We start from the raw sequence: 72089 nt of genomic DNA on the forward strand, positions 1-72089 counted from the left end.
AAAAGAACGGAGAGCAAAAACATGGATCTTGGAAAACAGTGTGTGTTTGTGTGTATGGGTGTATGCATGTGTGTGTGTAAGAGAAGAACAGTTCTCTGTGTGGCTCAGTATCTCTTCCTAATGAGGCCTGATAACGAGAGAAAGCGACTCACACAGACAGACAATAGTCTAGGCATGCGTGCGTGCGTGCGTGTGTGTGTATGTCACTCAGACAAAAGTCTAGGGAACATTTAGTGTCTTCTCTCCATTCCTCACCCATACGTACAACAATAATTATACTTAGTCATCCTCGCCTTGTTTATTCCTCCTTCTACCTCTCTTTCTTGCAGGATTGTGCCTACCATTTAATGGTTTTGCCACAGAAGTCTTACCAACAGGTAACAACAGGTGGGTTAAGGACATGTGATGTAGTTGTAGAGAAGCATTAACAAGCAGGCAAATTATAGGTATTTATTTTGTGTCCTATTTGAAAAGAAAAATGGTTAAAAACTATGGAAGCCCATCTCTGCCACCATTTTTTTTTATGTCGATACTATCTCAACATTTCAAGATAGTTAGTAAAAATGTTGAGTAACGTAAGTACAAATTTAACTTAATTTGTAACATTTTGTGGTGATTTCAGAGGCGGTACCACAGGAGGGTTTTCCCGGGGCCCAGAGTTTTCCCTAATCTGGTAGGTTAACATAACCAGGTAAAACTCAGAACCCTAGCTGTAGGGTGTGACATGGTAATAAAGCAGCTGTAAAACGGTTTTATATGGGCTATGATGGGACCAGATTTTTCTAATCAGGTCATATTGTAAAAAAAAAAAAATAGACAACAACTGTGAATGGATAAAAGAACTAACAGAGTTGAGCTTGATTTATGCAGGGTTAGTTCTATTGTCCATCGCAGTTGTTTTCTAGTTTTTTTTTAACGTAGTGTCCACTGTTGGAACATTGCAGCGGGGACTTGCTTCCATTCAGCCACAAGAGCATTGAGGTCAGACACTGATGTTGGGCGATTAGGCCTGGCTCGCAGTCGGCGTTCTAATTCATCCCAAAGGTGTTTGATGAGGTTGAGGTCAGGGGTCTATGCAGGCCAGTCAAGTTCTACCACATTGATCTCGACAAACCATTTCTGTATGGACCTCAATTTGTGCACAGGGTTATTGTCATGCTGACACAGGAAAGGGCCTTCCCCAAACTGTTGCCACAAAGATGGAAGCACAGAATCGTCTAGAATGTCATTGTATATTGTAGCATTAAGATTTCCCTTCACTGGAACTAAGGGGCCTAGACTGAACCATGAAAAACAGCCCCAGACCATTATTCCCCCTCCACCAAACTTTACAGTTGGCATTATGCATTCGGGCAGGTAGCGTTCTCCTGGCATCCGCCAAACCCAGATTCAGCATTGGACTGCCAGGTGGTGAAGCGTGATTCATCACTCCAGAGCGGTGAGCTTTACACCACTCCAGCCGACGCTTGGCATTTGCGCATGATAATCTTAGGGTTGTGTGTGGCTGCTCGGCCATGGAACCCATTTCATGAAGCTCCCGACGAACAGTTATTGTGCTGACTTTGCTTCCAGAGTCAGTTTGGAACTCGGTAGTGAGTGTTGCAAACAAGAACAGACGATTTTTACGAGCTACGCGCTTCAGTACTCGCTGGTCCCGTTCTGTGAGCTTGTGTGGCCTACCACTTCACGGCTGAGCCGTTGTTGCTCCTAGACATTTCCACTTCACAATAACAGCACTTACAGTTGACCGGGGCAGCTCTAGCAGGACAAAAATTTGACGAACTGATTTGGAAAGGTGGCATCCTATAGCGGTGCCATGTTGAAAGTCACTGAGCTCTTCAGTACGGGCCATTCTACTACCACGGTTTATCTATGGAGATTGCATGGCTGTGTGCTCGATTTTATACACCTATCAGCAAGGGAGTGTGGCTGAAATAGCCAAATCCACTAATTTGAAGGGGTATCCACATACACTATATATACAAAAGTATCTCAAACTTTGAACTTAGTATCTTGACATTTTTAGATAGTATCTCGACATTTTTATATAGTATCGACATAAAAAATTATAATTGGAGGTGGGAATGGGCTTCCATATAAAAGGCATTTCATTATTTTCCCCTATAATAGCCCAAGGGCTATATTTTGTAATAAAATGCTTGCAATCAAAAACATAAGGATAGAGAGAGAGCGAGAGTGGGAGAGAGAAAGAGAGAGAGAAAGAGAGAACGAGAGAGAGAGAGATCTTACAGGTGTTGCCTACACAGGGAGGGAGTGGGAGCTTTTTTAACCCGGTTTGTTGGAGATAGAACAAAATCAGTTCCTCAAAGTAACTCGGTTTTTATAAACAAAAGGATGCTCAGTGTTCAACACTCAACAGCAACTTGGACAAGCTAACGAGGGCGACAAAAAAACATTTCTAGCAACTTCGGGTTGGTTATTTCCCTAATTAATTGAGCTCTATGTTGGACTTCATAAGTAACCGCACTGTACTGATCTCAGTCGAAACGGGAAATTACCGTAGAAGTGGTGGTGAGGAGTGATTTTTTATTCCTTCTCTTCACTTCCCGGGCTTCTCCTGCTTAAAAGTGCGCGCGCCCTCGGCTATTTATTTGACACGCGAAGTTGTTCGCGGAGTCTCATCGCAGGATTCGTACCTGGATACACTCGATTCAAAAACGCCTGGTGGAGAAATCTTCTTGACTCCAGTTTCATTACAGTAGGAAGACAGAGAGTGAGTAACAATACGGTGCAGTGCATGCTTTTTGATTTTATGTGTCCGTTCCCCAGATTTATCATGGAGAGAGTGAGACATATTTTGAACAGTGATAAAAACGAATACAAATACTGTAGGCTACCTATAAGCTACTAATAATTCGATAAGTATATAACAAATATCATTACTTGATAATTGGAAGTGAATTAAATTCCTTTAAAAAATGCTGTTAATTAAGTATTTAGGGATTGCTTGGGATAAACATAAAACTACATTTAGTCAGATTTTGTAAGATTTTGACCTAGTAAGACCTCATAAACGATTTCAATAATTGCCTTATTTGTGCATTTATCTTATCAAATCTGAAAAGAAGACCGAAAATTAATCAGTGTCCTCCATGTAGAAAATACCAGTTGTTTTAAATGAGAGTGGTCAGTGTCAAACCTCGAGGAGGTTTGATTTGTAGCTTGCATAATTATATTAATTGGATGGTATAATATAAAAGAATAGAAATATAAACACTATATGAATGTCTTTTTTTCCCTTCATCTTTCCACAGACTTTGTGCGTCCCAGAATAGAGGAATATACCTTGGATCACAAAATAAAGATTTTGTTGGTTTCTCTCCCCGGCACCCTCCAATTAGACCAGGACACCCTATAATACCACTACCATCCTTTAAACACAGAGGACTAAAATTATTCTGACAGGAAGGGAACACATCGACTTTATTTTTTCCTTCTCTTCCCATCTTTTCCCTCTCAGCCATGACACATTTAGTGGAGACACCTCTATTAGGTGAGATGCAGTCCTTCTTAGGGGGACATTAAGTAAAGCAGAAGCGTTCTATTTAAGAAGAGACTGTGAATGACTCTTTATTAAACAAAAAACTATTGCCAACATAATTAGCACATAATTAGCTGAATTTGGCACCTGATGTCGAATCAGTGAGCTCTGGATAAGTTCTGATGTCATAAGTTTAACTATTGTACCCTCTCTTGGGCTGGGTTTAGTTGATGTTTGATGCACAGAAAAGAGAAGGAATTTGATCAAAGCAGAGACTAGAAGAACTCTGGAAGACAAGAACTGGGGGGAAAACGGGTGAAAGAGGCTTAATGAAATGATGTTTTCTATAACCTATCCAACACAATCCAAGCCAGATCTTTGTCCAGATGAACTACAACACAGTGTTGTCTGAACACTGATTTTAAAAGAGTTAAATCCTGCTCCTTCACCGCCCCTTTCCCTTCGTCATCCCCCTGTCCCTTGTTGTTCCTCTCTTCCCTTCGTCACTGATCTCTCCGTCCGCCATCTTCCTTTTCTCGCCCACATTCTACTCATGGTGTCTCAACGGACCCTCTCTATTGGCTGCCTGTGGTCCTAGTCTGAGCGCACCACATTCATACAGCAGCCAAACCTCTCTATACACTCCTTCTAGTCTTTCATTCACCCATCCCTCCTTCCACTCTTTCATATTCTGTCTCTCTGTAGTCCAACCTGGCACCCGGCACCATTCCGTCTAAAGGGGAGGAGGATTTTCTGACCCTGGCCGCCTCTCGGCTCAGCCGCTGGAAGTGTGTCATCGGAGCCGCCGTGGGCGTGGCCATGGTCCTACTCCTCCTGATCGCCATCCCTCTATTGGTCCACACCGCCAAAGGTGGAGGAGCTAACCCAGGAAGTGGCGGAGGGGGGACCCATTATGAGATGCTGGGGAGCTGCAGAATGGTCTGTGATCCATATAGTACTGCCCAACCAGGCCAGGAGCTGACAGCCGTGTCTCCCCAACCGGACTACCCTGGGCGGAAGAAAACGGGGTACCGCGGGGTCCCTGGGATCTCTGGTCCTCCGGGCAACCCAGGGCCCCCTGGGGAACCAGGCAAGCCAGGCCCACAGGGGCCTCCCGGCCCTGGACCTAATGGTTACGTCCCCTCCTTCTACAGCCCTAAGATTGCCTTCTATGCAGGGCTAAGGAAACAGCATGAGGGCAGCGAGGTGTTGAAGTTTGATGATGTGGTGACCAATGTAGGGAACTACTATGAGCCTAGTACTGGGAAGTTCACCTGTCCTCTACCAGGTATTTACTACTTCACCTACCATGTTCTGATGAGAGGTGGAGACGGGACCAGCATGTGGGCCGACCTGAAGAAGAACGGACAGGTAGGAGAGATAGAGAGTGTGCGTGTGCGTGCATGTGTGTTTGTCTGAACAACACATCTCCACTGACCATTACCTCAGAGTCACTAATTGACTCACTTTCACCTTTGCTATACAACATCGGTCACTTTCAATTCACATCACATTCCCATGTACCTATAGGCCGCAGCAATACACCAGCAAAATATAGCTAAGAAAATATTTTCCCTCATTAAAGAGAAGTCGTGCTTTAAAATCACCATTTACACTTTCAAATCACAGCTACTAATATTTGTATTCCCATAAGCCGTAGCCAAATGACAAGTGGCAGTGTGCTGCCGCCGGTCTTCGCCAAAGGAAAGTAAAATTAGTCGATATCATATACCAGAATTGTGTCCCAAATGGCACCCTATTCTCTATATAGTGCACTATATAAAGGGCCCATAGAAATAGGGTGCCATTTGGTATTATACTCCAGGACTTAAATATCTCCTAAATGTAAATGCTAAGGAGCACTGGAGAAATGTCTGTCCTTCAGTGTGTACCAAATGGCACCCTATTCCCTACATAGTGCATTACTTTTGACCAGAGCCCTTTGGGCCCTGCACTGATCAAAAGTAGTGCACCATAAAGGGAATAGGGTGCCATTTGGGATACAGACTGTCACAACGTGGACTAGTCAGCTTACACGTCAGATAGATAAATAAATAATGAAAGTGAAACTGACAGGCCACTCATCCACTCATCCCTCGTTCCCTGTTCTCTCGTTCCCCTGGTACTAATTAAAGATAGAGGGCCTGATGGTGGATTGAGGAACAAAAAATTGGAGAGAAAAATAAGAGGTGTGGGATAAATCACAGGGATTTAATTTGAGGACTTTAACACTGCTATGTTTTCATCTTAATTAATCAGACAGTCACCACACTCTTTATTTTAGCAATGTGGCATTCAGTCCTTTAAATATGTCCAAAGCCTGAGTGAATGTATTTGGCTACCAGTTAGCGATATCAGATATATTGTCATTCTAGTCATTTCATCACCCTGTTAAATCATTCATAACTCCTAGATTAGATCCCCTGAAACACCACCCCCACCCCCCACTTCTGCCTCCGCTCTACCCCCGTATGCCCCTCTCCTGCCTCTACCACCCTCTACACCCTCCTCTCTCTACCCCTCTCCTCCACTCCTACCCCCCTCTCCCTCCTCTCGTCATTGTCCATTGATTGTCCATAAATTATAGTTTCACTCAATTCAATTATTTAACGTCACAGAGACCCACGTCCATCTCACAACCATCAGGTGGCCCCATTTATTTTAACAGTTTATATAGAGATCAGATCTCATATTAGAAATCGGTTTAAAGGGACACCACCACTTTTTACCCTCTTATTCATTATATCCAGCACAATACCAGTGTTTATGTTCCACTCAAAATATAAGAAGATGATTTTTCGAATTACCTCGACTGCAGCCTAGTCAATTTCCAAAACAGTCTGTCGGGATATGTATTTTGCTTACTTAATCTCGGAAACACAGAACTAAAATATTGCCTAGTTGCGTCTGATGCTCAAGTCCTGTGGGGAGATGTGTTATAAAAGTTACCAGAAAGAGGGGCGAAAGCAAGGCGGTTGCCCGACCCTTCTCTCTCTCCGCAAGTTGCTGGCAAGTCTATGGGCCAAATGTCCCCTCCTCTTCTGAGATTGGAAAGATGCAAGTACCTGCGAAATCATGATTTGTCCAAATGGTCAGTGACGAAAAACCAACGCACCAGGACAATGTTCCTTGTTAGTCGTTGCGTCCCACAGTCTGTTGACAGATGCTACGATACCAGTTATGGTACGTGCATCTGTCCACGCGAGAGATTAGATGTATGTAGATAGAAGTGTGGTGTAAATGAATCACTACTGTTTTGCTGTATGGTCTTATTCTTGTAAGAGTTAAAATTAGAGTTGATGATCATTGATTAGTAATGCCTGACCTGTGTCTATATATTCCTCTCTGTAACGTAAACTGATTGAGATGGTGGTTGCCTGACCAAGAATAAAGTAATGTCCTGTTGAATTCCGTATGCTGTCTCGTGTCCAAGTCTTATCTTTCATTTACCTGATGTTAACTCTTCGTACCCTCCAAACGGTGCATTACATTCTGAACACCTGAGGCAGAAGAGCTCTATGCCTGAGGCTATATCCCTATCAGTGATGGTACAGTATCTACAAAATGGCCGCTGTGTCCAACATGCTGTATTCCTCCTGACTTTAGAGTCAAAGGACCTCTTCTTCTGTTGCCGCAGGTGCAGCAGTATTGCAACTTTGTGAGAAAGTTGTGTCCCCCAAATGGCAACCTATTATCTCTATAATGCACTTTTGACTGCAGCCTATAGTGCTCAAGTAGTGTCCTATAGGGCTCAAGTAGTGTCATATAGGGCTCAAGTAGTGTCCTATAGGGCTCAAGTAGTGTCCTATAGGGCTCAAGTAGTGTCCTATAGGGAATAAAGTGACATGTGGGACACGCCCCACAGTGTCTGTCTATAGCTGTGGCTTTAAAGGGTTATAAACACAAAATATCAAAGTCGTGGAAATGACTTCTTCATAGCCACAAGGGCATTGAGTTGGTCTGACTAATAATGAAATGAATCAAGTAAAAATATAAACTTGGAGAAAATGTGTTCCATCCTGAAAATCTATGTGAACGCCCACACCCCCACCATGCTTCTCTCGTTTGTGGTGCGACATTAGAACTACTTCTTACTCACCATTTACATAGTTACATTCTGTTTCCAGACATCAATCAATGCCTCAGTTATTTTCCATGCTCTGGTCAGCGTCCGTATGGTAGTTGTTTCTAAATGAGACGCAGGTCACGGAGTCCACACAGGACATGAAGCATGTCTATATCCAGCCAGCCAGCTAGAGGTGCAGCTAAGCCCTGTGTGTCTGTCCAGTGTCCACTCTAAGGCAGATTGATTAAGTGTGTGTGTGTGTGTGTGTGTGTGTGTGTGTGTGTGTGTGTGTGTGTGGAGCTATGGCATAACTTTATTAGATCTTAGACATGTTATAGAGTCAGCGACTGTATGTGGCTGTTAGTAGTGGTTCTAAATGTGGTGGTTAACAGTTTAAAAACCCATCAGATTAATTCATTGATTCATTTACTCCTCTGGAGTGGTATTATCTTGTGTTACCATAACATAACCATTTTGACCAAGGTAATGATATAGACAAAAGTAATATAGGCTATATATATTTGCTCTTAGCAATGTGTTTTCTCGTAGATCATTTAAAAAAACAACAACAACGATTGATTGTCATCTGGAAAGGTTAGCTTGTCATTCTGCTAGACGTCCGTAGTGACAAGCCAATATCACATTAGCATCTCATGTTGCTGATGACAGTGATGCTGTGTTGCTGTGACTTCCCATTGACACCCAGCATATGTCATCCTCCTCATTATTTTGGGCAAACTGTGAAGGGGTGCTTTTTTCCCTCAGGCATATAGTCGGAGGGAAGCTCAAGTTAAAAACGCTGGCATGTGGCCACTTTTGATTTCCCCAATTATTCAAAGAAGGAGCATTCAACAGTATGAGTCTATTATTTTGTAAGATTTTTTAACATAATTTATTATGCATGTATAAAGCATAGTATTTGGGTGCAGGGGCTTTTATGGTATAAATATTGCTCCAATATGTGAAATTATTATTTACGTAGGTCTGCTATTTTTGCAGGTAATGGTGAAATGACAGAGAGACAAACAGTTGTGAGGGAGGCATGGTAGGATTATGAAGGAGATTAATGTGGAGGTGGGGGTTGAGTGGGAGCAAGAAAGAGAGAGTCAGAGCAGAGAGAGAGAGGGAGTGAGAGAGTGACAGAGTGAGTGACAGAGTGAGTGACAGAGAGAGAGAGAGAGAGAGAGAGAGAGAGAGAGAGAGAGAGAGAGAGAGAGAGAGAGAGAGAGAGAGAGAGAGAGAGAAACAGGGGGATGGAGATGGCCAGGAGAGGGGGAGTGAGCTCCTCCATGTGAGGCTGCCACACTGAGCTGGTCCTGGGGCTGCGAGGAGCAAGGGGGCCCCTGGGGCCAGCCTAGAGCCTGGGGCTGTCTCTCTTCCTGTGTCTGGCTGGGCCTGGCCCTTTCAACACAGAGTCTGTGGTAAACGGTCCTGGAAAGGAGTGAGGGAGGCAGCTGCACTGTCATTTCATATACAACCTGGGATGTGTGAACGTGTGTGTTGAAAGAGTCAGGCAAGGGTAGAAAAAAGGAGAAACACAAAACAGAAGGACCAGAGGGATGAGAGGAGGAGGGTGGTGGTGAAGGAGGGCCGGGGGGTCTAGGGTAACAAACTGATCAAGCACAGCTATTCTGTGAGACCAGCAGGGAGATGTGAGGGTATACAAAGCCTTGTTTTTATCTGTAGTGCCTTGGTCCAGTGGTAATAAAACTGACAGGATTCATTGGCTGTGATATACTGACCTATTAGAGCGAAGCCAATAGAAAAGTAGCTCTTAAGAGAGGGGACTCTCTCTCTCTCTCTGCTGCACATGGCAAGACAAGACAGGCAGGCAGAGAGCGAGAGAGGGGTGAGGAGAAAGCAGTAGAAATAGAAGATTTATTGAAAAGGTTTTTGCTGCCCCAAGAGGACTCTTGGTTGGGTTTTACAGGGAAACAAGCTACTTTAGCATTGCATTGTTTTCTAGAGTTTTGTTGGCATTTTACATGAATGAGGGTGAGTGCTAACAACATCTAATGGGCTACCTTCTTATAAATACAGTTTACTATGTTAGTGGCATTACTGTGATATGCAAAAGATCTAATTTACAAGATATTATACTTTGGGCTAAATTGTACATTTTGATAACATAAGTCAAGGTTTCTCTTCTTCTCACAGTTTGTTTTTGGCGTTTTACATAAACAGTCTTATACAATAACAGTCTAGACTACAAGGTCTGTATATGTAATTAAAATCAAATCAAAGTTTATTGGCTGCGTACACAGATTTGCAGATAAATGTGCATTCGGAAAGTATTCAGACCCTTTTCCTTTTTCCACATTATGTTATGTTACAGCCTTATTCTAAAACGGATTAAATTAATTGTTTTCCTCATCAATAGTCCCACTAAACGCAAACCAGATGGGATGGCGTATCGCTGCAGAATGCTGTGGTAGCCATGCTGGTTAAGTGTGCCTTGAATTCTAAATAAATCACTGACAGTGTCATCAGCAAAGCACCCCCACACCATCACACCACCTCCTCCATGCTTCACGGTGGGAACCACACATCCGTTCACCTACTCTGCGTCTCAGAAAGACACTGCGGTTGGAACCAAAAATCTGACATTTGGATTTATCAGACCAAAGGACAGATTTCCACTGGTCTAATATCCATTGCTCGTGTTTCTTGGCCCAAGCAAGTCTCTTCTTATTATTGGTGTCCTTTAGTAGTGGTTTCTTTGCAGCAATTCGACCATGAAGGCCTGATTCACACAGTCTCCTCTGAACAGTTGATGTTGAGATGTGTCTGTTACTTGAACTCTGTGAAACATTTATTTTGGCTGCAATCTGAGGTGCAGTTAACTCTAATGAACTTATCTTCTGCAGCAGAGGTAACTCTGGGTCTTCCTTTCCTGTGGCAGTCCTCATGAGAGCCAGTTTCATCATAGCGCTTGATGGTTTTTGTGACTGCATTTGATGAAACTTTCAAAGTTCTTGAAATTTTCCGGATTGACTAACCTTCATGTCTTAAAATAATGATGGATTGTCATTTCTTTTTGCTTATTTGAGCTGTTCTTGCCATAATATGGACTTGGTCTTTTACCAAATAGGGCTATCTTCTGTTGTCACAACACAACTGATTGGCTCAAACACATTAGAAAGAAAGAAGGAAAGAAATTCCACAAATTAACTTTCAACAAAGCACACCTGTTAATTTAAATACATTCCAGGTGACTACCTCACGAAGCTGGTTGAGAGAATGCCAAGTGTGTGCAAAGCTGTCATCAAGGTAAAGGGTGGTTACTTGGAAGAATCTAAAATAGAAAATATATTTTGATTTGTTTAACACTTTTTTGGTTACGACATGATTCCATATGTGTTATTTCATAGTTTTGATGTCTTCACTATTATTCTACAATGTAAAAATTAGTCAAAATAAAGAAAAACCCTTGAATGAGTCAAACTTTTGAATGAGTCAAACTTTTGACTGGTACTGTACATACAGTGCATTCGGAAAGTATTCAGACCCGTTGACATATTCCACATTTTGCTATGTTACAGCCTTATTTTAAAATTGATAAATTGCTTTTTTCCCCTCAACAATCCACACACAAAACCCCATAACGACAAAGCAAAAACAGGTTTTCCTAATTGTTTGCAAATGTATAAAAAATTAAATAATGAAATATCACATTTCCATGTTCTATGTTGCTCTGTCTGTATGCTATGTCTTGCTTGTCCTATGTTGCTCTGCGTGTGCTCACTGTCACGGCCGTCAAAAGGAGGAGACCAAGGCGCAGCGTGGAATGCGTACATTCTTCTTTATTATAAGAATGAACACTGAACAAAACTAACAAAATAACAAAACGAACCGTGAAGCTATACAAAAGAGTGCTGACAGGCAACTACACATAGACAAGAACCCACCAATACCCAAGGGAAAATGGCTACCTAAATATGGTCCCCAATCAGAGACAACGATAAACAGCTGCCTCTGATTGGGAACCATATCAGGCCACCATAGACATACAGTGGGGAGAACAAGTATTTGATACACTGCCGATTTTGCAGGTTTTCCTACTTACAAAGCATGTAGAGGTCTGTAATTTTTATCATAGGTACACTTCAACTGTGAGAGACGGAATCTAAAACAAAAATCCAGAAAATCACATTGTATGATTTTTAAGTAATTAATTTGCATTTTATTGCATGACATAAGTATTTGATCACCTACCAACCAGTAAGAATTCCGGCTCTCACAGACCTGTTAGTTTTTCTTTAAGAAGCCCTCCTGTTCTCCACTCATTACCTGTATTAACTGCACCTGTTTGAACTCGTTACCTGTATAAAAGACACCTGTCCACACACTCAATCAAACAGACTCCAACCTCTCCACAATGGCCAAGACCAGAGAGCTGTGTAAGGACATCAGGGATAAAATTGTAGACCTGCACTTGGCTGGGATGGGCTACAGGACAATAGGGAAGCAGCTTGGTGAGAAGGCAATAACTGTTGGCGTAATTTTAGAAAATGGAAGAAGTTCAAGATCACGGTCAATCACCCTCGGTCTGGGGCTCCATGCAAGATCTCACCTCGTGGGGCATCAATGATCATGAGGAAGGTGATGGATCAGCCCAGAACTTCACGGCAGGACCTGAAGAGAGCTGGGACCACAGTCTCAAAGAAAACCATTAGTAACACACTACGCCGTCATGGATTAAAATCCTGCAGGGCAACGCAAGGTCTCCCTGCTCAAGCCAGCGCATGTCCAGGCACATCTGAAGTTTGCCAATGACCATCTGGATGATCCAGAGGAGGAATGGGAGAAGGTCATGTGGTCTGATGAGACAAAAATAGAGCTTTTTGGTCTAAACTCCACTCGCCGTGTTTGGAGGAAGAAGGATGAGTACAACCCCAAGAACACCATCCCAACCGTGAAGCATGGAGGTGGAAACATCATTCTTTGGGGATGCTTTTCTGCAAAGGGGACAGGACGACTGCACTGTATTGAGGGGAGGATGGATGGGGCCATGTATCGCAAGATCTTGGCCAACAACCTCCTTCCCTCAGTAAGAGCATTGAAGATGGGTCGTGGCTGGTTCTTCCAGCATGACAACGACCCGAAACACACAGCCAGGGCAACTAAGGAGTGGCTCCGTAAGAAGCATCTCAAGGTCCTGGAGTGGCCTAGCCAGTCTCCAGACCTGAACCCAATAGAAAATCTTTGGAGGGAGCTGAAAGACCGTATTGCCCAGCGACAGCCTGAAGGATCTGGAGAAGGTCTGTATGGAGGAGTGGGCCAAAATCCCTGCTGCAGTGTGTGCAAACCTGGTCAAGAACTACAGGAAACATATGATCTCTGTAATTGCAAACAAAGGTTTCTGTACCAAATATTAAGTTCTGCTTTTCTGATGTATCAAATACTTATGTCATGCAATAAAATGCAAATTAATTACTTAAAAATCATACAATGTGATTTTCTGGATTTTTTTTATTTTTAGATTCCGTCTCTCACAGTTGAAGTGTACCTATGATAAAAATGACAGACCTCTACATGCTTTGTAAGTAGGAAAACCTGCAAAATCAGCAGTGTATCAAATACTTGTTCTCCCCACTGTATGTATACCTAGACCTACAAAACCCCTAGATATACAAAAGCCCTAGACAAGACAAAACTTGCATACCCACCCTAGTCACACCCTGACCTAACCAAAATAATAAAGAAAACATAGATAACGAAGGTCAGGGCGTGACACTCACTGCTCAATGATTGTCTATATTGTAATTGTTTTTAATAACCTGCCCAGGAACTGCGGTTGAAAATTAGCCAGCTGGCTAAAACCGACACTTTAACTGAAACGTTGATTAATGTGCACTGTCCCTGTAAAAATAAAATAAACTCAACTCAACATTAGTATTCATATCCTTTACTCATTACTTTGTTGAAGCACCATTGTCAGTAATTACAGCCTTGAGTCTTCTTGGATATGACGCTACAAGCTTGGCACACCTGTATTTGGGGAGTTTCTCCCATTCATCTCTGCAGATTCTCTCAAGCTCTGTCAGGTTGGATGGGGAGCGTTGCTACACAGCTATTTTCAGGTCTCTCCAGAGATGTTCGATAGTGTTCAAGTACTGGCTCTTGCTGGGCCACTCAAGGACATTCAGAGACTTGTTCCGAAGCCACTCCTACGTTGTCTGGCTCTGTGCTTAGGATCGTTGTCCTGTTGGAAGGTGAACCTTTGCCCCAGTCTGACGTCCTGAGCACTCTGGAGCAGGTTTTCATCAAGGATCTCTCTGTACTTTGCTCCGTTCATTTTTCCCTCGATCCTTACTAGTCTCCCAGTCCTTGCTGCTGAAAAACATCCACACAGCATGATGTTGCCACCACCGTGCTTAACCGTATGGGTACGGGTCAGGTTTCCTCCAGACGTGACGCTTGGAATTCAGGCCAAAGAGTTCAATCTTGGTTTCATCAGACCAGAGACTCTTTTGGCAAACTCCAAGCGGGCTTTCACGTGCCTTTTACCTAGGAGTTTCTTCCGTCTGGCCACTCATAAAGGCCTGATTGATGGAGTGCTGCAGAGATGGTTGTCCTTCTGGAAGGTTCTCCCATCTCCACAGTGAAGCTCTGTCAGAGTGACCATTGGGTTCTTGGTCACCTCCCTGACCAAGGCCCTTCTCCCTCGAAGAAGGCTCTATGAAGAGTCTTGGTGGTTCCAAACTTCTTCCATTCAAGAATGATACAGGCCACTGTGTTCTTGGGGACCTTCAATGCTGCAGAAATGTTTTGGTACCCTTCCCCCGATCTGTGCCTCGACACAATCCTGTCTCGGAGCTCTACGGACAATTCCTTTAACCTCATAGCTTGGTTTTTGCTCTGACATGCATTGTCAACTGTGTGACCTTATGTAGACAGGTGTGTGCTTTTCCGAATCCTGTCCAATCATTTTAATTTGTGGAAAACAGAAAGGAAAACGCCGCCCACTGCTGCTCATGCTTGTCAAGAGAATTATGTTCTCATGTTCATTAACCAATTCAATTAAACTACTCAATCTGCTATATCAGGATTTGTAGGATACTGATAGAAATGAAAACAGACAGATGCCAGTCTACAATAGTCAGAATGTTTATTTACGAGAGCTCTAACCATCCTTTCATGTACATTGGTTTATATACCTCTCATTTCATCATAACTGTCCCTCCTCCTCTAAGACAATAACAATATAGTTCACAAGTCTTCTCCTTCTCATACATTGTCTGCCACCTGTTATACAATCTACTACAAGCCCAAGGTCTCTCCCCTCCCTGGGTGGGGACAGAATGTCCTGAAAGGAACACAGTAGTAGAGCTTGTCTGTCGATAGCTCCTCTTATCATTTGTTTCACACTTGCACCCTGCTTACATACTAAAAAGGAACAAAAAGTCCTTGTTCTAATTCTGACTAAAACTACACACATCAGATGTATAGATTTATGATTCTAATAAATATCATACAATCATACAGTGACAGGGTAGAATTCTGTTAGTTATAGTTCTACGTTAAATGTATACATAATTTAGTCATTATTCATAAAATTCATAACAATGCTCCCAGATTATATTTATTTACGACAAAGTTTCGACCCTTAGGTCTTCATCAGGCATCAATGTCCCAGGTGGGGGTCGAAGGTCCTATATATAGGGGCAGTACTCAGTGACATCACTTCCTAAAACAGGAGGTAAGAAAAATGTATAACATAGTTTCCCAATATTAACATTCAATGTATCAAAATATATGATCATACACAGGGAACGTGCTCAATATTTACAGTAATATACAGACACATACAATATTAAATTAGGATAAAAAACAAACACAATTTAGACATACTGAAACTATAAAAACGGTTTCAAGTCAAACTCCTCGTTAAGGCCAAGAGGAGACAGTGTGTTCAGCCTGTGGATCCAGAAAGATTCCCTTTGAAGAAGTTTCCTCTCAATGTCCCCTTCCCTGCGTGACATCTTTACCATTTCTATTCCAATGTATATCAGAGAACTAATAGGATGTCCAGCTTGTACAAAATGAACAGCAACCAGATTTTTTGTCTCACTTGTTGCGGTGCTCACTGATCCGTGTCTTAAGGCTTCTATGGGTTTTCCCTATGTAAGACAGACCACAAGGACATTTCAACATGTAAATAACAGTGGTGGTAATCAGGCCCTTGATCTTAAATCGTTCTCCTGTGCGGGGGTGGGTAAGCTGCATTGAGAACATTGGCCACATTGTAATTACCTTCCGGAACCTTGTCCAAGAAAGTTTCCCTTTTCTCTGGTGGGTAATCAGATTTAACCACAATATCTCTCACATTTGGGGGTCTTTTAAAAACCATACGTGGGGGATATTTAAAAATGTGTTTCAATTGTGGGTCAGTATCAATAATGTACCAGTGCTTCCTGATAATGTCCTTAAATGCCTTCCCCAATGGTGAGAATTGGGTAATGCATGATGGGACATGTTCTGCTATTTCTTTGACTTTTGGTTGAAGGCTTTCCAACTGTGTTAGTCCTTCAAAACGATCATTGGCATGTTTTACCCAATTGTCGTTGTACCCCCTTTGCTTAAACCTTTGCGTGAGGTCCGTGGTCTGTTCCTGATAAGAAGCATCAGAACTGCATATTCTTCTGATATGACTGAATTGACTTATAGGGAGACTTTTAATAAGTGGACATGGATGAAAGCTGACCTCTAAGGAGAGTATTCCTGTACGTAGGTTTCCTAGTGGTTAGAGCGTTGGGCCAGTAACCGAAAGGTTGCTGGATCGAATCCCCGAGCAGACAAGGTAAAAATCTGTCGTTCTGCACCTGAGCAAAGCAGTTAACCCACTGTTCCCCGGGCGCCCGAAGACGTGGATGTCGATTAAGGCAGCCCCCCGCACCTCTCTGATTCAGAGGGGTTGGGTTAAATGCGGAAGACACATTTCAGTTGAAGGCATTCAGTTGTACAACTGACTAGGTATCCCCCTTTCCCCTATAGAGATCTGTAGAGAGGGAGGTTTTGTCCTTAATAACCATCACATCAAGAAGACTGATTTGTGATAGGTCATAGTTATTGGTGAAGTGAAGGTGTTCATTCATAGAGTTTAGATAAGCATGGAATTCCAAAAGTTCTTCCTGGGTGCCTAATATAGATCACGGAAATGTCATCCAAACATCTCCGAATTAGGAGAATGTTGAAGAGAAATGGGTTAAGGTCTGGATTCAACATCACCTGTTTTTCAAACATTCCTAGATATAGGTTAGCATAATGAGGAGCCATAGTGCTCCCTGTCACTGTCCCTTTGGTGTGGAGGAAAAAGTCTCCTCTGAAGATAAAATAGTTGGAGGTTAGTACAAGTTCAGCCAAGTCCACAATGCAATTAATAAGTCAACTTTCATAAACTCATATTCTGTCTTTGTAATTTCCCCTTCATTACACATTTTTGACAATTTATAATGGATCAGAGACTTGAATTGATTAGTAGGGTCCTTTGGGAGTCTTTTGTAAAATTCATCACCACTAAGTTGTCTCAGAATTTCCTTTTCATAGTCTACTGCATTTAGTATCACTATTGCACCTCCTTTGTCGGCAGGTTTGATAATGCTTTTTCAGTTCCATAAGAGTTCCATAATATATTCTTTCTCTGCTTTGGACATATTGTGGAATAACTTGTATTATTTATTCTTAGCCAGGAGATTATGTACATCTTTCTCAACTAGGCGGCAATATGTTTCAAGAGAGGGATTTCTTTCGGGTGGTAAAAACGCGCTTTTCCTCTTAAAATATGTATTTTCCCTTGTCATGTCCTCAGGGCGAGAGTCAGGTTCATTGTCATTCAGGTTATCAATGGGAAAAAACTTTAGCACTGTTTCCTGTCTGGTTGCTAATATATTCAATAGATTAACATTGGCAGGTGCATAGGGAGTAACCCCATTACCAAAAAACTCAGTCAATCTCAAACTCATAGCAAAGGCTCTGAATACTTATGTAAATAAAGTATTTCAAGTGTGCAAAAATTTCAGTATGGGGTATTTTGTGTTTTTATTTTATTTAATCCATTTTAGAATAAGGCTGTAATGTAACAAAATGTGGAAAAAGTCAAGGGGTCTGAATACTTTCCGAATGCACTGTATATACAGTTTATATATATAATGATGTGTATAGACAGTATGGACTGTATATACATATAAAAGATGTGTACAGCAGTAGTTATATAGGATGAACCATGAGTAGAATACAGTATATACATTGAGTAAACAAAACATTAAGAACATTTTCCTCATATTGAGTTGCACCCCCTTTTGCCCTCAGAACAACCTCAAGGCTTACAGACCCTTCTTTAACCTGTCTCCTCCCCTTCATCTACACTGATTCAAGTATATTTCACAAGTGATATCAATAAGGGTTCATAGCTTTCACCTGGATTCACCTCATCAGTCTATGTCATGGAAAGAACAGGTGTTCCTAATGTTTTGTGTACTTAGCTTAAATTTAAAGTGGGTAAAACAATATGTAAACATTATTAAACTGACCAGTGTTCAATGATACTATTTACATAGGGCAGCAGTGTCTACGGTTCAGGGCAGGGTACTGGGCTGGGTAGAGGCCGGCTAGTGGTGACTGTTCAACAGTCTGATGGCCTGGAGATAAAAGCTGTTTATCAGTCTCTCGCTCTTAGCTTTGATGCACCTTTACTGTCTCCGCCTTTTAGATGGTAGCGGGGTGAACAGGCCTTTACTGTGTACATACCTGATCACTAATTACTCTGGCGTGAAGGATCAAAAGATCTCTATTTTGAGAGATTTATATTACATAATCATGAACTCTTTTATTGGTTGCCTTGAAGTCCCAAACATCACTTCTTCAAAGAGTCAGGCACCGTACAGAGGCAGAGCCAGAGCTTCCTTCGTTATAGTACTCTGAAGGCTAATTATATTATATTTCAGCAGCTCTACCATACCCATGTTTGTGCCCCAAATGGCATCCTATTCCCCATTTAGTGCACTTCTTTTGACCAGAGTCCATTAGGGCTCTGGTCAAAGTAATGCACTATGTAGGGAATAAGATGCCATTTGGGAAGCAATCCATGTCACTTGGAGTTAATACAGGTGCTGGTCATTACAGAATGGGCCAGGGGCCTGACATTTTAACACGGCCGTATGAAATCACTTGACCTTTCAGGTGATCTATTAAAAGATTACGGGATTAAAGATTAAAAAGACCCAGGGATAGCTTCAATCAGAGGGAATGAAGGCAGTATGTCCATATTGCACATTGTATTGAGGTCCCTACCACTTTGCCCATTATTTCCAGATGATGTACAGATCGTCCGCGCGGGACTATAAATGAATAGATTAACGATAGCACCACCACAAAGTTAATGAGAGGTTAGGGGAGATGATGTGTTTAAGAAGTATAGCATGACATATTACCCCTCTGTGACACATTATAAAGCATAGCTGCATTAGTATAGACAAGACCATTGCAAACGTGGTGGAACGTTAAATACCAAATCTCTATTACTTTTGATGGCAAGGGCAGGGGAAAAACTGCTGTCACTATGTCACCCCCATAACCTCTAGCTCCAACCACATGTAATGTCCCCTAACAGCAATGAGGAAAACTACCACTAACACAGACACATACAGGTGGAGTTAACATGGGAAATATCCCCTGGATAAATCACGTCACATGATTCATTAATTAGTATACTGATTTCACTTAACTCAAACAGACATTGGCATGGTTTAGACCAGGGGTCTCCAACCCTGTTCCTGCACAGCTACACTCCTGTAGGTTTTCGCTCCAACCCCAGTTGTAACTAACCTGATTCAGTTTATCAACCAGCTAATTATTAGAATCAGGTGCGCTAGACTAAGGTTGGATCAAAAACCTACAGGATGGTAGCTCTCCAGGAACAGGGTTGGAGAGCCCTGGTCTAAACCCATTCTCTTTTTCTCTCTCTAATGCTTTGTTCACTTCTCTGGCCATCAAGACATGTTGCATGTCTTGTCTATACATCTGTCTTGTGGTGTGATCTCAGTCTGGCCCTCACACCACCCATCTCCCTATTGCCTCGTCCCTCAGCCCACACATCTATATTCCTCTCCTCTCATTCCCTGATTTCTTTCTCTCTCTCTCTCTGTCAACCAACGTGTCTTATTTTGCCATCCTTTTACTGTCATGTTTTTTCTAAGTGGTGCGTCTCTGTCATGTTCTTTTTCTTTCGTCCTCCATTCCCCTGGCTCACTGTAGGACTATCCTTCCTTTATTCTATTCCTCTGACTGCCCACTGAGCATAGATGGTGCAACAAAAAAATTGACAAACAAGCCGGCATGATCTGCCGGGAGCCTAGCGGTTAAGAGTGTTGGGCCAGTAACTGAAAGGTTGCTGGTTTGAATCCCTAAGCTGACTAGGTGAAAAATATGTCCATCGTGCCCTTGAGCAAGGAACTTAACCCTAATTGCTCCTGTAAATTGCTCTGGATGAGAGCATCTGGTAAATTTCTGTTGAGTATGCCTTGTACAGAATGTGGGGCCAGTGTTCTCTTGTTAGTGTCTGTCCTGAGATTGGAAGGTTTGGGCTTCAATCCCCGGTTGAGTCATAATAAGGACTCTAAAATGGGACCCGATGCCTCTCTTCTTGAAACTCAGCATTAAGGAGATGGATTGGGGGTAAGGCCCTATGGGCCATTCTGGCTCAGACAAGGCTTACTTACTAATGATTAGCCAGATATGTACACTCTTAGAAAAAAGGGTTGCAAAAGGGTTCCACAGCTGTCCCCATAGAGAACCATTTTGTGTTCCATGTAGAACCTTCTGTAGAAAGTGTTCTACATGGAACCCAAAAGGGTTCTACCTGCAACCAAAAAGGGGTCTTCAAAGGGTTCTCCTATGGGGACAGCCAAAGAGCCCATTTTTTCCTAAGTTTAGCATATAGATATCATAATACCGCTTGTTGTGGAGAAGGACATAAGGGCTCATACGTGCTTATAAAGCATTATTATACCTCTCAGCCTTAAGTCAAGTGTTACCAATGACACAGTACAGTGGTGGGATTGAGAGTCATGTTAGTTGAGCTGCAGATCATATTCTGAGCCTGTCGTGTGGTGCTGTGTCTTGGAGATGTGCGTCGGTTGTCTGGAGAGCTGACAGCGATTGAGTGGTCTGTGCTCAGAGCCGTGGCTGCCTGGACATGGAGCCTGATAGATCCAAGGACAGTTAGGCCACTGATGCCAGACAGACATATGACTACAGAGTTGAGATATAAATCTTATATACTCACTCCTCTCTTTTTTTTAAGACTGTGATTATAAGATAATATTTACTTTATTGTCCATTAACCCCCCCCACGCACACACTGTTATTGGTCATCAAAGAGCTGCTGTAGCTGTGTATGGGGCACTCAGGCATGTGTAATGAAGCAGAAGGCTGATTGGTTAGTGTAGAATAGATGAAGAAGAGGTTCACATGGGACAATGGGTAGTCTATGGGGTTGGAAGTCATCCATTCAGGCAGTTAGATCCAGAAACAGCAACAGTATCTTCCACCACCAGCTATTGACCTGGGTACGGTTTCCCAATAACGATGGAACTTAGGCTTACGAGTGTTTAACGATGCATCTTTCCTACAATGGCTGAAGATGTAACATACGTTTCCCAAAACACCATGCAGAGGGAACGTGCGCAAGTCCTTGAGGAATGTGTTGATACTGATAGGATCGAAAGAAAGGCAATGCTGCCCTCGGATCAGCTTTCTCTATTTCAAATCTTACTTTAACGTTAGAATTGTTCCACAATTCTGACGACGGATCAGCTCCTAGAAAGATATTCTAACCTATGGCTGCAAATATTGAGGAGGTTTATTCTAACCATAGACATTAAAACCAGTAGATAGTGATAGCGCTGACGTCATCCACGGATTCCTATAGTCGTGACGTGACTTTTCATTAATGTGAAGACTGTTATATCTAATCAATTCTCTAGGTGTTAATATTATTACGTGATTAAACTTATCATGTAAACATTAATTAAGTAAGAAGTCGGGGCACCACGGGAAAATGTTGTTTAAAGAGTTACTATTTCCCGAATTTAACTCTCTTCAGATATTTTCATATCTTATCGATTACAGTCACTTATTAATGTATTATTACCTCATCAGTCATTCTGAACGTCATCATTTCTTGTAGTCTGCACGAACCCTACTTTATTGATGAATCAGCTATACACAAATTGGCTCAATTATTTATTTACGAACTAATTAAACAATTACAGAATACACAAATACACACTAACATTATACAGTAAATAGTCTCTAGAAGACTAACAAAACAGGACAGTTTGGTTATAACACGGTGGTGAATTCAGAGAGAGGAGGGGGGAAGGGAGACAAAGGAGTTACTCTATTGGACTTTGGGAAGCTACGCTCACGAACATACCAAATCTTTAATCTAATAGCCACTCATTCAGAAAAGAGAATGCAATTTATGTATTTACGATTGAGCTGTCCTTGATTGTCTAAATCCTTTGGTCACGGAGATGTTGGGTGTACGACTCTGCTTCGGCCACCAGAGATCACCATGTCCTTAAATGCTTCAGAGGTTGTCGGTGTTCTCGTCCTAGGCTACGTACGTTTCCATCTACAGATTGATAACGTGAAGTCTAGGATTTGCTTCTTCTGTAGTGATCGATAGTTTCAGAGTTTATAACCATTTTGCAACATTGGCCTTACACGTCAGTATGCTTGGTCTATAGAGTGGTAACCATTTCAACGTGGGGACCAGCGTCCTCACGTTCTCTGGTCTTGTCCTTTGGTTGGAGTTGTAGTTTTACGCCTTAGTCTGCATGGTCTATGGAGTGGTAGATTTCTGAACCATTTGTAACGTATTCAGCTGGTGCTGCACGTAACTGGTCTTTATTTAAATTCTTCAGCGCGTCCTTTTAAACACTTTGGGGAAAAGGGCTTCCATTGCGTTTTGCATAATCTCTGTGCTCACGTGGGAGTGGTTACTGACTTGATAAACTTTACATGAAAAAACATTTTCTCATTTAGAAGACTAAAATCACATTTCTATTTTCTCAAAAGTATTCTGATACTTAATCATTCATTTGATACAACATTCAGATGCAAACCTCATAAATGAGAAGTGTAGACAAACAGATACAGTTATGTGGTTCTACCGTGAAAGACGTCACAACATCAAAACGAATTCGACATGAGGGTTCTTTTAGTCTCAAAAATAGAAATGTTGCTTAATTCAGAAATTTAGGGGAGGTAGGAGTTTTGGCGGGAGAAGGTACTTAGTTCTACTAAGGTCTCTCCCTCTATACTGCTTGGCAAGGGAAGGTATTACAAGTCATTACACTATGGAAAACTCCCGATGGCACATGAAACCAGAAGTATTTGAATTTTAAGGGCGCCATATTTCTGAATAGGGCTGAATGGCACCAAAAAATCGCTAGGGATCATGGTGAAAGTGGCCGTAAGTAGCAAAGGATCATAGTCAATGTAGTAATTTTCTTCCTGCCTGAGAGAGTAAATGTATGAGTACATCACACCCCCTTAGGTGCACTTGCAAAGAGCGTGCATGAGGGCGAGAGCCTCCACGAAGCCTGTCGGCCCATGATTGGTCTGTGTCAGCGCGTGGTCCTGTGTGACGACAATGTAGTAGTCGGAATGGAAAGGGAAAGGGGCATACCTAGTCAGTTGTACAACTGAATGCCTTCTACTCAAATATGTCTTCCACATTTAACCCATTTAACCCAACCCCTCTGAATCAGAGAGGTGCGGGGGGCTGCCTAAATCGACATCCACGTCTTTGGCGCCCGGGGAACAGTGGGTTAACTGCCTTGCTCAGGTGCAGAATGACAGATTTTTACCTTGTCTGCTCAGGGATTCAATCCAGCAACCTTTCGGTTACTGGCCCAATGCTCTGGATCACTATTAAATTGAATATCTAAATTTGTAGCGAACTTTAAAATAATTTACTGTGGGGATCGACCTTGATCACAATAAACACGTTTTAGAACCCAAAACGGCCTTCCAAAATGTTTTTGTTTGGCTGTTCTGGCGATCGTAATTTACATAGGCTTTCTTGGGCAGACCTTGGCTTTTGGCACCGCGAGGTTGCTACACAGTAGGCAACCAGCAGAGCTCGTGACTTCACGCTCCAGACCAGACACTGGGGGCCTGATTCTAATCCTTACCCTATATAGTAATGCACTGAATAAAGATTTGGCACATCATTGCGCACATGTTAGGCCATACATCATGAAATATAATTAGCCTATGGACAGTAGCCTACAAGTAGCAAAATAGAACACATTTGATTGAACATGAAATGTATTTCAATATAATTGAAATAGGCCTATAGCCTACTGTATTTATATTTTAATGCAGTCATCTCGGTTTTAATTTGAAGCATTTTTTATAAGTCCCTGGTTTGTATCAATTGAAAGACATTGGCAGCTTTGTATTTCTAGTCAACTTTGTTCTGAAGTTATCAGTGGTGACAGAGATGTGATTCTATGTTTAGCGGAGATCTTCTGTGTATAAAGTGAAGTGGAAGGGCAAAGAAAACATCATAACGACGCACTTAGCTGTTCTACGAGTGGCCGGAGGAATGCGTTAGATTACGAGTGTTTTCACATGCCACGTTATTAACAATGTTTAGCTGTTCTACGAGTGGCCGGAGGAATGCGTTAGATTACGAGTGTTTTCACATGCCACGTTATTAACAATGCTTTTGGGAAACAGCTAGAAGATTTTACGATGCACCTACCAAGGTTCTAACAATGGACTTAGCCTTAAGATGCTTTTGGGAAACCGGGCCCTGTTGCTTTATGATGCTAGCCTAGTGCTAGTAGCAGAGCTCAATATGCATGGTATTGACTGGCTGCTTGCGTCTCAAATGGCAACCTATTCCCTTTATAGTGCACGGCGTTTGATCAAGGCAAGTATAACTGTGGTCAAAATGTGTGCAGGGAATAGGGTGCCATTTGGAGCGCATCGGCTGTGTCAGGCCCAGCCTGAGCGTCAGACAGATTCTCATTTGCATGCTGTTAAGGAGCTCAGTCTGTATTGACCCGCAGGCAGTGGATCATTACTTGTTTGTTAACACATTTAATTGGGTTTACTCATGTGGACACGTAGACACACATGCATGAATTAAGTTACTGTTACAATTGCCTATTTTAAAGCTATAACCTTGATGGTTTTAACTGTATTTCAAGCCATGCCATTTGCTCTGTCTGTTCTGTCCTTCCCCTAACTGTCCCTCTGTCTTGCCCTCTGTGTGTGCACGCATGTGTGTAACAGGTGAAGGCCAGCGCCATAGCCCAGGATGCGGACCAGAACTATGACTACGCATCCAACAGTGTGATCCTGCATCTGGACGTGGGGGACGAGGTGTGTGTACAGCTGGACGGGGGGAAGGTCCATGGAGGAAACACCAACAAATACAGCACCTTCTCTGGGTTCCTCATTTACCCCGACTGACCCTGATCAACCATCCCAGCTTCATGATCCCCCCCCCCCCCCCCCCCCCCACACACTGATAGGATGAAAGGACATAGACTGAGTGTGTGGTTTTGGAAACTAAGGAGTGTTTCATGGGTGTGTTGAATGTTATTAAGCCAATCATGACCAAGTATGTTTATTGTGTGTGTGAACATATGAATATTACAACATGTACAGAATAGGTGCACATGGTTGCATTGAAAAATATACAGCATATGCCATATGTACCGTCTACTAACATAGTGAGTTGGACATACAGTTGAACCAAGATAATCAGTTCTACCCATGTATTCAGCATCTTGAGTGGGACCAAGGTCGTAAGTGTTTTGAATCAAGACCAGGTTAGCACACTGAGCTAGAGCCAAGGAATTAGCTCCGGGAGCCATCACAGTTCTCAACTTCGCTACATTTAACCCCCCTCTAATCCAGTGGGCAGTTCAGTTAAGACCACTTGGATAGTTCCCAATCACATCCCCTAGCTAGCTGTTTAAAAAATAATAGCCCCTGCTGTTTCAAAATAAAAGTCCCCTGCTGTTTCAAAATAAAAGTTCAAAGTACAGTATGATCCCTGTTGTTCATAATCTAGGACGGAACTGCTTTACTGTTATAGTATTATTTTTAATTATCAATTGTTTATTGATTTCAGTTATAAAAATACCAAACAAGGAAGGACATTAAAAAAATGATAACAAAATAAAATGAAGACAGCATTCAAAGTAAACCCAGCTGTTTAAGCACAGATGGTTGACCTTCTATAACCATCACACCATGAGGCTAGGGGAGGACGGAAGGAGAGGAGTGGAATACAAACACACACACAAAATACACACACATACAGTACACACACACACTGAAATGGCAACAAACACAAAAGACTGGACTGAGTGGGTGAGCATGTCATTTTACAATGAAGTGTTTTATGGGTGTGTGATGAGAGAGTTGTGTGTTGAAGCAATCATCATGACCAAGTGAATTTCTTAACTCCTCCTGTGTGTTTACATTTCAGAGTGTGTACAAGTAAGGATATCAGAAAATGTACAGGGCCCGACTTCCCAAAATCATCTTAAGTCTAAATTCATTGTTAAAACCTTTGTAGGAGCATCGTAAAATCTTCACGCTGTTTTCCAAAACCGTCGTTATTAACGTTGCACGTGAAAACGCTCGTAATCTATGGCATGCCTCAGACCACCCATAGAAAGCCAAGTGCGGCGTTAGATGCTTTTTGGCCTCCAGCGTAACTTTATACACAGAAGATCTCCGCTAAACATAGAATCACATGGTTCAGCCGCAGATAACGTAAAAACACTACACATATAAAGTTGCAATTATCTTTGCAATTGATACAAACAAGCGAGGTATACAAGATATTCTTCAAATTAAAACCAGATGACTCCATTAAAATATTGATACAGTAGGCTATTGGCCTATGTCAATTGAGTTATATTTTGCTACTGTTGGGTGCTGTCTGTAATTTGTCTCAATATAGTTAATGATGTGTAGCCTAACGTGCTCAATGATGTGCCAAATCTTGATTTAGTGCATTATTATAGGGTAAGCATTAGAATAAGACGCCTCAATATTTGCAGCCGTAGTTGATAATATCTGTCTAGGAGCTGATCCGTCGTCAGAATTGTGGAATAATTCAAACGTTAAGGTAAGATTTAAATTGAGAAAGCTGATCTGAGACCAGCATTGAATTTCTTTCGATCCTATCAGTATCGACACATGCCTCAACGACAGACAGCGAACGTTTTCTCTGCGTGGGGTTTTGGGAAACGTATGTTACATCTACAGCAGTTCTAGGAAACATGCATCTCTAAAACACACGTAAGCCCAAATCCCATCGCTATCGGGAAATGGGGCGCAGTATAGGTGCACTAACACTTGGTACATTGAATTATACAGCATATCCCATGTGTCTCTTCTACTTACATTGTGAACTGTACATATAGTATAACCAAGATCATCAGTTCTACCCATTCCACATTCGGAGTGAGACGAACTGGTTATTAAAACCGGATTGTGAGTGTGTGATGCAAGATCGTGTTAGCCCACTGAGCTAAAGCCTGAGGCGTTAGCTTTGGGAGCTAACATGACTTTTCAGTATTATGTAAAACCATCTGATGTGTATAAACACTACTCTCTGTACCATTGGGATGAAAGCCTGACAAGCTGTTGCTTCCAAGTTGTATACAGAATTGCTATTAAAATATCTATAACAACAACACTGCTGTTCACGTCACTATTCTTACATGTCTGGTTTGGATACCGGGGATGACATTCACCAGCAACTGTAAATGGACTGGAGACTGTGTTGTAGCCTACTATGTTAACAGGATAAATAAACAGCACATTTTTGCACAAACACACACAAACTAATTTGACATTCATTTGGAGCGACTGCTTGGTGCTTGAACTGTCTGTGTGGAATTGGAAATGTGACCTGTGAGATAGGTGGCTGTGTGTGGTTGTGTGTGTGTGTGAGAGAGAGAGGATTGGGATCGAACTCCCAACGTTTGGCCACTGCCTCAGACCAACCTTTCCTCCATGGATTTCCAATATGTCTAGTTAAGACACAGCCTTACAATGAAACATTAATACATTGACCTGTGTTGTAGATAATACACCCTGCTCTACAAAATCCACCCAATATCTTATTTTTAAAATTGCAAGGATATCTATCTTGACAGAACTAAACAGACATGAAGTGTAACATTGGTTTAAAAGTATCAGGTATTTAAGGCATGTGGATTTGAAGCTCTACGAAGCTCTATTATGTCATCCTTATGACCTGTAACAACACGTATTAGCTGTCACAACAAACCACGTGTAACCCTCGGTAAATCTAGGATGTTATTTAAATGCTTCCTAAATAATTATGATAAGGATGAATAAGCTACATCACTCTCCACATATGTATGGAGAGCCTGGTAAATCAAAACAACATGTCAATACATTATATTTGAGGTGATCTTGATTTCTGTTTCTGTGCTTAACGTGTCATGTAAAACGCATGATTAGTTAGAGTTGAAATGTACACCATTAGAAGCAGATTATCGAACTGGCTTTAAAAAAAATCAATAGTCAGTCCCATGCCTCTGTCACTTTCTCAGAGAATAAATCAATATGTAAGCCTGGTAATGACGGGAAATGAACATATACATGAATTATATGCATGGAGATTTTACCTCAAACTGTCATTGTCACTCTCTAACTGATTTAACTGTGTATATTTAGCCTATGCTTTTATCCAAAGCGATTTACAGTCATGGGTTGCGGCAATAGGAACCAGACCCTACGACCCTGGTGGTGCAAGAGCTGTGCTCTGCCGATTGAGTCCGAAAATCTGAACGTGGCTGAATGATAAATCTTCCATTATCTTAATTTTCAATAATCATCCTAGTTTAGCTATAACTATTATTAGCATTGAGACAGCCTCGCAAGCAGCCTGATCTCACAAGTTCACATACATGTTCGACACACAGTGGTATTCAGTCTGGTAATTACTAGGCTAATTGAGACATTTATCTCTGGGATTCTCCAGTGATGTCTCCTATTTAGACAGATAAACGTTTTTTCCCCAGTATTTTCAAATGTGAGGTTGAACTAATTTATGCTTGTATGTAATCTTTGCCCTCTCCTTTTTATTGCAATTTCACTGTTGAAATATTTAGTCATCCAGAGGGCGATGTCTCCTCCTCCTTGATTGGTTCTTGAATACTACAGTACCTGTAGTATTGGCAGAGAGCAGAGGGAAACCTTTAATTAAAGGAGAGAGTTAATGGCCTTCTGGATTTAAAGGGCTTTGGTGAATCTGTTGCCTGTGGGAGCGAGTGGGGTGGATCTTTGCGTGTGTGAGAGGGAGAGTGTGCATGTGTGTGTGAGAAAAATACAGAAAGCAAAAGTGTGTGTGTGCTCAGCCCCCTCGCTTGCTCTCTCCAGTAGTCCTGGCAGATAGATTCCAGTGTAAAATTAATTGGTGGAGAGGTTTTGAGGCAGGTTGCAGGCCATTAGAGGTTCCCCTGTCGAATGCAGAGCCACGAGGATCACACGCTCACAAATTGCAGGTTTAAAATAATCAATACACTTCACTTACATCCAACACAAACACAGGCCTGTGCACGTACGCTCAGTAATTAGTGGACAACCTATTCACCCCTGTGCTATGATACCTTATCTTTTGCACGCACACACACCGATAGATCTCTTGGTACCTAATGAGAGGAAATAGTTGACTGGTTGTGAGGGGAATAAGGAAAAGGTCAGGAAGCCAGAGAGGAATCGGTCTTGGCACACTAAGCAACATAACATACAGGATTCTACTGGGAATGTTCCAGAACACTGTCATACAGTTTCATGTTCCAATCCAGAACATTGTCATACCGGATCACACACTGATCAATTAACTGTAGTACAATCTCAACGCAATAATTATCTTTTTAAAATTCAGTCAGCGCCGAGGAAAGTTGAGATTGAAGTGGTTGTAAAAGACATAAAAGCTCTCTTAAGAGTGTTAGAACAATTATATTACACTGGTTACAAGAGAACTTCGTAACTATAGAAACATGTTATATGAAGTGAAAACTATTCCCATTGATTTAGAGCATGCCTTTTCCAACAGTGCAAACTCATTATGCCAATATTTAATAAAAAGCAGACTGTTAGAATTGTAGTCATTCAATTAGTTTTGGTTTCATTGTGGGTTTATGGTTACCGCCTAACCTGTCATTCACAAAACATACAATAGACGTTGCTTGGATGTGCCGAGTACAATGGTCTTTTTGCAACAGACACAGCACTGCCCTCTTGTGCCCACTTAATAGTTTGCAACACATTTCTGAGCACTAATTAAAAGACAAAATTAGTCAGGTAAACAAAATGATTTAAAAAGTATTTTACAATAAACACTCATAGGTGTATTATGTTCACCCTGTCAAATCACGTTCTCACAATTTTAATTTGTTAGAAAAAAAACGAAGAAAAAAATGTTTTCAGAAAATCATTTTTTTATTGGAACGCTGCAACAAATAAATGGAAGAAAAAAGAAAAAAAATTCACTGAACCGCTCATGGATTTCTATGTCGTCATGATTGTATGGCTTCTTATACATATTGGTTAACTAACTGCATAGCTCTGGCAGCGATAGGAAGGGAGACATTCCCAGCCAAAGCAAGTCTTCATTAGCCTGGTCTCAGATCTTTTTGTGCGGTCTTGACAACTCCATTGCTGTCACTGTCATACCATTGACAGAGTTGGCAACAGGCAAGACGGCGCAAACAGTTGGTATGAAGTGCTCTCTCTCGGAATGTTATTGCTGGTCACGCCAGCAGCACACAAGCTTCTAATTACATGCAAGTTGGTCTTATTCTTAATTCAATGGACCAGGCTGACGCATTAAAACAATTTAAAAAAAGCTTGGGTCACTAATGGTCTTAACTTGGGAATGTAAAGGCACTTTCGAAAGAAAAAAGAAACGTGAAGATATAATAAGATTGCACAGGAAGCGGGCAGGACTGGAAACTAGTTGCAAAAAGGAGGGGAAATGTGTCACAGACATAAACAGGGTGAAAACGAAGAATAGGAAGGAATGTTCTTCCTGATCTTCAACCGCTCATGACCATCCGGACGAGTTCTGTGATGTAAAGAAAGAGGAAGAGAGAGAAAAAACAACATTAGAATCCCAATTCACAGCTAATTGGGGGAAATCCACTCCAAATACAGCAACATCCTGGTTGTTTTGAAAATGAACCCTTCGACCTCAACATTGTTGAGGGATGCTGTTGTAGGAGGTACATCCCTTGTTTCTCTAAGTCCATGAGTAGAGGAAAGTGGGGGCGAGGGAGGAGGACAGAGGTTAAGAGATCATCTCTACAGTATCTCCTACTCAGCCAAAGTGGATGGATTTGGCCAGGATGACTGTTCTAGGATCCAAGAGACCGTTAAAGAAGAGAAACCATCTTTGTTTTCTCTATGAGGCACGGATCAGGGGGGAAGAGATTGGAAGAGAGAGATTGGGGGGGGGGGGGGGGGGTCTACAGAGATCACAATAGCACTCAGCTATAATCAGTGTCCATAAGGAGAGAAGATATCGCCAGCAAAAAATAGCAAACTCACTGCAATTCTGGGGTTAGTAAAAGGGAGGAGTGACTGGTCTGTTGAGTCAGAGTTGGGGGAATATATAAGATATGCTCACATTGATTCAAATGGTCAATTTAGTGTTAATTCTCATGTAGGGGCTTCCACAGAGAGACTTCCAAAGCAAACTGCCTATTTGTGGCAGCATGGAATTCATGTGATGAGAGGCCCAAATGAGAAAATTGCATTGTGGGTAATAACCTGCTGCAAAAGGTGCTCAATTACATTATCCAGCCCAGCTCCGAACACAACATGGAGTACAACAACCACTCCTGCTAGAGTGCTCTGCATGTATAAACTACCCCTCTATAGGGTGAATATCAATTGTATTTCCTCTCTCCTCTTCTCCTTCTCAAAACGCATTGAAGGAAAAGGTCAGAGGAAGCGAGGAATACAAATGAGATTCCACTAATTCTTCAGACAGAGGGGATATCCAGACATGCAGAGGGGCCTGCTGTAGCAGCCAGGCTCAGGGTAGGAGAGAGAGACAGGGGGCAGCAGGAGAGAACAGGGAGTCTACCAACGAGTCAAAACCTCCAGTCCAAACTGCCCTACAACAGGGCTCTCTCTCACCAGGCTATCCCACTGCAAGATGTACAATGGGTTTACAAGGCAAATAACAGCTTTTGTGTGTATGTTTTGCAGGGATGCCTAAAGCAGGAGAGCCTGAGAAGAAGCCCGTTGTTCAAGTAGGCTCTACAGTATACCCTCTGCTGCCCTGCTCATACCGGCGCTCAGCCAGACATGATGGTACGCACAAACGCTGTGGAGGAAGAACAGTTACACAGCATGTTACCAATTCGGTTTGTATTCACAATCTGGTTCTCCCATCACCATGAACAGTTACTGTATACAAAACGTTGCAGAGCTACATCATTGTGCAGTGACACAGGAGATTGTAATCGCTGGTACTTTCACCGCCTCCATCCAGTTCTTTAGCCAACTGGTTCAACGGTAAAGTTATAGAAAAACAAACTTGTCCACTTATTCAGCCATCGACATTGGCACTTGTCATTTAGCAGATGCTCTTATCCAGAGCGACTTATAAGAGGAATTAGGGTTAAGTGCCTTGCTCAAGGGCAGAGATTTTTCACCTAGTCGGCTCAGGGATTTGAACCAGCGACCTTTCGGTTACTGGCCCAATGCTCTTAACCTCAAGGCTACCTGCAAGATTGCGCTATCAATATTGATCCCTGCATAAACAAACCTTTGCACCAAAACATCCATATCTTCATGTTGTGCACGCTGTAGCTCAGAAGTCCTCCCCCGCCACAACTTCTGCACTTTACCTCTCTCCACACAGCAAGGAAACATGCACGGTCATCATTGCATAACCAGGGTGTTGTGGTTAGAAGTAGAAGTCGTGGAAGGTCGGTGGGGTACTTACAACACATTATTAACCTAATCAGACCCAACAACACATCCGTGTCTCCTCCATCTCTAATTCTCCGTTTCCCCTCCCTCCCTCCCTCCCTCCCTCCCTCCCTCCCTCCATCTTTCATTCTCCGTTTCCCCTCCCTCCCTCCCTCCATCTTTCATTCTCCGTTTCCCCTCCCTCCCTTCCTCCATCTTTCATTCTCCGTTTCCCCTCCCTCCCTCCCTCCATCTTTCATTCTCCGTTTCCCCTCCCTCCCTCCCTCCATCTTTCATTCTCCGTTTCCCCTCCCTCCCTCCCTCCATCTTTCATTCTCCGTTTCCCCTCCCTCCCTCCCTCCATCTTTCATTCTCCGTTTCCCCTCCCTCCCTCCATCTTTCATTCTCCGTTTCCCCCTCCCTCCCGCTCACCTTCATAGTTAATACAGCCATTAGCGTCCTCGTGTCCGGCAAGAAGCGTCTCTACCTCCTCCTCCGTCATCTTCTCCCCTGAAGGACAGACAAACTCATATATTAGTAAAGTAATAGCTACACTGTTATGTTCAAAAGTTGTGTGTTCTCATTGGTGTTGAACTTAAAAAGAAAACACTTTAAAAATCGGTAATCTTCTGAAATCTGATGTTTGTGCTTTGATTAAAAAAATAATTGTCACATTACAGAGATTATCTTTGCGACATTTGGGATTTATATTTTCTGAGTCAACTTCCAAATTAGATGACCTTTTGCTCAGGGATTTGCATTCTGCATTAAATACATGAAATGTCTTTCCTCAGATGTGGATGAGAGTAAAAGAATGACGCTCCAGTAACCCACCTAGTGTGGTGAGGACGTGACGCAGCTCTGCCCCCATTACGGTGCCGTTGCCCTCCTTATCAAAGACGCGCAGTCCCTCAACGAAATCCTCAAAGGAGCCCTGGTCTTTATTCTTAGCGATGGCCTGCAGCATGGGCAGGAACTGCTCAAAGTCAAGCATCTTGTGGTTCATCTCTGAAGTAGAAATGGAGGAAATTAATGAATTGATGATATGAATGAACACAGGGGTCTAAACATTATAACCCTTTCAGCACAAGTGATCGCTAGGTCAAAGGCGGTTAGATCATTTTTGCATCAGATAACGCCTTCGCTTGTGAAAACTCAAAGAACCCTGGTCCAAACAAGTTCTGGTAGAGAGATATGTTTAGGGCACAGAATGAAATAGAACACTAGTATACAGTATTCTATTGTATCTCACCCTCACCCTCAGCCTTGGGGTTGCCCAGGACCTTGAGGACCTCTGCATTGACGGGGTTCTGGCCCAACGCCCGCATGACGTCGCCGCACTGACTGTAACTGATCTTCCCATCGCCGGTTCTGTCGAAGAGGAGGAAAGCCTCCTTAAACTCTAGAGGGTGGGAGGGAGATATGGTTGAGTGCGAGGAGAGAATGATTGGGTGTGGGAGAGGGATGGTAAATGGTTAGGAGATGAAAAAAAAAAAAATCTAGACGGGAAGATGGTGAACAAGTTGGAAATGCAAGAGAGGTTGGATAAGTAAGACAGGCCAGAGAAAGACACCAATCAATATGATAACTGATAATGTGTGTATTACTTCAGGTAGTTTTTGCTAGAATAACAGGTTAGTGAACTTGGCATTGTTTAACATCAGCTTATTCCATTAATGAACGAATCATGGTCTCCCTTCACCTGACCAGCGGGATCAACACGGTGGCACGTAGGAAAGTAAAATGAGAGAGCACCAACTACAGTGGAGTGGGTAGCCTGAAGCCCAATTCAAACAAAAACCTTTCTCTTTTTAAGCGAGTGAACGAGTGTGCTCACACTGGAAATAGAACGCATATGAGTTAATGAGAGAAAATAGATGGACCGCAAGCGTCAACTTAGAAAGCAGATCTGTTTAATAAGAAGATAAATTGTGTGGGTCGTGTGCAGAATAGGAATTGTTATGATCTTCCCTATGCTAAGTAGACTAAAGATGTAGTTTAAAATGTATTTGCCTGCAAGCTAAGGTTTATCAGTCAAATAGGCTACATTGTTTTTTTAAATGCAGCTTTGTGCTGTGTGCCACACTCCGCCAACCCGGATGTCCTAGCCGTGTCTGAATCCTGGCTTAGGAAGGCCACCAAAAATCCTGAAATTTCCATCCTTAACTATAACATTTTCCGACAAGATAGAAATGCCAAAGCGGGCGGAGTTCCAATCTACTGCAGAGATAGCCTGCAGAGTTCTGTCATACTATCCAGGTCTGTGCCCGAACAATTCGAGCTTCTACTTTTATAAATCCACCTTTCTAGAAACAAGTCTCTCACCGTTGCCACCCCCTTCAGCCCCCAGCTGTGCCCTGGACACCATATGTGAAGATCGATGGGGGACAATCAATTCAGAGTTCGTACTGTTAGGTGACCTAAACTGGGACATGCTTAACACCCTGGCCATCCTACAATCTAAGCTAATGCCCTCAATCTCACACAAATGATCAAGGAACCTACAAAGTACAACCCTAAATCCGTAACCATGGGCACCCTCTTAGATATCCTCCTGACCAACTTGCCCTCTAAATACACCTCTGCTGTCTTCAACCAGGATCTCAAAGATTATTGCCTCATGTCCTGCATGCGTAATGGGTCGCGGGCAAACGACCACCCCTCATCACTGTCAAACGCTCCCTAAAACACTTCAATGAGCAGGCCTTTCTAATCGACCTGGCCCGGACTGCACTAGCATCGAATAGCCCCCGTGATATGCAACTTTTCAGGGAAGTCAGAAACCAATATACTCAGTCAGTTAGGAAAGCTAAGGCTAGCTTTATAAAACAGAAATCCTATAGCACTAATTCCAAAAAGTTTTGGGACACTAAAGTCCATGGGAATAAGAGCACCTCCTCCCAGCTGCCCACTGCACTGAGGATAGGACACATTGTCACCACCAATAAATCTACGATAATCGATAATTTCAACAAGCATTTTTCCATGGCTGGCCATTTTTTCCACCTGGCTACCCATACCCCGGCCAACATCTCAGCACCCCCTGCAGCAACTTGCCCAAGCCCCCTCCCCACTACTCCTTCACCCAAATCCAGACAGCTGATGTTCTAAAAGAGATGTAAAATCTGGATCCCTACAAATCAGCTGGGCTAGACAATCTGTACCCTCTCTTTCTAAAATGACCCACCGCAATTGTTGCAACCCCTATTACTAGCCTATTCAACCTCTCTTTCGTATCGTCTGAGATCCCCAAAGATTGGAAAGCTGCCACGGTCATCCCCCTCTTCAAAGTGGGAGACACTCTAGACCCAAATTGTTATAGACCTATATCCATCCTGCCCTTCCAAAATCTTCAAAAGCCAAGTTAAACAGATCACCGACCATTTCGAATCCCACCGTACCTTCTCCACTATGCAATCTGGTTTCCGAGCTGGTCATGGGTGCACCTCAGCCACGCTCAAGGTCCTAAACAATATCATAACCGCCATCGATAAAAGACAGTACTGTGCAGCAGTCTTCATTGACCTGGCCAAGGCTTTCGACTGTCAATCACCACATTCTTATCGGCAGACTCAACAGCCTTGGCTTCTCAAATGACTGCCTCGCCTGGTTCACCAACTACTTCTCTGACAGAGTTCAGTGTGTCAAATCGGAGGGCCTGTTGTCCGGACCTCTGGCAGTCTCTATGGGGGTGCCACAGGGTTTAATTCTCGGGCCGACTCTCTTCACTGTATACATCAATGATGTTGCTCTTGCTGCTGGTGAGTCTCTGATCCACCTCTACGCAGACGACACCATTCTGTATACATCTGGCCCTTCTTTGGACACTGTGCTAACAAACCTCCAAACGAGCTTCAATGCCACACAACACTCCTTCCGTTGCCTCCAACTGCTCTTAAATGCAAGTAAAACTAAGTGCATGCTCTTCAACTGATTGCTGCCTGCACCCTCCCGCCAGACTAGCATCACTACTCTGGACGGTTCTGACTTAGAATATGTGGACAACTACAAATACCTAGGTGTCTGGTTAGACTCTCCTTCCAGACTCACATTAAGCATCTCCAATCCAAAATTAAATCTATAATCGTCTTCCTATTTCGCAACAAAGCCTCCTTCACTCATGCTGCCAAACATACCCTCGTAAAACTGACTATCCTACCAATCCTCGACTTTGGCGATGTCTTTCACTAAATAGCCTCCAACACTCTACTCAGCAAACTGGATGTAGTCTATCACAGTGCCCTCTTTTTTGTCACCAAAGCCCCAAATACTACCCACCACTGCGACCTATATGCTCTCGCTGGCTGGCCCTCACTACATATTTGTCGCCAAACCCACTGGCTCCTGGTCATCTATAAGTCTATGCGAGGTAAAGCCCCACCTTATGTCAGCTCACTGGTCACCATAGCAACACCCACCCGTAGCACGCGCTCCAGCAGGTATATTTCTCTGGTCATCCCCAAAGCCAACACTTACTATGGCCGCCTTTCCTTCCAGTTCTCTGCTGCCAATGACTGGAACAAATGGCAAAAATCACTGAAGCTGGAGTCTTATATCTCCCTCTCTATCTTTAAGCATCAACTGCCAGAGCAGCTTACCGATCACTGATATATGATATATCAGCTGATGTAAGAAGGGCTATATAAATAAATATTTTATTTTATAAATCTGGTAATGAATGGTGTGGCTGTTGAACAAGTTGAGGAGACTAAATTACTTGGCGTTACCTTAGATTGTAAACTCTCATGGTAAAACATATAGATTCAATGGTTGCAAAGATGGGGAGAGGTCTAGCCATAATAAAAAAGATGCTCTGCTTTTTTGACACCACACTCCAAAAAGCAAGTCCCGCAGGCTCTAGTTTTGTCTAATCTTGATTACTGTCCAGTCGTGTGGTCCAGTGCTGCAAGGAAAGACCTAGTTAAGCTGCAGCTGGCCCAGAACAGAGCGGCATGTTTTGCTCTTAATTGTAATCAGAGGCCTAATATTAATACTATGCATGCCAGTCTCTCTTGGCCAAGAGTTGAGGAGAGACTGACTGCATCACTTCTTTTAATAAGAAACATTAATGTGTTAAATCCATAAATCGTTTGCATAGACAACTTATACACAGCTCTGACACACACACCCACCAGACATACCACCAGGGGTCTTTTCCCCAAATCCAGAACAAATTCAAGAAAACGTACAGTATTATATATATAGAGCCCTTATTGCATGGAACTTCCTTCCATCTCATATTGCTCAAATAAACAGCAAACCTGGTTTCAAAAAACAGATAAAGCAACACCTCTCCCCTATTTGACCTAGACAGTTTGTGTGTATGCATTGATATGTAGGCTACGTGTGCCTTTTTAAAAATGTATGTAGTTCTGTCCTTGTCTAATGATGTTCTGTATTATGTCATTCTGCATTATGTTTCATGTGGACCCCAGGAAGAGTAGCTGCTGCTTTTGCAACTGCTAATGGGGACCCTAATAAAATACCAAAAGCTAGCAAAGCAACAAGACTTTAGCATAGGTACGGCGGCAAATTTTGCGCCGTTGACGGGGGTCTCTCCGTGTGATTTCGACAGAAGACAGCTCATTTTACACGAAGGCGCATATCAGACTCTACCCTGGATAACGGGGTCTGTTGTTTAGGTTAATTGAGGCCAGCGGAGTAGATGGGGGAAGAAAACACCTGAGCAGAATGACATTACCTAAGCAAGGCTGGGGAACATTATCCAATGTAGCCACATATGAGAACGGTTCCCCTTTTAATGGCACAACACCCAGTTCACTAAGGGAATTAGCCTAGTCCGCATCCACATTAACAAGTGATGACAAACAAGTCAAACTAAACAGCCACAAGAGGCTCACCTGCTACAGCCTACACTAACTACCATGAGCTTTGTAAATGTGCCTAATTAGGCTAACACTGTAGACTCAAATATCAACAAGGGGGGGGAAAAATCTGATATGAATTCCTATGTAACCAACACTTGAGTCTTCACACCGGTAAGTTCTCAGATGTCGTAATCTCTTTTGTGCATTTACTTCCATCTGAATATTTGATGACCTTAAATAGGTCTGCGTAATATAAGGTCGGGAGATGTTATCTAAGCCTTCCAAGGAGGCATGCAGGTTTCTACTGAGTGTTAGTGTAGGGCACAGAAAACACTAAATCCATAGCAGACAGTGCAGAAGCAATGACAATGCCAAAGCATCTCAACCATAGGTTATTGAGATCAGTCTATTTGGTTTCAATTTTTTTTTAAACTATTCAGCTGAACATTTCCTTAAAACAAACAAGTTGATTAGTAGTAGCAAAGTCTTATAAAGAAGCTGGCCGAACTAACTAGAAAGGGCCCATAAGCCACTAAAAGGCCTAGAAGGAGAAATTATGTAAGCGCTTGGTGGCGGTCTCTCGGTTCTAGGACCACTTATCAGACTAGGGGCCAATTCCTGTTCAATTCTGTGAAATCAGGAAGTAAACTGAAAATGATGTACATTTAAATTAAGTGTCCATATACTTCCCAAATTGACTGAATTGAAATTGACCACAACCCTGGCCTGCAGAGTATGGGATATCCCTTCAGAACTACAGGCAAACACAGCACTGTTGTAATTTTTCCTGTTCTCAGGAATGTGCCTCCCTCTTCCCTCATGGCCCGCTGAGTTCCATTTCCCAACACCATATTAGGTCATGGAGGAGCGAGGGACAGAGAGCTGTATTGTCAACCATGATTAAACAAGCCAGGGAGTGGAGAAGACTCATATACTAGTCTGTTAGTCTGTGTCTAACTCCAAAAAAGGAAAGGGAACACTCCAGGGGAGATGACAAGCTACTAAGATAGCATGCAAACTTTTATGGTACATGGGAACGGGACAATTGGGAATGTATGCAGTTTGATGCAAACACAGAAAGTGGAGTGACGACCTATGGTATGCAAAAGGTTTCCTGTCTATAGAAATGCACTAACAAAACACACCAGGAGCCTATTACTACCTTGTATACTGGATCTGAGCTAACGAGGATGAAACTAGCTATAAAACAGACTTTCTACTGACAGTAAAAAACAGGAAACAGACATGACACAATGGGCTAAAATAACAGGTAAGACTCAGTCTGTCATAAAATAGACCAGTGACACCTTGTAACATAATATCCATGGTGTGACTGGCTATCACAGCCTTCAGCAACTGTATCAGACCAACAACATGCTTTAAACACGGTTAGATTCAGGTCCAAGACTCAGGGGCCAAATTTTAGGGTCATTCGCCAATAACTCACCGTGTATTTGATCCAGGTTAAACTCAATCTGGAAAGAACAAGCAGTAAGGAAAGAGTAGTAACTTTGCTACTATAGGAGGAATGACAGACAAGGCATAAAGCAGATGATAGCCAGTAAAGAAAAAGTAAGACAAGCAAGAAAGAAAAATAAGTGGCATTTGTCTCTGAGTTGAGGATGGCAACATGCAATAGTTGGTCAAGTTTGGGAAAATTAGCTAGCTAACTAATCTAGTTAGCAAAATGTGTAACTCACCCATGATTTGATCTTCTGAGAAGTCAGACTGTTCAAAGAAAGATAAAGTTAGCTAGCTACTATGATTTTGTAAAATCCTGTTGCGAAAGACCTGTGGCTAGCTAGCTAGGCAGACAACTTTCTATCACACCCTTATCTAGGAACTAGCTAGCTAACGTTACTAGTCAGTGAGAAATACTAACATCTGGGTGACATTTGGAGACAATGGCAAATTATATTGAGATTTAGCTACTGGTATACCACTTTATATCGATAAGCTAGGGTTGCTAAACTGGCGAGTAAGCGACTAACATTAGCCAGTAAGCTAATTAGCTACAATAACGCTAACTTGCTAGTTAGTTCTGCTCAATTAAACTGGCTAACGTTAGCTAGTAAAGTTAACGAACTGTTAGCTAATTCGACATAGCTACAATTCCCGAAATAAGAATAGGATATCGAATAGATAGCTAGTTAGTTAATACAGGTTATTGAAGAACCCACCATATCTGTGGCTGTTGGAGTGTGTCGAAGACGTCGGGAGCTGGAGGAATGTGAGGGGTCGGCAGCAAGGAAAAGCCCTACTAGTACTAGCACAGCCCCAGCAGTGTTTACTTGCTCGTCATAGCTCCTCTGTGCTGCATCTGCGCAGTGCGCATAACCATGGACAGGTGCTATGCCAGGGTAGTGGCCCCTGCCCTGGCCCTTTTCCATGGTAAAACCAAAGATATATATATATACTGTATATATATATTTATTTTAATTGAACCTTTATTTAACTAGGGAAGTCAGTGAAGAACAAATTCTTATTTACAATGACGGCCTACCCCGGCCAAACCCGGACGACGCTGGGTCAATTGTGCGCCGCCCTATGGGACTCCCAATCACAGCCGGATGTGATACAGCCTGGATTCGAACCAGGGACTGTAGTGATGGCTTCCACTGAGATGCAGTAATTTAGACCGCTGCGCCACTCAGGAGCATTATTAGATATATAACTAGATCTTCTAATTTCCTCTTTTATCCGTGGTAAAACATTTTGAAACTGTCATAGGCCTAGCTACATTATACTCTGAATGTATGTTTCATTTTGGCCTGTTCTAGAAATGGTGTTGGATTCCTTAGGTTCTGAGACTAGCTCATTGACTAGGCCACAACCTGTCTAGTCCTCTGATCAACGAGGACAAAGTGCCAAGGAGTGTTTACAGTCTATGGGTATATTGACCCCTTTATAAACTCTCGCAACACAGACATGCAGCAGACCACTAATTCTATTGCAAAGTAACACACAAAGCATTGATGAGAGCAAAGCTATGGATGTTTCATAACAAGAGCGACAGGCCTAATGTGGATGAAACACAAATATAGGTCTACCAATTGTGATGTCTCTGTGATTTTACATTTCTAACCAAACATTTTTATAAAGGAAAGAAAACGAGTTTATTTCATTTCCCTTCACTAACCTTCCCCCCCAGGATATGAATATGTAAATGTTTGCTGCGGAAGGCTCAAGGTTATAGCAGAGTATCTCCTGGAGAGAAATAAGCACACTCCCTCCCAGAGGAGGTCAGTCACAGACAGCTTCTATAGCAGTGCCCTAGTTCTCAACTCATCTTTATACCACAATGATACTGGTAGTTTGGTTCCTACTAGTCTCTCATAAAACAATAGGAAGATTATTTGGAAGAGGATTTGTGGAGTCCGCTTTGTAAGCACATCATGCTATTGAGAAACATAATTTGAGATGCTTTGAGCCTCGAACATTTCCCAGGACAAAACAATAGTAGTAAACTGCATATTTCAAAATGGATTGAATGCTTGCATCTCAAGAAACAGCCTATCGCTCTGCCTACTTTCCAGTCTATTATGACATGGGAGCATTGGGCTATTTTCAGCATGCCCTATTAGTCATAGTAGTTATTCAGCACTGTATCGATACATTTTGTAAAAAGACTTCCACTGATCTAGATTTTAGGATTGCGTTCCACATTAGCTCTGTCATTGCTGTGCACAGACACACACACACACACACACACACACACACACACACACACACACACACACACACACACACACACACACACACACACACACACACACACACACACACACACACACACACACACACACTCACACAGAGAGAGAGTTGGGTGCTGTGGGAGGCACCTCCACTCACCTCCATGGTGCTGGGGTCAAATGGAGAATCAGAGGGTCGCAGCATCCTGGGTTTCTGTTCTGGAGCTGACCTTGGCTGGGCAGGGTTAGCTGAGGGGAGGCAAGGGAAAGGAGGCCCTAGTCTGGGCTGCTGGGCCACAGGCGATGGAGTCTTCTTAATAGATGGTTCTCTTTTAGGGGCCATTTCTGGAGTTCGTAACAGTACTTCTGTCGCCCTCTCACTCTGTTCCCTGTACTGGTTACTAATGTGGTTGCTGAGAGGAGTGGAGGCAGAAAAAGAGAAAGTGTGTCAGATGTGTACAGGAGCGAGAGAGAGAGAGAGAGAGGAAAAGAGGGAGGGAGAGATGGCGAGAGAGCTAGAGAGAGAGAAATGGAGAGGGAAGTCTATAAATAGAGGGAGATAGTGGAGAGAGATAGTGGAGAGAGAGGGATATATTTAGAGAGAGGGAGTGAGAGACGGATAGAGAAGAGAGAGAGATAAAGAGGCCGAGAGAGAGGGATGAGTATAGTTGCCTGGGGGACAGGCAGGTGGATCAGGCAGAGAGAGGTGGTTGTATAGAAGAGAAGAGCATGTAAGTGACGTTGAGATTGAGCCGCGTAGGAGTGGAGAGTCGAATGAGGAGGGGGCGCAGCTATAGAGAGAAAGCGCACATTTTATATGGGTCAGAAAGGCAGGTGGGTGAGTCAGTGAGTATGCTTGTTTGTGTAAGTGAGCTCAGTATTCATGTATTATTATACACATCATCACCTATACACCTGCCACTAATTATACTGTGAAGTGGTTTGGGTGTGTGTGTCGTGTCTATTTGTGTAACAATAAGACTTGACACAGCCAGTAAAGCTAAAAATATAATGTTCTATTTTGGAATCTGGAATAATAAACATTCTCTTTATTCCCCAGATATTTCCTTCCTTCCTTCCTTCCTTCCTTCCTTCCTTCCTTCCTTCCTTCCTTCCTTCCTTCCTTCCTTCCTTCCTTCCTTCCTTCCTTCCTTCCTTCCTTCCTTCCTTCCTTCCTTCCTTCCTTCCTTCCTTCCTTCCTTCCTTCCTTCCTTCCTTCCTTCCTTCCTTCCTGTGGTGATTTTAGAATCAGATCTGCCATGCACAGAAACTGAGGACACTCAATTAAATTTCAATGTAAATTTGCTTCATTGGCATGACGTGTTATGCACATTTCTCGCTCTGTGTTTCCTAGTGTGTGTTTCTCTCTCTCTATTTCTGTCTCTCTCACTCTCTCTCTGTTTCTGTATCTCTCTCTCGCTGTCTCTTTCTCAATTCAATTAAATTTCAATCCAATTTCAATTCTCTCTCTCTCTCTGTTTCTGTGACTCTCTCTGTTTCTGTGACTCTCTCTGCTTCTGTGTATCTCTCTCTCTGCTTCTGTGTATCTCTCTCTGTTTCTCTCTCTCTGTTTCTGTGTATCTCTCTCTGTTTCTGTGACTCTCTCTCTGCTTCTGTAACTCTCTCTTCTTCTGTGTATCTCTCTCTGTTTCTGTGTATCTCTCACTCTGTTTCTGTGACTCTCTCTCTGTTTCTGTGACTCTCTCTGCTTCTGTGTATCTCTCTCTCTCTCTGTTTCTGTGACTCTTTCTCTCTCTCTCTGTTTCTGTCTCTCTCTGTTTCTCTCTCTCTTTCTGTTTCTGTCTCTCTCTCTCTGCTTCTGTGTATCTCTCTCTGTTTCTCTCTCTGTGTTTCTGTCTCTCTCTCTCTCTCTCTCTCTCTCTCTCTCTCTCTCTCTCTCTCTCTCTCTCTCTCTCTCTCTCTGTTTCTGTCTCTCTCTGTTTCAATTCAATTCAATTTGCTTTATTGGCATGACGTAACAATGTACATATTGCCAAAGCTTATTTTGGATATTTACAATATAAAAATAAAAATGAGAATCAAAATTGTCAATGGGACAACAGTAACAACAATAACTAAGTGTCAAAATAACCATACATTCAACAATAACAATAAGCATACAGTAGAGTACATGTGCAGGTTGATTAGTTTGTCAGACACTGTCCCTCAAATTATGGCAGGCAGCAATGTAGTGCGCTGCCAACCCACAGCTCTCTGCGTCCTCCCCCAACAGGACTGGTAGCCTACTCTCATCAGAGAGGTCTTTACCTTGAATAAGGGTTTCAAATTTGGGGAAATGACACTCTCTAATTGTTGTATATCTTTGACATTTTGCAGCTCCGTCTGGTTGCACAGCCTTTCCTCTACAGGGAGCCAGGTTTTCCTGTGTCTACCCTTCTCAATTTCAAGGCTGTGCTCACTGAGCCTGTACTTTGTCAAGGTTTTTCTAAGGTTTTGATCAGTAACCATGGTCAAATATTTAGCCACAGTGTACTGTCGATTTAGGGCCAGATAGCACTGCATTTTGCTTTGTGTTTGTGCTTGTGTTTCCCAATAAACAATATAGTTTTGTTTTGACTGTGTTGTAATTAGGTTTATTCTGATTGATTGGATGTTCTGGTCCTGAGGCTTCAGTGTGTTAGTAGAACAGGTTTGTGAACTCAGCCCCAGGACCAGCTGGATGAGGGGACTATTTTCTTTGCTCAGCTCTTGGCATTGCAGGGCTTGGTAGTGATATGATATCACTGTATTTTAGATGTTTCCAAAACTTAATTGCTGTTTTTTGAGTTTTTATTATAAGGGGATATTGGCCTAATTCTGCCCTGCATGCATTGTTTGTAGTTTTCCTCTGGACATGTAGGAGAATCTTACAGAACTCTGCATGCAGGGTTTCAATGGGGTGTTTGTCCCATTTGAGGAAATCTTGTTTTGCAAGTGGACCCCACACCTCGCTACCATAAAGTGCAAATGGGTCAATTACATATTCAATTAGTTTTAGCCAAATTTTAATCGGTATTTCAATTTGAATTTGCTTTTTAATGGCGTAGAATGCCCTGCGTGCTTTCTCCCTCAGTTCATTCACTGCCTCATTAAGGTGTCCAGCTTATTTTTAAACCTAAGTAATTGTAGTGTGTGCAGTACTCTATATATTTTGTACCAATTGAGAACTTTGGTCTAATTCCCTGAGATCTGGATCTTCTCTGGAAAATCATTATTTTAGTATTTTTGGGGTTTACTGCCAGGGCCCAGGCCTGGCAGTACTGCTCTAGCAGGTCCAGGCTCTGTTGTAGGCCATGTGCTGTGGGTGACAGCAGGCATAGGTCATCTGCGAAGAGTAGGCATTTAACCTCTGAATTGTGGAGACTAACACCAGGGGCTGAGGATTTTTCTAGAATAGTGGCCAATTCGTTGATGTAAATATTGAAGAGTGCAGGGCTCAGATTGCAACCCTGGCGAAGGCCCCGCCCCTGGTTAAAGAATTATGTTATTTTCTTGCCAATTTTAATGCTGCACGTATTGCCAGTATACATTGATTTAATTATGTCATATGTTTTACCCCCTACACCACTTTCAATAACTTTGTAGAACAGTCCTGTACGCCAAATAGAATCAAATGCTTTTTGGAAGTCGATAAAGCAAGCGTATATTTTGGTATTTTGGTATTGTCTCTCTGTTTCTGTGTCTCTTTCTCTGTTTCTGTGTGTGTCTCTCTCTCTCTCTTTCACTCTGTTTGTGTCTCTTTATCTCTCTCTGTTTATGTGACTCTCTCTCTGTTTCTGTGACTCTCTCTCTGTTTCTGTGACTCTCTCTCTGTTTCTGTGACTTGCTCTCTGTTTCTGTGACTTGCTCTCTGCTTCTGTGTATCTCTCTCTCTGTTTCTTTCTCTCGCTCTCTGTTTCTGTGACTCTCTCTCTGCTTCTGTGTATCTCTGTTTCTGTCTCTTTCTCTCTCTGTGTTTCTGTGTCTCTCTCTCTCTCTGTTTCTGTGGCTCGCTCTCTTTTTCTGTCTCCCTCTCTCCATTTCTATGTATCTCTCTGTCTGTTTCTCTCTCTCTCTCTCTCTCTCTCTCTCTCTCTCTCTCTCTGCTTCTGTGTATCTCTCTCTCTGTTTCTGTAGCCTGCTCGCTCTCTCTCTCTCTCTCTCTCTCTCTCTCTGTTTCTGTGTGTGTCTCTCTCTCCGTCTCTTTCTCAATAGCAAGGCTATGCTCACTGAGTCTGTATAATAGTCAAAGCTTTCCTTAAGTTTGGGTCAGTCACAATGGTCAGGTATTCTGCCACTGTGCACTCTCTGTTTAGGGCCAAATAGCATTCTAGCTTGCTCTGTCAAGTAATTATCTTTTTGTTTTCTCATGATTTAGTTGGGTCTAATTGTGTTGCTGTCCTGGGGCTCTGTGGGGTCTGTGTGTGGTTGTGAACAGAACCCCAGGACCAGCTTGCTTAGGGGAGTCTTCTCCAGGTTTATCTCTCTGTAGGGGATGGCTTTGTTATGGAAAGTTTGGGAATCGCTTCCTTTAAGGTGGTTGTAGAATTCTCTGGATTTTGATAATTAGCAGGTATCGGCCTAATTCTGCTCTGCATGCATTATTTGGTGCTTTACGTTGTACACAGGGGATATTTTTGCAGGATTCCGCATGCAGAGTCTCAATTTGGTGTTTGTCCCATTTTGTGAATTCTTGGTTGGTGAGCGGACCCCAGACCTCACAACCATAAAGGGCAATGGGTTCTTTAACTTCTTATGGCTGAGATCCCGTTAACGAGATTGACTTGACAACAGCCAGTGAAAGTGCAGGGCGCCAATTTCAAACAACAGAAATCTAATAATTAAAATTCCTCAAACATACATGTCTTTTACACCATTTTAAAGATAAACTTGTTGTAAATCCAGCCACAGTATCCGATTTCAAAAAGGCTTTACGACGAAAGCACACCAAACGATTATGTTAGGTCAGTACCTAGTCACAGAAAAACACAGCCATTTTTCCAGCCAAAGAGAGGAGTCACAAAAAGCAGAAATAGAGATAAAATTTATCACGAACCTTTGATGATCTTCATCAGATGACACTCATAGGACTTCATGTTACACAATACATGTATGTTTTGTTCGATAAAGTTCATATTTATATCCAAAACCTTAGTTTACATTGGCGCGTTATGTTCAGTAATGTTTTAGAGAGCCACATCAATTTACAGAAATACTCATAATAAACATTGATAAAAGATTACACATGGAACTTTAGATAAACTTCTCCTTAATGCAACCGCTGTGTCAGATTTAAAAAAAACTTTACATAAAAAGCACACCATGCTATAATCTGAGTACAGCGCTCAGAGCCCAAACAAGCCATACAGATATCCACCATGTTGTGGAGTCAACAGAAGTCAGAAATACTATTATAAATATTAATTTACCTTTGATGATCTTCATCAGAATGCACTCCCAGGAATCCCAGTTCCACAATAAATGTTTGCTTTGTTCGATAACGTCCATAATTTATGTCCAAATACCTCCTTTTTGTTCGCGCGTTTAGTTCCAAAACCCAAATTGATGACGCGCAGGTCAGACGAAAAGTCAATAATTCCATTACAGTTTGTAGAAACATGTGAAACGATGTATAGAATCAATCTTTAGGATGTTTTTAACATAAATCTTCAATAATGTTTCAACCGGAGAATTCCTTTGTCTTCAGAAATGTGATGGAACGCAGGTTGCTCTCACAGGACCTCATTATTCACAGTAGAAGCATCAAACAAGGTTCTAAAGACTGTTGACATCTAGTGGAAGCCTTATGAAGTGCAATATGACCCCAAATACACTGTATATTGGATAGGCAAACCTACAAACCTCAGATTTCCCATTTCCTGGTTGGATTTTTTCTCAGGTTTTTGCCTGCCGTATGAGTTCTGTTATACTCACAGACATCATTCAAACAGTTTTAGAAACTTCAGAGTGTTTTCTATCCAAATCTACTAATAATATGCATATCTTAGCTTCTGGGACTGAGTAGCAGGCAGTTTACTCTGGGCACCTTATTCATCCAAGCTACTCAATACTGCCCCCAGCCATAAGAAGTATTTTTAGCCAGATCCTAATTGGTATGTCAAGTGTTATGTTCCTTTTGATGGCATAGAAGGGCCTTCTTGCCTTGACTATCAGCTCGTTCACAGCTTTGTGGAAGTTACCTGTGGCGCTGATGTTTAGGCTGAGTTATGCATAGTTTTTTGTGTGCTCTATGGCAATGGTGTCTAGATAGAATTTGTATTTGTAGTCCTGGCGACTGGACTTTTTTTGGAACACCATTCTTTTTGTCTTACTGAGATTTACTGTCAGGGCTCAGGTCTGACAGAATCTGTGCAGAATATCTAGATGCTGTCAGGCCCTACTTGGTTGGTGACAGAAGCACCAGATCATCAGCAAACAGTAGACATTTGACTTCAGATTCTAGTAGTTTGAGGCCGGGTGCTGCAGACTGTTCTAGTGCCCTTGCCAATTCGTTGATATATATATGTTGAAGAGGGTGGGGCTTAAGCTGCATCCCTGTCTCACCCCACGGCCCTGTGGAAAGAGATGTGTGTGTTTTTTTGCCAATTTTAACAGCACACTTGTTTGTGTACCTGGATTTTATAATGTTGTATGTTTTTCCCCCAACAACACTTTCCATCAATTTGTATAGCAGACCCTCATGGCAAATTGAGTCAAATGCTTTTTTGAAATCAACAAAGCATGAGAACTTTTTTTTTGTCAATTAGGGTGTGCAGGGTGAATACTTGGTATGTCGTACTGTAATTTGGTAAAAAGCCAATTTGACATTTTCTCAGTACATTGTTTTCACTGTGGAAATGTACGAGTCTGCTGTTAATGATACAGTAGAGGATTTTCCCAAGGTTGCTGTTGACGCATATCCCAAGGTAGTTATTGGGGTAAAATTTGTCTCCACTTTTGTGGATTGGGGTGATCAGGTTCAAAATATTGGGGAAGATGCCAGAGCTAAGGATGATGTTAAAGATTTTAAGTATAGCCAATTGGAATTTGTTGTCTGTATATTTTATCATTTCATCGACGATACCATCAACACCACAGGCCTTTTTTGGTTGGAGGGTTTGTATTTTGTTATAAGGCCAAAAAGATTGGTTTACCCATACATCTCCATTTTGGATAGATAACTCTTCATGTTGTTGTTTGTTTAGTGTTTTCCAATTCTCCCAGAAGTGGTTAAAGTCTCTCTCTCTCTCTCTCTCTCTCTCTCTCTCTCTCTCTCTCTCTCTCTCTCTCTCTCTCTCTCTCTCTCTCTCTCTCTCTCTCTCTCTCTCTCTCTCTCTCTCTCTCTCTCTCTCTCTCTCTCTCTCTCTCTCTCTCTCTCTCTCTCTCTCTCTCTCTCTCTCTCTCTCTCTCAATTCAATTCAATTCAATTCAATTCGCTTTCTTGGCATGACGTAACAATGTACATATTGCCAAAGCTTATTTTGGATATTTACAATATAAAAATGAGAGTCAAAATTGTCAACGGGACAACAGTAACAACAATAACCAAGGGTCAAAATAACCATACATTCAACAATATCTCTCTCTGTTTCTGTGGCTTGCTCTCTGTTTCTGTGTCTCTCTCTTGCCGTTTCTGTTTTTCTCTCTCTCTGTTTCTGTGGCTCTCTCTCTCTCTGTTTCTGTGGCTCTCTCTGTGTTTCTGTGTGTGTGTCTCTCTCTCTGTGTGTCTCTCTCTCTGTACCTGTGTGTCTTTCTCTGTTTTTGTTTCTCATATGCTTGCATGCACATGCACACACACACTTGCAACTCTCTCATACACACATGGACGCACGCTCGCACACACACTCTCTCTTTTTCTCTTCTCCTCCTCTCTCTCTCTCTCTCGCTCTCTCTTTCTCTCTCTGTCTCTCTCTCTGTCTCTCTCTGTCTCTCTTTCTCTCTCTCTCTTTCTCTCTCACACACACATACAGGCATACTGGAGGTGTGAAAAGGCATTGTGTCAAACCAAACAGATTTTTGCCAGATTTAGATGCTCTCAAAAACAAAGTTCACCCTGTGTGGATTATTCATCCTGACAGTGGCTGGGTATTATTCCATTGGAGAAGCAGATCATATGTCAAACATGAATATGGTAATAATCAATCATTTTATGTACAGCAAGGTGTTCGGGCCACCTGTAATAATGTAATATAAATGGAACATTAAACTCTTGAAGTCTAATATTTTGAGAAATTTGAAAAAAAAGAGTATATGTTTGTAGAATTCCAATATAAATTAATTTACTAAAAGGTTATTTTATATGACACATGGAAGCACCTTATGAATTATGACCCATGGAGCTGACTGCGATCCTGCAAGTTGTGAAGGTTTTGGCGACGGCTAGTCTTACTGGGGTCCGACACCACGAAAAAGAGATTACAGACAAAATCATTTACAATTGACATATATTTAAAAGCATTAACATGTAGTGTGCATGTATCTATTAGTTACACATAGATGGCAGTACATACACACAACAAGTAGGACACATGGAGGAGAGGCGTTGTGCCGTGAGGTGTTGCTTTATTTGTTTTTTTTAAACCAGGTTTGCTGTTCACTTGCGCTATATGAGATCGAAGGGATTTCCATGCACTCATGGCTCTGTATAATACTGTACTGTTTCCTTGAGTTTGTTCTGGACCTGGGGACTGTGAAAAGACCCCTGGTCGCATGTCGGGTGGCGTCACGATCGTCTAAGGTGGAAACAGTAGACCAAGGTGCAGCGTGGTGAGCGTACATACTTCTTTATTATAAGATGTCGCCAACAAAACAATAAACATCAAAACGAAAACGTGAAGCCAACGTAGTGCTCCCAGGCAACTAAACATGGACAACTACCCACACAGACAGGTGGGAAAAGGTAACCTAAGTATGGTTCTCAATCAGAGACAACGATAGACAGCTGCCTCTGATTGAGAACCACACCCGGCCAAACACCAAGAAATACAAATCATAGAAAAATGAACATAGAATGCCCACCCAAATCACACCCTGACCAAACCAAAATAGAGACATAAAAAGCTCTCTATGGTCAGGGCGTGACAGGTGGAGTACATTTTTTGTCAGAGCTGTGTTTGAAACAATTTGGAATTTCCAACACATTAATGTTTCTTATAAAAACAAGAAGCGATGCAGTCAGTCTTTCCTCAACTCTTAGCCAAGAATGACTGGCAAGCATAGTATTAATATTAGCCCTCTGATTACAATGAAGAGCAAGACATGCCATTCTGTTCTGGGCCAGCTGCAGCTTAACTAGGTCTTTCTTTGCAGCACTTGACCATATGACTGGATAATAATAAAGATAAAACTAGACCCTGCAGGACTTGTTTTGTGGAGTGTGGTGTCAAAAAAGCAGAGCATCTCTTTATTATGGACAGACCTCTCCCCATCTTTACAATCATTGAATCTATATGTCTTGACCATGACAGTTTACAATCTAAGGTAACACCAAGTAATTTAGTCTCCTCAATAGCCACACCATTCCTTACCAGATTCAGCTGAGGTCTAGAACTTAGGGAATCATTTGTACCAAATACAATGCTCTTAGAGACGTTCAGGACCAGTTTATTACTGGCCACCCATTCCAAAGCTGACTGCAAAACTGACTTCATTAGCTATGGCTGCTGATGCGTATATGGTTGAATCATCAGCATACATGGACACACATGCTTTCTTTAATGCCAGTGGCAGGTCATTGCTAAAAATAGAAAAGAGTAGAGGGCCTAGAGAGCTGCCATGCGGCACACCACCCTTTACATGTTTGACATTAGAGGAGCTTCCATTGAAGAAAACCCTCTGAGTTCTATTAGATAAGCCATAACACATACGTTTTCTCAACAACAGGTTATGGTCAATAATATCAAAGGCTGCACTGAAATCTAACAGTACAGCTCCCACAATCTTATTATTATCTTTCAACCAATCATCAGTCACTTGTGTCAGTGTAGTACATGTTGAGTGCCCTTCTTAATTTTCTTTACAGAAAAATAGCATTGTATTTGGTCGTGCATATGTATTCACCCCTTTGCTATGAGGCCCCTAAATAAGATCTGGTGCAACCAATTACCTTCAGAAGTCACATAATTAGTTAAATAAAGTCCACCTGTGTGCATTCTAAGTGTCACATGATCTGTCACATGATCTTAGTATATATACAGTGGGGCAAAAAAGTATTTAGTCAGCCACCAATTGTGCAAGTTCTCCCACTTAAAAAGATGAGAGAGGCCTGTAATTTTCGTCATAGGTACACTTCAACTATGACAGACAAAATGAGAAAAAAAATCCAGAAAATCACATTGTAGGATTTTTTATGAATTTATTTGCAAATTATGGTGGGAAATAAGTATTTGGTCAATAACAAAAGTTTATCTCAATACTTTGTTATATACCCTTTGTTGGCAATGACAGAGGTCAAACGTTTTCTGTAAGTCTTCACAAGGTTTTCACACACTGTTGCTGGTATTTTGGCCCATTCCTCCATGCAGATCTCCTCAAGAGCAGTGATGTTTTAGGGCTATTGCTGGGCAACACGGACTTTCAACTCCCTCCAAAGATTTTCTATGGGGTTGAGATCTGGAGACTGGCTAGGCCACTCCAGGACCTTGAAATGCTTCTTACGAAGCCACTCCTTCGTTGCCCGGGCGGTGTGTTTGGGATCATTGTCATGCTGAAAGACCCAGCCACGTTTCATCTTCAATGCCCTTGCTGATGGAAGGAGGTTTTCACTCAAAATCTCACGATACATGGCCCCATTCATTCTTTCTTTTACACGGATCAGTCGTCCTGGTCCCTTTGCAGAAAAACAGCCCCAAAGCATGATGTTTCCACCCCCATGCTTCACAGTAGTTATGGTGTTCTTTGGATGCAACTCAGCAGTCTTTGTCCTCCAAACACGACGAGTTGAGTTTTTACCAAAAAGTTATATTTTGGTTTCATCTGACCATATGACATTCTCCCAATCTTCTTCTGGATCATCCAAATGCTCTCTAGCAAATTTCAGACGGGCCTGGACATGTACTGGCTTAAGCAGGGGGACACATCTGGCACTGCAGGATTTGAGTCCCTGGCGGCGTAGTGTGTTACTGATGGTAGGCTTTGTTACTTTGGTACCAGCTCTCTGCAGGTCATTCACTAGGTCCCCCCGTGTGATTCTGGGATTTTTGCTCACCGTTCTTGTGATCATTTTGACCCCACGGGGTGAGATCTTGTGTGGAGCCCCAGATCGAGGGAGATTATCAGTGGTCTTGTATGTCTTCCATTTCCTAATAATTGACCCGCAGTTGATTTCTTCAAACCAAGCTGCTTACCTATTGCAGATTCAGTCTTCCCAGCCTGGTGCAGGTCTACAATTTTGTTTCTGGTGTCCTTTGACAGCTCTTTGGTCTTGGCCATAGTGGAGTTTGGAGTGTGACTGTTTGAGGTTGTGGACAGGTGTTTTTTATACTGATAACAAGTTCAAACAGGTGCCATTAATACAGGTAACGAGTGGAGGACAGAGGAGCCTCTTAAAGAAGAAGTTACAGGTCTGTGAGAGACAGAAATCTTGCTTGTTTGTAGGTGACCAAATACTTATTTTCCACCATAATTTGCAAATAAATTCATTAAAAATCCTATAATGTGATTTTCTGGATTTTTTCCCTCATTTTGTCTGTCATAGTTGAAGTGTACCTATGATGAAAATTACAGGCCTCTCTCATCTTTTTAAGTGGGAGAACTTGTACAATTGGTGGCTGACTAAATACTTTTTTGCCCCACTGTACACCTGTTCTGAAAGGCCCCAGTCTGCAACACCACTAAGCAAGGGGGACCACCAAGCAACTGGCACCATCAAGACCAAAGAGCTCTCCAAACAGGTCAGGGACAAAGTTGTGGAGAAGTACAGATCAGGGTTGGGTTATAAAAAATATTGAAAACTTTGAACATCCCACGGAGCACCATTAAATCCATTATTAAAGAATGGAAAGAATATGACACCACAACAAACATGCCAAGAGAGGGCCACCCACCAAACCTCAGGGACCAGGCATGGAGGGCATTAATCAGAGAGGCAACAAAGAGACCAAGGATAACCCCGAAGGAGCTGCAAAGCTCCACAGCGGAGATTGGAGTACCTGTCCATAAGATCACTTTAAGCCGTACACTCCACAGAGCTGGGCTTTACGGAAGCGTGGCCAGAGAAAGCCATTGCTTAAAGAAAAAAATAAGCAAACACGTTTGGTGTTCACCAAAAGGCATGTGGGAGACTCCCCAAACATATGGAAGAAGGTACTCTGGTCAGATGAGACTAAAATTGAGCTTTTTGGCCATCAAGGAAAACTCTATGTCTGGCGCAAACCCAACACCTCCCATCACCGCGAGAACACCATCCCCACAGTGAAGCATGGTGGTGAGAGCATGCTGTGGGGATGTTTTTCATCGGCAGGGACTGGGAAACTGGTCAGAATTGAAGGAATGATGGATGGCGCTAAATACAGTGAAATTCTTGAGGGAAACCTGTTTCAGTCTTCCAGAGACTTGAGACTGGGACGGAAGTTCACCTTCCAGCAGGACAATGACCCTAAGCATACTGCTAAAACAACACTCAAGTGGTTTAAGGGGAAACATTTAAATGTCTTGGAATGGCCTAGTCAAAGCCCAGACCTCAATCCAATTGAGAATCTGTGGTATGACTTAAAGATTGCTGTACACCAACGGAACCCATCCAACTTGAAGGAGCTGGAGCAGTTTTGCCTTGAAGAATGGGCCAAAATCCCAGTGGCTAGATGTGCCAAGCTTATAGATACATACCCCAAGAGACTTGCAGCTGTAATTGATGCAAAAGGTGGCTCTACAAAGTATTGACTTTGGGGAGGGTGAATACTTATGCACTCTCAAGTGTTCTGCTTTTTTGTCTTATTTCTTGTTTGCTTCACAATAAAAAATATTTTGCATCTTCAAAGTGGTAGGCATGTTGTGTAAATCAAATTATACAAACCCCCCCCCCCAAAAAAATCAATTTTAATTCCACGTTGTAAGGCAACAAAATAGTAAAAATGCCAAGGGTGGTGAATACTTTCGCAAGCCACTGTACCATCCTCAGTAGCTTTCCATCTAAGTTGTCAATGCCAGGTTTGTCATTATTGATCGATACCAATCATTTTCCCACCTCTCCCACACTAACTTTCCAAAATTCTAACTTACAGTGCTTTTCTTTCATTATTTGTTTTTTTTAATGCATAAGGACTATGGCTCACTGTTCGTTGTTGGCATTTCCTGCCTAAGTTTGCCCACTTTGCCAATGAAGTAATCATTAAATGTTTTTTTTTGATGAATAAGCCATTTGATTAGATGAAAGACGGTGTTGAATGTCTTTCTGCCCATCATTTCATTTAAATTACTCCCCCAAAAATGTATGTCATTCATTCTATCATTGATCTTGGCTTCATAATATTAATTAAGTTTTGTCTTTTTGTGGAGTTTAGTCACATAATTTCTCAGTTTGCAATAAGTGAGACAGTCAGATGTGGAGCCTTAACAGTTGTAACAGCTGCATGTTTATCAATAATCGGAAGAAGCAATTTCATAAATTCATCAAGTGCAGCGTCTGTCTGCTCCTTATTAACACATATTTTGAACATCATCCACATAAGAGTGACAGCAAAAACTTTTGTATGATCTCTTATACACTATTTTAGGGTATGGCTCTGGTTGCTCATTTGAGCCGTGGCACTCACCACAGTTACCTGTCCATACAACTAGATGTCAGTATTGCTCAACCAGTACTTATTGCCCATAGGTGAGAGAAGTTAGGAATTTGAATAAATGCATAGATCCCTCAAACTCGACTCTGGACCTCGAAGCCAGTTCCACTGATTTAGACCTGGGACACCAGGAACTATTAATTAATGACTGCACAATGAATTATCAGGTAGAACAGAAAACCAGCAGGCTCTGGACCTCATAGGGTAAGAGTTGAGAACCCCTGGTATAGATCATAGAGATCTTACATAATATATAACGTAACCTTAATCATGGTTTAAATTATCAATTTAAATTATGATGCCAATCCAGCTATTCATTCGGTGGTTCAGAAAACGGCGAGAGACGATGACTGTTGTGATCTGTTTAACAGATGTGAGCTTATCTCCGAAAATTCACATCAATTCCACTGTAACCGCTTACAGTGGAATTGATGTGAATTTTCGGTTCAAGGAAACTATGTCTGTGTATTCCCAATCATTTGGCTATATTCACAACCAATTCTAATAGGCAAAATGCAACTTCGTAGTGAATGACTTAAAAAAATATATATGGACAGAAAAGCACTTCCCACTGGGCACAAACTGGTTGAATCAACATTGTTTCAACGTAATTTGTCAACATATTGTGACATGGACTCATACATAGAAAATACATTGGATTTGAAAAAAGTCATCAACTGTTGTTTTGAGGATGAAATTTCAACCACAGGATTATGTCATCATGGTAACCATTTCAACATAGCAAACCTTTAAAACAATGTCAGATCTTCAACATTGTATCCACTATCAGAAAAAAACTATAGGCTGGTCAGCACCTCCTACTGGAGAATGTATCTATCTACAGCTACCCTTTGGTGTCTTACCCAGGGTTTTAACCACAACCAACCCCGCTTACCTATGATATTTGTCACTGGCTATTACCAATGTGCTGTTGTGAGAATGATTGCTGAGAGACCACTTAAAAATGAAATAGATTCACTCTTGCTGTCAAAGTAATTCCAAAGGGTAAATTTAACAGAGCAAATGAAATGTGACCATACTTTATGATTCATATATCATCAATGAGACTATTTAGGCCTGTATAGCATTTACAACAGCTGTTGTTTCAATTTAACCCAGGGTTCAACTAAAAATAGACACTAAACTAGGCATAGGGTTTCAAGCTTTGGTTGATTTCAAATGTAAACATATTTAGTGATATTGAATTGTGTTTGGTTGTCAACACAACCAAATATCAACATTTGAAGGAGATGTATTGTATCTTCTGCTTGGATAGTTTCATCTGTGCGGTTTGTCTACAAATTAATAATTGATATGTTGGATTCACGTCTCCATCTCAACGAAAAATCTAAGTTTTTAAAGAATAGGACTAAATTAAATCAAACTTTATTTCAAGTGCATTTAAAGTTTGGCTTGATTTGATGTGGTCCTATTATTTAACCCTTGTGTTGTCTTAAGGGTAAAAAATGACCCGCCACTCTGTTTAACAGCAGAGAAAACCCCTAAATTATATTTTTTCAACTTAAAATTGTATGACTTTTTCTAGAGGGACCCCAACATTAGAAAAAAGTGAAACATCGCCTTTGTTCATATTTCCATGAAAGCTGTACACCACCAGAGTACAAAGATTGTCTTAGGGTCATTTTTGACCCGGCAGTTATAAAATAATTTACACACCACAAAAACCACAAAGACACACACACACACACAATGAGAAATGGAGATTATGTGTGCTAATGATTGAACTCAGACAAAACTAAGACTTTCTTGTGCAGCATGTGCAGCATCTCCCCTCCACGACCCCACAACCCCACGACCCCATGCATAACTCAAGTTCACAGACAAAATAAAAACCATTTCAGACAAAATAAACAACATTTCAGACAAAGTAAACATTTATTGAAAGCATTGTTTACTAATGGGGAATGCAGTCAGGGTCTATAAAGGTGCTGCAGATGACAGTCCCCTCAGTTCTCTCTTTGCTGAAGCCATGAGTGCAAGTTTCAGTTCCCAACAGGTCAAGAGGAACAACAGAACAATGATTTAGAAGAGGAGGAGGTATCTGAAGAAGAAGGGGAAGAATACAAACCAGAGCAGGATGCATCATCTTCAGATGAAGAAGAAATCCCCCAAGCTGAAAGAGAGACATTTTTGTCAAAGAACAGCAACATAACATGGTCCTTGTCACCATATGACAACCAGGGCAGGATGGCAGCACAAAATGTCATAATGGACCCCAGAGCCCACAAGACATGCAGTTGCCCATGCCCAGGACATCGCCTCAACATTCTACATGTTCATCACACCAGCCATCGGAAAAAATCATCCTGGAGATGACAAATTTGGAGGGTTTCCGTAAATATGGTGACAACTGGAAAAGGATAAATGATATTGACCTGCGTGCCTACATAGGGCTGCTAATCTTAGCGGGTGTGTATAGGTCCCGAAGCGAAGCTGCATGTAGTCTCTGGGATGCAGAGAGTGGAAGGGCGATTTTCCGTGCCACGATGCCACTGAAAGTCTTTCACACTTTCTCAAGAATGCGTGAGTCAAAACCTGCAAGACGTGTGAGAGACAAACTGACGGCCATAAGAGAGGTCTGGGAGAAGTGGGTGGAGCATCTGCCATACCTCTACAACCCTGGGCCTGAAGTAACAGTGGATGAGCAACTGATTCCATTAGAGGTAAATTTTTATTTTCAAATCTGTAATGTAAGTGATTTTCACTGTTCATTTTATTATGTATTGCTGTTATATCATTGATTCATGTGATTGTTTTCTGTGACAATGATACTAATTACTGATAGTAATCTCTTTTGTCAAAAGGTCGCTGTCCTTTCCGGCAGTATATGCCCAGCAAGCCAGCAAAGTATTACATCAAGAGATGGGTGGCCTGTGACGCACAATCCAGCTACGCTTGGAAGATGCAAGTCTACACAGGGAAGCTGACCAGTGGAGGCCTGGAGAAGAACCAGAGAATGCGGGTTGTGCTTGATGTGACAGATGGACTGAGGGAGCACAATGTCACGTGTGACAATTTCTTCACATCTTATGAACTCCACTCTAGTTTCTTACCTCCCAAAGAGGAACAAGAATGTGGTCCTCCTGAGCACACTGCACAAACGGCTGAGATCAGTGATCGTGAGGACAGGAAGCCAGCCATCATCCTGGACTACAACCACAACAAAGGAGGCGTGGACAACCTGGACAAGGTGATCGGAACTTACAGCTGTAGGAGGATGACTGCCCACTGGCCCCTGGTCATCTTCCATAACATCATTGATGTGTCCTCATACAATGACTTCATGATATGGAACAAGATCAACCCTACCTAGATGCCTGATAAGCGGAACAAGAGGAGGGTGTTCCTGGAGCAGCTGGGAAAGGCTCTTGTAACCCCACACATTCAAAGAAGGGAGCGCCTCCCCGGCACAGCAGCCTCTGCAGCGCTTGTGAAAGCTGTTCAGGGGCTGAATCTTGTCCTGATCCACCTGAGGCTGGAGCTGGGGCAGGCAAGAGGAGGAGATGCCAATTATGCCCGCAAAGAAGGACTTTAAAACAAATACTATGTGCTGCATATGTGAGAAATACATCTGAAAAGTCCATGCACACACACTTGCATACTGTCATACATGTGCTAATTAGAGTTGATTGATTTATGTTCTTCACGTTTTTGTTTTGTATCTATTATCTTATTTTATTATTATTTATTGTTGTTGTTTATACACCTTGTGGGTGGGGGCAATGGTTAAAAAAATGGGAGAAGACTAGTTTTTTGTAGTTGAATTCCTCATTGTACAGTATATAAGAATATATCACTATGTAGCCAAAAAAGTTCAAGACTGTTATTGTTTCCCTTCAATAAAATGCATTAAAAACTAATTTCTGCACATTTCTGCTACTTTCTTAGGCTATACAAGTGCTATCCCTTCCTAAAAAAGGTATGTTTACACCATGCAGTACCTTTAGCAATAATGATAATAATAATAATAATAATAAACCTCTACTTTAGTAAAGAAAACAATTATGACAGGTGTGTTGTAATAAAAACGAGTGGTGCTCACTGATTAAATGCAGTCTTTCTGCATTGTGAAGAGGGAAAACCCAGATATTCACAAAGCTTGTGATGAATGAAAGGTTGTTTCTTCATGCAAAATAGATTTGGGGTTTAAAATTCAATTAAGCTGCTTTATTTGAGGGGTTTAGTGAAGGCTGGTCAAGGGGAGTAAACAGAATGCTAAGACTACAACAAGGTTAACTTAGATTTTTGGTTGAGATGGAGAGGTGAATCCACCCTATTAACTATTCATTTGTAGAAGGAAACTGGAATTAAATACTGGAATTGAAGCCAGACTAAGTCAGTGGCACAGATGGAACTGTCCAAGCAGAAGATACATCTCCTTCAAATGCTGATAATTGGTTGTGTAGACAACCAAACACAATTCAATATCACTTTTAAAATAGAATAAATAACCTATTAACTTATCGACAAGTTAACAAATTATCTGGTGGATTCACATCTCCATCTAAACCGAAAATAAAAGTTAAAGAATAGGATTGAACCAGTGGCTCAGATGGAACTATACAAGCCGTAGATACATCTCCTTTAAATGTTGATATTTGGTTGCCTTGTCAAGAAACACAATTCAATATTACTTTAGTAAGACAGTAAATAGCCTAACGTTAAGACTAATTTACAAACTAATGTAACAGTATTTATTCAACCTTAAAACGAGTAGCACATCCGTGGCCAAATGTTTTGTTTACTGTAACTATAAATGTCTTCGTATGTCATCATATAACGTTTGCATGTTCAAGATAGCATACATAGTTTGTCTCAGGTCTGTGGAGATCTTCACAATCGAGCAGCATTGATCACTTGCACCATGTACTTGTAATGTAATCTCAACTGCAATCCAGGTCATTTGGTTCTGCTATTGAACGAAGCACACAATATCTGACATTGTATTCGCAGTTGAACTTTGGTTGTACTTTTAGATGGTTGAAAGCATCGTGATAACACAGTGGAAATTCAACTAACATTTGGCAGGCTTTTTGAGTGGGTTTAATAAAGGGTGTAATCTCATTGATCAACCATGGTCTCAACCAAATATTACCCAATTATCCATGATGAAATGACTTGGTGTGCCCAGTGGGTTTCCACAACAGTCGATTCAGTTATTGTATGATCGCTAGTCTTTACAACTGAGTTTTAAAGTTACTACTTCCCCTCTAATTGAGGAGTCTCTACTAAACAAACAAACTAGTGTTCTCCTGTATGTAAACAGTGTTGTGAAATTGGGTGGCAGATGGACAGACGGACAGATGTTCCCAACAGAAAGTTTACAACCCGAGCTGAGCTCCAAATTACACCCCATCTGTTGCTCCTGTGCCCAGTCCCTCCCTCTGCTCTCCCCTGCACCTCATCTCCTACTCCATCCCTTTCTCAATACCTCTCCTCCACCCTACATCTCCTCCTCCATTCCTCCTTCTTCATCCATCACTTTAGGTCCCCTGGTGCACGGCTCCCAAACAGCTCTGGTTTCACTTACAAAACACTACAAATTAATCACGTATGTTCAGAGTATAACTTAACTCACCCTTTGAATGTTTTCTCTCTCAAAGTAACTTTATTTATTCCTTTTAGCTCCTACTAAAGTGGAGCAAAGGGCCTCAAGAAAGCTCACCCAGCCTTTTAGAATATTTATCAGCGACCAACATTGATTGGCCACAGAATCAACAGGGAATGTAACAACAAAGCTCAAAGGACACAGTGGTCTTGACCCTGGAGGACAGTTCCATGACCCCCATGACATCTCTGGTCTGGACAGGACGAAACTGGACTTACTTCACAAAGCTGACACAAGCAGACCAAGGAAACACTCGGCTCGGCCTACGCTACGTGACTCCTCGCATAATATCTGAAAGGAGAGAAAAACTTCCTTTGTCACTTTTCTCCTTTTCTCTTTCACCTCCATCTCTCCATCTCTCTTTCTCTCCCGCCATGCTTCTGATGGCAGCAGTGCGTGCTGCTAGACGTCAACTCTCTCTTCTCTCTCAGATGCTCTCTCTGCTCCGGGCCCTCCTACCATGCCTTCTTTTTGTGCCCTGGCTCTTCCAAAGAGACCCCCATCTGTCCCTCCGCTCGCCCCATTGTGGGAGCCTCAAAGCCAGGCAACTTCCACAAAGCAGTGGGCGTGAGGAGGGGGGCCAGGGTAAACAGGACAGCACCCAGAGCCCATTAGAAGCTCTTTAACTCCGACACTCTAGTACTTCTCACACAGCTCTGGGAGGGGTAGGACCCCACCCCCTCATCCCAACCTCACAATATCACCTTTTATATCCACTCACATACGTATTAAGTCCGCCGATCTGCTCTCTTTCTCTCGTTCAACCCCCCCCCCCCATACCACATACCAACTCTCTTTCTTGCAGTTTCTTTTGGCACCATTGTTCCATTTAACCTGTTTTCCCTTATTTTTCAAACTAGCCCCACGGAAATAATTCTGTGTCTCTCCATGTGGGCAGGAGTACTGTACATTTAAGCAACAAGGCATGAGAACCCAGTGATTATCGTGTGATAGCTCCCGACTAAGGGCGGTTCTTAGGCCCTGTGTGCTATAACTCCTTGCTACCAACCAATCAGCGTCCAGGATCCAAGCAACCCGTTTTCTAAGTTGTGCTTGGTGTATTTGGAGAAAGGGTGTTGTTTTTAAAGTAATGACCATGGTTGTTTCTGTACAAGGGGGTTTGGCTAGTGGCACATGTTTACTCTTGTCCAGTGAATGTTGTTTTGGTGGTGAAAACAGAAGTGCTGTTGTAGAGTTGTGTCTGGTGACGTACTATCATGTGCAGTTGTGCAAGGTAGAGCTTAGTGGTATCAAGTCAAGTTCATGACATATTATGTTTGACACTATGGATGGGAGTTTACTTCTGTGTCTGGTCTTACCCGACATCTCTTTAATTAGTATTTTTCCCTCCCCTCTCCTCCCCCAAGCCAACCCCGTCCTGTCTCCCCTGTTCCTTTATTGTTTGCCTCTTTCTTTTCCGCAAATCTCTTCCTCCCTGGGTCTATCCCTCTTTCTTTCTCTCCCCAGCTGCTCCCCTCGGTCCCAGCCGTCTCAGTTTCAGGACCCGTTCCACCTCTACCACCTATGCACTCCTTTCTCTCCCCTCCCTCTTTCTCTATCCTTTCCTGCCCTCCTCTTTCTCTCCCCTCCTCTTTCTTCCCACCTCTTTCTCTCTCTTCCCACCTCTTTCTCGCTCCTCCCTCTTTCTCTATCCTTTCCTGCCCTCCTCTTTCTCTCGTCTCCCCCTATGTCTCTCTCTCCCCCCTCCTCTTTCTCTCCCCTTCTCTTTCTCTCTCCTCCCCTCCTTTCTCTCTTTTTCTCTCTTCCCCTCTCTCTCTCCCTCTTTTCTCCCTACATTGTATGTGACGCTGCGACCCAGGAGGCAAGAAGAGGAGAGAAAGAGGAGGAGGATGAAGAGAGGGAGGAGAGGAGAGGGAGGACCACAGTGTTAGCCCCATCTTAAAGGCAGGCTAGGGGATTAACCGCAGTGCAGACACTGATTAAAGCCTTCCAGCAGCTCCTATGGACACATTAATACCATCTTAATCACAACGCTTTATCCCTCCACCCAGCCCTCCATCTAGCTGGCCCCTATGGATCAGGACCTCTCATTTTAATGGGAGAGGCTGTTGTTTGACCAGTGGATTAGTAATGCTGTGCTCTGAGAGACAAAAACAAAATACCCCAGATGCTGTATATTGTCAATTATGTATTTATTATATTTTACTTTTATTTTACCAGGTCAGTTAAGAAAAAATATTATTTACAATGACGGCCTGGACATGGACATACATAGGGCAGATTTGTCCCAGTGCCTGCATAATTATAAGATGTAGTTGGCCCTGTGCATATCAGTCCATGTATGTGGATTGAGTTGCGTCACAGATGACAATGACATATGAGCTGTCCCATGGGACTGACTGACTTGCCACAGGTCGCTGTCTGCTGCCCACACACTGGCCAAGATGGCATTTTATATACGGTAAAATACTTTTTGGCTCTTTCTTGCTCTACTGTATCTGTCTCTCTATCACCTCTGACCTTTGACACTTTTTCTAATCTTTTTAAAACATGAAAACATAATGTTTCGGAAATTGTTACCTGATATTTAATAAGTATCTCCTTCTCTACTAATTCATTTTATTTCAGAAGGATGATCCACATACCCTTCCCCATACCACTTAACAAATACACCATAGCAATATAGCAATGGCACAAAACAGTGGCAACACACCAGACATCAACTCTTCCAGCACTTTCTCCCTGACCAACATGGATGTGTGTGTTTGTGTGGAGCTATGTGCCATTCCTATGCCCAGGCTGAGAGCGAATAAGAGGAGAGAAAATAGGGAAGGGAAACACTTGTGAATGGATAGAGCAATGACTTCATTCACCTCTGCTCTCTCACACCCTGCATCCCTATTTCTCTCCCTCACTTTTTTTTCCCCGCTCACTCTCGTTCTCCCCCTCTCTTTCCCTCTCTCCAATTTGTCCCCAGCTGTCCGTCAACCCCCCGTAGTTCTCCCAGCTGTCTTTCATATCGGAACGAGAAGCGCCACACAACAATACAGGTCAGGGGTCAAGAGAAAGAACAGGCTGCACTTACAATGGACCAGTGGTGCCCACTAAAACAATCATTCCCTTTTTTCCCTCCCTTGCTTTTCTCTCATGCTGCCCGGGACTTGTGGGACTGGAAAAGACACAAGTCTAAGGAGAGGTGGATGAGGAGGGGATGAGGTGAGAGCGATGGCTTTTGTTTTGGACGGCAGCCACAGAGGCACCTTCCTCTTTATTTCCATTAACTAAAGGATCAGAATGGTAAACATACACTCACACACTCATTCTCTTGCTCTCAGCTCTCCCTCTTTGCACACTGTCCTCCTGCCCTTTGTCTGTCTCAAGAACCCTCCTTTTCTACTATGTCAACACAGTGCTGAAACAAATCCTTGTTGCCAGAGTCAAATGAGAACTTTTGTTGTTTGTCGGGTGATATAAATTGTGTTGGAACTTTGCCTGAATTTGAGCAGCAGTGCTGGTAATGGGTGTCATAAAAATAATTTTAGTTCCGTTTCAGTTGACCTTTTAAAATGTTATGTTAATTAATGTTATATACAGTATATAAATGTTTTACTGCAGTTTTACCAAAAACATCCCAGAGTGGTGAATGAGTGGCTTTTTAACCGTAGAGTTTTATAAATACAGTTTGTAATACCTACTGATTAAGATGTTTAATGAGCTTGGTTTTGGGCTAAACATGTTTTGGCATGAGGTGTATAGTAGAATGAGTCATTGGGAGAGAAAGGAGGGAGAGAAAGCCTTCCATGACACAGTCACCTGTTCCCCAGGCCTGTTTTCCCATGGCCCAGTGGCCCACTGTGCCCCTTACTGACCTGGCAGATGCAGGGAAACCCTGTAGCGCAGCCCAGGAATTACATCACACACATTTTCATTAACATTAAACACAGGATCCTATTATCAAAACAAGTGTTGTCTTTTAGATTATCAGCTGAATGTAAATCAATTGTCTATATTATATGCAGATTTTTTTTTCAATAAATGCAACATGTAAAGTGTTGGTCCCATGTTTCATGAGCTGAAATAAAAGATCCCAGAAATGTTTCATACACACATAAAGCTTATTTCTCTAAAATTGTGTGCACAAATGTGTTAACATCCCTGTTAGTGAGCATTTCTTCTTTGCCAAGATGCACCTTGTGCTGGGGACAATAAAGAACCACTCAAAAATGTGCAGTGTTGTCAAGCAACACAATACCACAGATGCCTCAAGTTCTGAGGGAGCATGCAATTGGCATGCTGACTGCAGGAACAACAGAGCTGTTTCCAGAGAATTCAATGTTCTACCATAAGCCGTCGCCAACGCCGTTTATTCCTATATGTATGTATTATTAAGGAATTGTTAAGAAAACAGAGGAAGAGACATTGACATATTCTGTCCTAATAAGGGACCTTGTGAGTGTTTTTAAAAGTACAATGGTAATATAACTACCCACATCTAATGGTACTATGGAGTAATCCAACATGCTGCTCAAAATGATATGTTCTATCTGGTTGCCTATATCTGATATATTAATTTCATTTGAGTGAAAAGACAACAAACCATGGCAAAATGTGTTGCTTCAGAAATAGTATATAATATAAGAATATTTATTCAATTAAGTGCGAAACAGCTAAATATTTACAAAAACAGTCGTGATGGACACCATAAGAGACAAAATCCTGAAACGTTCTTCAAAAAAATTATAATTTAAATGCTTCATTAGTAAAGTCGCCAGTGACTGAAAAACTATATACCAAGGAGACAGTAAAACAAAAACAGTGCTGAGAAAATTGCAAAAAGGATAATAGTTGTCAAAATAAATATTAAATACAGATATAAAAGAAATGCATTTCTGTTCATATGGCTAAAAGGATGCTGGCTACAGTAAGGGCCTCAGTGCAGAAGTTGAAGTAACTGAGTATAGAGCAACTTTTTGTGACACATTTTCTCTCCATCCTCAAGCACACAAGAGAGGACTTTCTTTCAACCCAGGTACTCTTGTATTTTAGTAAAAAAATGGATGGGTGTCTGAGACAGTGTGCAGTGCTTATACCTGGATATCTGATTTGGTAAACAAATAGTACAGCTACATATAATAGGAACTGAGGGAAGACTTATTCCAGACAGAAACAAATTATGACAATACAAATAATGTCAACACAAATAATAAACAACAATGACAATAAATTAGTAATACAATGAAGGGTGCATCTTTATCTCTTCAGTAGTTCATTATGATCAGGTAGGTTGAGTTTAGTTGAGTCTCTCTCTCGGAGCATGCCATGCTCTCCCAGAGTAGGATACTAGACAGTGTAAAATGTCACATCATTGTCTCTCTACACAATCATTCATAGAGTCACGGGCCTATGTATGTGCAGAAAGGTTGGAGGACCAGAGGCAGGGCTGTGTATGGATCTCTCCCCTGCCTGGCCAACCAACTTCACTTTCCCCTTCACTCGCTGTAGATAGTGCCCATCTGTGAGGCGACCATGTGTGGTGCAGGGAAGGATTCAAAGGCCTGGATGTCTAGGGGCAGTTCGTAGCGCGAGGCCTGGAAGAGGTGGCCCTGAGGCCCTGGCAGCCCCGCCATGGAGGAGGGGGGGTAGTGGGGTAGGGACGAGAGGTATCGGGAAGGGTGGGAGGGGTAGTTCCTCTCAGCCTCGTGGGGGGAAGGTTCCTGCTTCAGGGCAAAGTTGCCACTGATGCTGAGGGGGGGCGTGAGGGGCCCGTCGTAAGGGGGGGTGCCATTGCTACTACACTCATTAGGGGAAGGGTGCTGTTCGTAGGGCCCTCCCTCGAAGCTCTTCATATGGAGGAGGTGGGAGGCCTCCAGGGACCCGTAGGGGGGGCTAGGCAGGCCCGGAGAGGGGTAGTGACCACTCAGGGGGCGATGGCCACCAGGCTGCCCTGCTACACCACTACCAACTCCTGGAGCTCCTCCAAAGGGCTTGTCATCCAGCTTGTTGATCATTTTGGGGGCAGAAGCCCCCAGCTGGAGACACCCAGCCACCAGGTTGCTAGTGGGCTGGGACAGGCCTTTACACAGCATCTCTGTGAAGCCGTGGCTCTCTGGGGACTGACCGCTCTCCAGCACCTCAGACAGGGCCCAGATGTAGTTGCGGGCCAGTCGCAGGGTCTCGATCTTGGACAGTTTCTGGGTCTTGGAGGCGCAGGGCATGACCTTACGTAACACATCTAACGCGTCGTTCAACCCGTGCATGCGGGACCGCTCGCGGGCGTTGGCCTTGGTGCGTCTCGCCTTGAACCTCTCCTGTCTGCCTCTGGCCATCTTCTTCTTCTTCGGCCCCCTCCGTTTGGGTGCCTCGTTCTCTCCGTCCATTCCAGTCTCCTCATCATCATCATTATAATTGTCTTCCTCCTCCTGATCCTCCATGTCTTCGCTGCACAGCTCGATGCTCCCACGGCCTCCTGGGCCCAGGCCGTAGCGGCCCCCCATCTCTGGACCTCTCTCTCCATCTTGGGAGCTCAGGTCCTCATCTAGCCAGGCCAGAGAACTGACCAGCTCAGACACATCTCCTTCTCCAGGCTTACCAAATCGTTTGGTCATCATTGTGATCTGAGGAAAACAAAACCCATTTGGTCAAGCTCATGAATCAGCTGTTTTATTTTTCATCATTGTTTGTCATCCTTGTTTGGAATTGGAATTGGTTGACCTATCTCTTTAACTTAATTCCCAACTGGTTGCCTATACATACACGAGAGAGTATAATTTCAGCACTGTCATGTGGACAGCACACACTAGCAGAGACAGTTCCTTTTCCATTCCAGCAGAATGGATGAACATTTTTGCAGATACAGAACATCTCTCCTCTCTCAACTCATTCAAAGGGAAAAGCAAAATCATTCCTGTCCTTTGTAGGATGATCTAATGTGAGACACTTTGGGGATAAACTCTGTGGTTCCCTGCTGTTTATGCCGTGGTGGTTTTGGAGACGCTGTCAATCTGGGACATGCGGGATTTAACCTGGATATAAAACCCTCAGATTAAATTCATGGTAGTCTACAGAGCCAAGTCAACAAACACGGTAACAACCGGACCAAATATCTCCTGCATCAACAGTTACATTTGATTTGCTGATTGGAATGAGTACCGCTTTAAATCCAATCTTGCGTGGAATTGTTTTCGAAAATGTCCAAAGGATAAAAAACGTTCAATGGGGACTCGGGTGAACTTTCCTAAACACACCAACAACCAAATAAATCTCTGCCTAAGGACACACACTATTGTTCTACAACTAAGTCGTCCTAGTTAGTGATCGTGAAGTCGTGCGTACAAGTAGTACAGTTTACTATAGGCCTAACAATCATGAATAACAACAATGTATTACGCACGGACTCAACTCTGTCTAGACTGAATGATTAACAAACAATCATAACTGTATTTGACACTGACAATAGTATTGAATATGGTACGATACAAACCATAACATTTATATCGATAACAGTCTATATCAGGTTAATAAATAAAGATAGTGGTATCTCACTTTCTTGTTGCTATGATACGATAATGCATTATAGTTGTTTGGTGGCATTGGCATAAAGCCTATTATGAAGAATGCCATCTTCATCAATTACCTTTCCTGTTATAGAAAATAGTAAAAACATCGAATATTAAGGCAGTTTACAGTTGTTTGTTTCTGTTGACACGCATTGCATAAATATGCATAGGCCTATGGGTTGATCCTGTGTGACGAATACTACATGATCTGGAATAGAATCACATGAAATGCAATTATTTGATTGACATAAAATCAAAACGCACCTGTTTATGTTCACAACTTGCTCTTCCAAACTTGTCAGACGTCCGGCTAACTTCCAAAGTCCCAGTACCAAGCAAAATGACTTTATAGCCAATCCTCAACAGATGCCGTTTCTCTCTGTAGCAGTCCTTCGCAAGTTCCTTTTCGTTCCCTCAGTTATACAATCAGTGCGCGAGGGGACTTTCATCTCCGACTGGCATGAATATGTCTGAGTTTAGCCTTTAGGAGGTGGACTGGCCCCTCCCACGAGCGCCCCACCCATAACATTCAGCTTATCCAAAGGCGTGTGGCGGACTCGTGGCCAAAGTGTTCTGTCCAGACAACCACACATGCGTCACCAATCTGTTTGTGTTTGTGCGTGTGCGTGTGCGTGTGCGTGAGCGTGTGCGAGAGAGAGAGAGAGAGAGAGAGAGAGAGAGAGAGATTTTGCGCAAATGTCCATAATTCCATCATTATTTCATACAATATTATGTGTCCAAAATTGTCCATAACTACCTATGTCATTTTAAATAGGCAACTATGAGATGTATTTAGCAATTCCATTTCTTGTAAAAAGCGGATTCTGTGCTCGATTAAGCTCCAAATGTGAGAGGCCTATATGCTACGGTTGTTCCGTAACCCAATTTGTATACAACATGTATATGTTTCCTTAACAATTTGTGATGTTCATCATGCACAATACTTAGAATATACATTTTCGTTAATGCTTGGATGATCATGGATTGAAATCATACACATGATTAACAAAGCGCACGTTTTGATATTTTAATTACGCACATTCTGAAGAAGCGACGCTCCTTCATCGCGTTATGTGTAAGTGATTTTGACAGCTTGGTGTGGTAAGACCAGGTGTATGCGTTGTTCACCCGTCCATTAATTTGCTTCTTCCGCTTATTAGCCATATACCCTACTCCCCAGTCTCTGTACCCAAGATCAGTTGAATGAGTCAAGCAGCAAATACGTTTTATCTGATTTAAACGGTTGGTGCGCCGGAATTCTCTGAGAATATACAGTATCTATTTTAAAAGTATATTTGGGTTGGAATTGCATCATCATCATATTAAAATAAAAGTTGTAAATCGAAAACAAAGTAGATTTGATATACAACTCAAGACTAAATCATATCTGACTCAAAATAATGTATTCGTTTGCGAAATACAAATAATTTCCAAGTTTAATTGGGGATAGTTTGAGATGGAGTTAAATGGTGTTTCGCAGTTCATTGTTTCAACTGGTAGTTTAAAGGGTATTTTAGGTTTAATATAACTTAAAAGTTATTAAAAGCACTTTTAAACACTTAAAACTGTTTGCACACAATATTCCATTATTACTACCCCTCCCTAGCCTGGCTGACGCTACCATGACACAGCGCAGGGAAAGCTGGGACACTGGTCTGGAAAGGAGGCTGTTTGATAATGAAATATTCGCTCTGAAATTGGGTGACAGGTTTGATTGGATGTCTCAAATGTTCGTTTTTTTTCATCTGGGGTTTAGACCTCACATTGGATTTGAAAATCCAACCGTTGTAAAGGAAGGGGGGTTGGCACTGGGGGCCTGTGTGTGGCTGTGTATGTGGGTATTTGAGTGAGAAAGACACAGAGGAGAGCCAACCAAATTTGCAGCTAAAGCCCAGTCCCCTTCCTTATCGAGGCATTGTGCCAAGAGGAAGAAGAGGGTTAGGCCTTAGACAGACTAACATTTCCCATCATTTAGTCCCGCTCCTTACCTTTTTCCAATTTCACAACAAATGCCAAGGCATAACAAACACAACATATGTGATGTCCCAGTGCATGGTGCAGGGTGAGCCACCACACAGTCGGGGCTCTATTGTGGTCAGATGCTATTGACAGCCGTGGCTTGCGGCGCACGTGCCCCCGCATTGATCCCATTGTATACATGAGACACATCTGTGCTTGCAACTGTGCTCTTGGGCTTTCTTACACTCTCTCTCTCATCGGAAAACCCACATCGGCCTACAGCTCAGTTACATTTCCTTTTGGTCTTTAGCTCATAGATATAAATATAACATATTGCATCATCATTGAGTAGAATTTGCATTTTGAAATCTTATGACACTAAGTTGCTGGGCTAGGCTGTAGGACTCTCTAGATCACTGTAGGGCCATAAGGTCAGATATAAGAAACGAAAGAGGGGGTGCATCTGTTGCTTGTGGGTTCACACATCACTCGCCCACCTCACTTGATATCACGACGCCCATACCCACGTGGCCTTTTCATTCCTAATCAGCGCATTGTACACGTCGGCGTGCGGATGGAGCGGGCATGGTTTGGTTTCTACGTGCGTGCTTCGTGCATATGAGTGTGCGTGCATGGCGTTGTCCAATGTGGAAACCAGAAGTAGTCGTGTGTGTGTCAACAGTTTGTGCAGCCAGACCCAGTGTCTTCTATGTGCGGCCCCCTGCTCCCACTTAGCTTCACAGTCCCCCAGGTAACTCCTATCCCCCACAATCTCTACCTCCCCTGAGTCCATGCCAGTCCTCATCACACCTGCAGCCTGCTATGGGAATAGTAGCTCTGGGAATAGTAGCTCTGGGAATAGTAGCCCTGGGAATAGTAGCTCTGGGAATGCTGAATAGTAGTGCTGCCTAGCTTCCCACAGTCGTCCCAAATGTCCCTAATGACAGACTAAGGGGGAACTTGGGAATTGTGTCCCTCCTGTCTGCTTCAATTCTGACTAGAATATCCAGTTTGACAAATATCACTAGAATATGTTTTTAGTTAGGGGATTCCGACAATATTAACAAATGTCCCACTCACGTGGGCAAGGAAACAAGCTTTGATGGATTGGGGTTTGTATTAGGTTTTTAAATG

At 42.4% G+C, this 72089-nt stretch overlaps 3 protein-coding genes across 4 annotated transcripts; 1 reads left to right on the top strand and 2 right to left on the bottom strand.

Annotated features, from left to right (window-relative positions):
• The first annotated feature begins 4321 nt into the window (after window positions 1-4321).
• On the top strand, window positions 4322-25064 carry LOC120060628 (complement C1q-like protein 4). Its single transcript, XM_039010014.1, has 3 exons — window positions 4322-4373; window positions 4404-4873; window positions 24885-25064. Exons 1-3 carry the CDS (start codon window positions 4322-4324, stop codon window positions 25062-25064), a joined length of 702 nt encoding a protein of 233 aa, XP_038865942.1.
• Window positions 25065-30071: 5007 nt separating this feature from the next.
• Window positions 30072-42436, bottom strand: LOC120061014 (myosin light polypeptide 6-like). 2 transcript variants are annotated; one of them, XM_039010497.1, is made up of 6 exons: window positions 42254-42436; window positions 40102-40129; window positions 33832-33975; window positions 33408-33581; window positions 33006-33083; window positions 30072-30717 (listed from the first exon to the last, which is right to left on the bottom strand). In XM_039010497.1, exons 1-6 carry the CDS (start codon window positions 42434-42436, stop codon window positions 30689-30691), a joined length of 636 nt encoding a protein of 211 aa, XP_038866425.1. In that variant the 3' UTR covers window positions 30072-30688. The 2 variants fall into 2 exon arrangements, with proteins under 2 accessions (XP_038866425.1, XP_038866426.1); XM_039010498.1 differs by lacking the exon at window positions 42254-42436 and adding an exon at window positions 40582-40703 and having other exon boundaries at window positions 33826-33975.
• A 24493-nt stretch (window positions 42437-66929) lies between these two features.
• neurod4 (neuronal differentiation 4) lies at window positions 66930-68048 on the bottom strand. Its single transcript, XM_039010016.1, has one exon. The coding sequence runs from the start codon at window positions 68046-68048 to the stop codon at window positions 66930-66932; it is 1119 nt and encodes a 372-aa protein (XP_038865944.1).
• Window positions 68049-72089: the final 4041 nt, after the last annotated feature.

This window comes from Salvelinus namaycush, chromosome 16 (genome assembly GCF_016432855.1).
Source record: "Salvelinus namaycush isolate Seneca chromosome 16, SaNama_1.0, whole genome shotgun sequence".
Taxonomy (NCBI): Eukaryota; Metazoa; Chordata; class Actinopteri; order Salmoniformes; family Salmonidae; genus Salvelinus; species Salvelinus namaycush.

Coding starts and splice junctions, on each gene's coding strand:
- LOC120060628 (XM_039010014.1), top strand. CDS start 4,322: ATGGTCCTACTCCTCCTGATCGCCATCCCTCTATTGGTCCACACCGCC. Junction 4,374..4,403: donor ATTGGTCCACACCGCCAAAG/GTGGAGGAGCTA, acceptor GAAGTGGCGGAG/GGGGGACCCATTATGAGATG. Junction 4,874..24,884: donor ACCTGAAGAAGAACGGACAG/GTAGGAGAGATA, acceptor TGTGTGTAACAG/GTGAAGGCCAGCGCCATAGC.
- LOC120061014 (XM_039010497.1), bottom strand. CDS start 42,436: ATGGCCCCTAAAAGAGAACCATCTATTAAGAAGACTCCATCGCCTGTG. Junction 33,582..33,831: donor GGGCAACCCCAAGGCTGAGG/GTGAGGGTGAGA, acceptor TTTCTACTTCAG/AGATGAACCACAAGATGCTT. Junction 30,718..33,005: donor TGGCTGTATTAACTATGAAG/GTGAGCGGGAGG, acceptor TTTACATCACAG/AACTCGTCCGGATGGTCATG.
- neurod4 (XM_039010016.1), bottom strand. CDS start 68,048: ATGATGACCAAACGATTTGGTAAGCCTGGAGAAGGAGATGTGTCTGAG.